This window comes from Aegilops tauschii, chromosome 2, assembly GCF_002575655.3.
Source record: "Aegilops tauschii subsp. strangulata cultivar AL8/78 chromosome 2, Aet v6.0, whole genome shotgun sequence".
Classification (NCBI taxonomy): Eukaryota; Viridiplantae; Streptophyta; class Magnoliopsida; order Poales; family Poaceae; genus Aegilops; species Aegilops tauschii.
This window is the reverse complement of record NC_053036.3, coordinates 427,332,103-427,403,264: the sequence shown is the minus strand read 5'-3', so window position 1 is coordinate 427,403,264 and position 71,162 is coordinate 427,332,103. Positions and strand designations below refer to the sequence as shown.

The 71,162-nt window shown below is 46.2% G+C and overlaps 4 protein-coding genes and 1 non-coding gene across 6 annotated transcripts; 3 read left to right on the top strand and 2 right to left on the bottom strand.

Moving 5' to 3' along the window:
- Positions 1-40,861: 40,861 nt before the first annotated feature.
- LOC109734227 (small nuclear ribonucleoprotein SmD1a) lies at positions 40,862-43,340 on the top strand. 2 transcript variants are annotated; one of them, XR_002225827.4, is made up of 5 exons: positions 40,862-41,034; positions 41,182-41,258; positions 42,698-42,889; positions 42,968-43,145; positions 43,235-43,340. XR_002225827.4 is itself a non-coding variant. In XM_020293441.4 (4 exons), the coding sequence occupies exons 1-4, from the start codon at positions 41,021-41,023 to the stop codon at positions 43,027-43,029; spliced, it is 345 nt and encodes a 114-aa protein (XP_020149030.1). In that variant the 5' UTR covers positions 40,862-41,020; the 3' UTR covers positions 43,030-43,340. The 2 variants fall into 2 exon arrangements, 1 of the variants encoding a protein (XP_020149030.1); XM_020293441.4 differs by having other exon boundaries at positions 42,968-43,340.
- A 2,468-nt stretch (positions 43,341-45,808) lies between these two features.
- Positions 45,809-48,804, bottom strand: LOC109734228 (ras-related protein Rab-2-B). The gene is made up of 6 exons (XM_020293442.4): positions 48,228-48,804; positions 47,940-48,079; positions 47,498-47,580; positions 47,192-47,396; positions 47,043-47,111; positions 45,809-46,243 (listed from the first exon to the last, which is right to left on the bottom strand). The coding sequence occupies exons 1-6, from the start codon at positions 48,271-48,273 to the stop codon at positions 46,154-46,156; spliced, it is 633 nt and encodes a 210-aa protein (XP_020149031.1). The 5' UTR covers positions 48,274-48,804; the 3' UTR covers positions 45,809-46,153.
- Positions 48,805-55,499: 6,695 nt separating this feature from the next.
- On the top strand, positions 55,500-60,237 carry LOC109734229 (ATP-dependent 6-phosphofructokinase 2). Its single transcript, XM_020293443.4, has 2 exons — positions 55,500-56,292; positions 59,150-60,237. Exons 1-2 carry the CDS (start codon positions 55,705-55,707, stop codon positions 59,969-59,971), a joined length of 1,410 nt encoding a protein of 469 aa, XP_020149032.1. The 5' UTR covers positions 55,500-55,704; the 3' UTR covers positions 59,972-60,237.
- A 565-nt stretch (positions 60,238-60,802) lies between these two features.
- Positions 60,803-60,876, top strand: TRNAI-AAU (transfer RNA isoleucine (anticodon AAU)). The gene has a single exon. It is a non-coding gene; the product is annotated as a tRNA-Ile (tRNA).
- A 1,747-nt stretch (positions 60,877-62,623) lies between these two features.
- On the bottom strand, positions 62,624-66,635 carry LOC109734230 (cytochrome P450 724B1). Its single transcript, XM_020293444.4, has 9 exons — positions 66,284-66,635; positions 65,601-65,928; positions 65,205-65,357; positions 64,805-65,041; positions 64,628-64,714; positions 64,266-64,344; positions 63,970-64,076; positions 63,373-63,497; positions 62,624-62,977 (listed from the first exon to the last, which is right to left on the bottom strand). Exons 1-9 carry the CDS (start codon positions 66,502-66,504, stop codon positions 62,878-62,880), a joined length of 1,437 nt encoding a protein of 478 aa, XP_020149033.1. The 5' UTR covers positions 66,505-66,635; the 3' UTR covers positions 62,624-62,877.
- Positions 66,636-71,162: the final 4,527 nt, after the last annotated feature.

Below are 71,162 nucleotides of genomic sequence, written 5' to 3'. Positions count from 1 at the left end.
ACATCGAATGTCTCAAATGAGAACTTATTACAATAAATATGGCTTAAGGCCATCTAATACGATAACAGCGGAAGGCTTGGAAGATAAAGTGAGTCCATCAACTCCAACGGCATAGCTGAGCTGCACGGCAACGACCTAACGAACCTTAATCCTCGTTTGAAAAGTCTGCAACATAATACGTTGCAGCCCGAAATTGGTCAGCACATGGAATATGCTGGCAATATAACACAGTAGAGCAAGAACAGAATAATGCTATCACTACATGCATATTTGGCTGGTGGAAAGCTCTATGGTTATAGTTTTGCGAAAAGCCAATTTTTCCCTACAACAAAGGAATAGATTTAACTTAACTATCATGGTAGTTGAAACATCATTGAGAAGGTTCCTCCAACTCAATCCCAATTAAAGTAATTATCAACCCAACAATATTAATTTAGAGTGTTGAGATACTTATGATAATCCAAGTACTAGATACTCAAAATGTCCATAACCAGGGACACGGCTAACCATGATTAGATTGTACACTCTGCAGAGGTTAGCGCACTTTTCCCCACAAGACTCGATCGCCTCCGTTGGATTTCTCGCACTACATGGTGTTTGAGAAACGGATGACCGAGACACAGTCTTTCAGAAACATTAACTCTAACCCCGGGTAGACAGTACCAACCTACATCCCTCTACATCTGCTAGCCTACCACTGGAAGAGGTCATGCAACTTACTCAACTATGCTAGAGCCCATAATAGCTTGTGGCTGCACACGGAAGTTTCTAGCATGAAATATCTCAGTACCCTTTGATCCTGGGTGGCGGACCTTAGGATGATCACACGGGTACTCCGGGATATCCTAGGACAACACTGGATTCTCCAGGTGCCCGACAAGCAATCCACCCAGATGTGTATTAAAGTTGCCACCTTAAGTTAAACCATTAATTAACAAGCTCACATCTGTCATGGATTCTCTCACCCAAACCACATCTACGAGCATAGCATAGCATATAAGCATTACGTAGAAGTAACTCCCAAGGGTTTTATAATAACAGGGCAATAGGTTCTACCACATCTACTACTTCCCAATACCCACATGTTAATCACTTCCTAATCATGCAATGTTTTGAGGATTGGAGCTAATGCAGAAAAACTGGGTATGAAAAGAGTATGATCAATGTGTTACTTGCCTTGCTGACGATCCGCAAAACCTAGGGACTCGTAGTAGCACGCTTTGCACTCTGGGAATTCTATCGCAAACAAACAATAGCATACATAAGCAATCTATGATGCCCCTGATTTGACCGTACACTAATCATGCACGCAAATGTGTACGATCAAGATCAGGGACTCACGGGAAGATATCACAACACAACTCTACAACATAAATAAGTCATACAAGCATCATAATACAAGCCAGGGGCCTCGAGGGCTCGAATACAATTGCTCGATCATAGACGAGTCAGCGGAAGCAACAATTTCCGAGTACAGACATAAGTTAAACTAGTTTGCCTTAAGAAGGCTAGCACAAAAGTAGCAACGATCGAAAAGGCAAGGCCTCCTGCCTGGGACCTCCTAACTACTCCTCGAAGCCGAACTCCATGTAGAATCATCCAGAGGATCTCTAGCTCCTGGACTCCAGCATCTGGTTGCGACAATCAGGTATAGAAAGGGGAAAAGAGGGAGAAAGCAACCGTGAGTACTCATCCAAAGTACTCGCAAGCAAGGAGCTACACTACATATGCATGGGTATATGTGTAAAGGGCCATATCAGTGGACTGAACTGCAGAATGCCAGAATAAGGGGGGGATAGCTAGTCCTGTCGAAGACTACGCTTCTGGCCACCTACATCTTGCAGCATGTAGAAGAGAGTAGATGGTAAGTTCACCAAGTAGCATCGCATAGCATAATCCTACTCGGCGATCCCCTCCTCGTCGCCCTGTTAGAGAGCGATCACTGGGTTGTATCTGGCACTTGGAAGGGTGTGTTTTATTAAGTATCCAGTTCTAGTTGTCATAAGGTCAAGGTACATCTCCGGGTCGTCCTTTTACCGAGGGACACGGCTATTCGAATAGATAAACTTCCCTGCAGGGGTGCACCACATAACCCAACACGCTCGATCCCATTTGGCCAGACACACTTTTCTGGGTCATGCCCGGCCTCGAAAGATCAACACATCGCAGCCCCACCTAAGCACAACAGAGAGGTCAGCACGCCGGTCTAACCCTATGCGCGCAGGGGTCTGGGCCCATCACCCTATGCACACCTGCACGTTGCGTACGCGGCCGGAAGCAGGCCTAGCCTAGTGGCGTTCCAGTCCAATCCGGCGCGTGCCACTCAGTCGCTGACGTCACGAAGGCTTCGGCTGATACCACGACGCCGGGATACCCATAACTACTCCCGCGTAGATGGTTAGTGCGTATAGACCAAATGGCCAGACTCAGATCAAATACCAAGAACTCGTTAAGCATGTTATGTATCCGCGAACGCCGACCAGGGCCAGGCCCACCTCTCTCCTAGGTGGTCTCAACCTGCCCTGTCGCTCCGCCATAAAGTAACAGTCGGGGGCCGTCAGGAACCCAGGCCCACCTCTACCGGGGTGGAGCCACCTGTCCTTTCAGCCCCCTCATCAGAATCACTTGCGGGTACTCCTCGAGCCGACCCGACTTTAGTCACCACATGTGTCATGTATATAATGTATATAGGATATACCCGTGATCACCTCCCGAAGTGATCATGGCCCAGTAGTATAGCATGGCAGACGGACAAGAGTGTAGGGCCACTGATGGGTCACTAGCATCCTATACTAAGCAGTAGGATAGCAGGTAAGGGTAACAACTGTAGCAACAATGACAGGCTATGCATTAGGATAGCATTAACGGAAAGCAGTAACATGCTACACTACTCTAATGCAAGCAGTATAGAGAAGAATAGGCGATATCTGGTGATCAAGGGGGGGCTTGCCTGGTTGCTCTGGCAAGTAGGGGTCGTCAACTCCGTAGTCGAACTGGGGTTCGCCGGTAGTCTGGGGGTCTACCGGAAAGAAATAACGGAGGGGGAACACAATAAATAACAGAGCAATCAAAGCAACACAAAGCGTAACATGACAATATGCGGTGCTAGGTGTGCCCTAACGCGGTAGTAGGTGATATCGGCAAAGGGGGGAAACATCCAGGAAAGTTTTCCCGAAGTTTGCATTTTTCGGACAGATGAAACGGAGGGGGAAAGTTGCAAGTTTGCTATGCTAGGGACGTCTGGCGGACGAACGGACTGCATATTCGGATTTGGCTCGTCGTTCTGAGCAACTTTCATGTAGAAAGTATTTTCATCTGAGCTACGGTTTAAAAGATATGATTTTCTAAAGATTTACTAATTTTTGGAATTTAATTAATCATTTAATTTAATTCGAAATTGGATTTATGATATCAGCATGATGTCATGCTGACATCAGTAGTCAACGGGGGTTGACTAAGTCAAACTGACATGTGGGTCCAATGGGACCCACCTGTCATTCTCTGTTTAGGTTAATTAGGGTTTATCTAATTAATTACTGTTTAGTTAAATTAACTAATTAATTAGATTAATTTAAACAGGATTAATTAACTTAATTAATTTAGTTAATTAATTAAATTTATTTTTATTATTTATTTATTTTATTTATTTATTTTTAATTCTTTTTTCTTTTAACGTTCTCTGGGCTGGGCGGGGCCCATGTGTCATAGGCCCTAAGGGCCATAGCGGGTTCGGGTGGGCATGGCGGGCAGCGGGGCGAAGAGGTGCCCGCACGCCCGGGCCACCAGGGGGTGCGGCGAGGCCGTAGAGGCGAGGGTGGTCGTCGGAGCATGCCCACTGTGAGCAGGCGGAGCAAGGCGGCCGCACGGGGCAGGGGCGCGGGCATCACGCCCGACATGCGTGCAGGGGCGCGGCGTCGCGCGGGAAGCAGCGAGGCGACAGAGAGCATGCAGGGGGAGGCGCGGCGGCGTGCGACTGTGGGTGTGCGCGCGCAAGCAGTGGTGCAGCCGGGCACGAGAGTGGCTGCGGAGTGCGCCCCGGGAGGGGCGTGAGCGCGAGCGGGGCGGAGCAACGGTGGTCGGGCAGCGCGTGGTGCGCGGCGAGCGCGCAGCTGGGCATGCCAGAGCGCAGCGCGAGGGGAAAAGGAGGAGAGGCCGGGGCCTCACCGCGGATCCGTAGGGCCAAGGCAGCGGGGCTCGGGGAGGAGTCGGGGATGCGGGATCCGGCAACGTTGCCGAGGTGGAGTAGCTCCGGACGGCGTCGGGCGACGAGGCGCGGCGTCGAGGTGGCTCCAGGGACGGTGAGTGGCGGGCGGTGTCGAGGGCGCCGGCGACGTCGGGGCGGCCCCCTCCTGATCCAGATCGGGATCGGGCAGAGGGGGCGAGGGAGAGGGGGGTCGGCGAGGAGGAGGTCGAGGACGGCCTGTCCGGTAGGGAGGCGGTGCCGGCGATCGGTGTCGGGGGCGCGCGACGGGCGTTGGGGCTCGGGGCGCAGCCCGATCCAGACGCGGGGGAGGGGATCGAAGGGAGTGGGGAAGTGGGGGTGAACGTGGTGTGACTGGGTTAGGGTTTCGGGGAGTGGATAAGGGGAGTGGGGGGAGTGCGCGGCAAGGTGGGCCGGCCTGGCGGCCCGGTGGGTTGCGGCCTGGTGGGCCAAAGCCCAATTGGCCGGGGGGTTTTCTTTTCATTTTTTTTGTGTTTCTTTTCTGTTTTATTTTAGTTACATTTTATTTTAGTTTTGTAAAATGCCAAATGAGCACCTAAATTAGTATTACTAATTAGTCCACTGCCACAATTAACTTGGCACCTAAATAAAATATTTTGTAATTGTTGAGTATTTAAAGTATTTAAATAATAGTTTTGCTACTGTTTTATTACCATTTGAATATTTGAACATTTTATAAAAGTGTGGTTCTCCACCATAATTACCTACGCATTATTTGGCACAACCCGGACATTTTAGTTTTAAAGTTTGAAAACTTTTGTTGTTTGCCTTTTATTCAATTTTGAATTTGAATTGGTTTTTGAACTAACGCGAGATTATCAACACTAACAGAGGTGACGTGGCATCATTAGCGTAGGTTTACCGTAGCATAATTATCCAGGCGTCACAATTCTCCTCCACTACACGAAATCTCGTCCCGAGATTTAAGAGGGAAGTAAAGGGGGAAGGTTCGGGTTACGAAATTCTAGGGAGTGTTCTTGGGCTTGGTTGTTCTTCTCGAAGAGGTTGATCCATTACATTGATGTCTTCATTCTGCTGTCTCAGGTCATCATGATAAAGTTGTCGTCCTTTCTTCGGGGACTCCATCGTACTTACGACAGAGTAAGGGGGGTATTCTGGAAGAACGGACCTCTGCAGGGTTTACTATCTGGTCAATATCATCGGGGAAGGTGGCGGAAAGTAACTCTCGAACTAAATCTTAAGAAAAGCCGAGAGGAAGTAAGAAAGTACCATGAGGAGTTTCAAACGGGTAGGCAATCGTTCGAAGCCTGAAACAAAGTGTGAAAGGGGTTCAAAGCAATCAGAATAAGTATTATGTCTGATGCCAGTATAGATCAGTAGGACGGTGGTCCGTGAATTACATACGAGGCCACGCGCGATGAATAAATTTGGGAACAGGGGGTGCACAGGAGAGTCAGGTTTCGATCCTGTGGAACTGTGGGTTATGGGCCCACCATGTGGGTTAAAAGTAGGAAGGGCGGTGACATCTTGCACGATCATGATAGCAAGGCATGTCAGAGGGTAGCCTGTCAGTTATATGTCAGCAACATCGTCGGTACCAAGGGCGAGGGACGAAGAGAACCATTTTCCTGCTCGTTGAGACGAGGCGGACCATTAGGCAAAGTTCTCGTCCATCGGTGGTTACCGTAATGTCACCAACAATAGTAACAGGGTCTTACTGACAGAGTTGTACACCGAGGTGTTTACATAAGCAGGAGAATATTACTGCCTAGATCATATAGATCACCAGAAAGGTTAAACCAAACAATGGAAAGGAAAATATGATTATCAGATTAAACAGAAGAATGGAAAGGAGAATGTGTTTAAACACATATTTCAAGGGTATATCCTTCCCAAGGACAAGCTGAGCATGATATCCATGACAGGATATAATGTAGAAAACTCTTTAGGTAGGGGAGAGAGATTTCATGACATTACCCATACAATGGTGTTTGGATAATTGAGCAGGAAACATTTAGCATTGGGCTTCAAATGTTCCTGTTGAAAATCGGAGTACCATAGACATGCTTCGAGATAGCAACAAAAGGATCCATCAGGAACAACTTATAGAATAAGTCTTACAATTTCCTCATGGAAGAATAGTTAACCTTGCTAAAAGGGAAAACTTATAACAATAGGTCCTCCCGCCAGGTGTGCTGGGTATCATCACCTTACCGGGTCATAAATAGGCCAATGTTATAACTCTTGGAAATATGTTCCAACCATCATATCTGACCGAGATTCAGATCTGATTGGTGTCAGGATAACTCAGACTCAGGATGCCTGAGAAGAAAGGTGCAACACAAATTGTCGAAACGACATCGAAGATTCTCGGGAGATGAACTATGGAAGCGAGTTCCGAACAAGGGTTCATCATTACATCAAGGAGAGGTGAGGAGGTGACTGATTGACTCAGCGACAATCCATTGAGATTTCCAAAAGATGGATTTCCACCACTATGTGAACAAGGAGATAACATTAGCTAGATCGAATGACTTAATGATGTATGCTCGAGGAAAGCATACACAGTTAAACATTGGTTGAAATGTGCACCCGAAATATGGTCTAGGTAGCACAATCAATGTTCGAATGATGATTCATTAAGCCATAGACGTAGAATGAAACTATAGACCAATAACTTCAAAGCAATAGGGTTGCTAGAAGTTTAGAATTTACACATCACGGACCATTTGTCGGTATTCCTTTTAGAAACAACACGGGGACCAAGAAAGAATGGTGATGGGGAGAAGTATCACTGTACCAAGATGTCATACGAGGTGGTGAAATTCTTACGACATTCTTGACATAAAAGATGGTAATACTCCAAGGTAGAACATATCATAAGCTAGATAGCAAGGAAATCAAGGTACAACACAAAACACGAACAAGTTTGTGTTGAATGGAAGGCAATAAAATGGTCGATGATAAAACAAATCATCGAGGGCAAGGATGGTATTTCTCATCCAGAATTCGATAGATATCTTGGAAGAGCTCAGAATGTTGATGATGTTCACGACGCATTTGTAGCGAGAATTTATGAAGAGGTAATCGATCGGCGATGACATCAAGTCAAAGGAATGATGAAGCGAAAAGTTATTGGAACCAGGGGTACGACACAAACTCGAAATCAAGCTTGCTGTTCAAGGCGAAATGATATGACGAGGAAAATCGACGTAAGCTTAGCTCATCGTCGAAAGTGGTGCTCCGGGAATAAAGACCAGGTAGCACAGTTAAAATCGTCACGATAATGACATAGCCGAGCAGGCTAGGGATGACGTGATCGAGTACGAACTCATAAACAAAGGAGATTACTAAGAGTTGTTTAATCGTGATGAGGACTCGATTCAGTTGTCGGTGTCCTTGAGGGGTTCTAACAACTCAGAACCCATTGGAAAAATTGGAATTAGTGAGAAATAATAGCTGATGAAGACTCATAAGATGCAACACAGTTCTTAGATATTCTCGAGATACCAGGGGGTAATACTCGACGACAGATCAAAGTAGAGGTTAGATTGGGTTTTGCTCTGTAGAATTCAAGTGCTTAAACTTGCACGAGAAATGGTGTTTAAAGGAGAAAGTGGTCGGAACCACGATTGCAAAAGGCCAGATCCCAGATATAAGATGAACTTATACCAAGGGAATAATTAATTTAAGAAAAGCTTTAATGATAAGATATACATCGTGTCCATGGGCATGAACGCATAGGTTCAAGGTCGACTCCCACTTCTTCAATGCATAACCTTCCATTCGCTTCTCATATTTTGATAATGACATTAGTTGTCGAAAATTTTACCTGGTGCAATACCAGATAAGTATGTCCCGCGAAATCTTTCGGGTTCACATAGATTAAGGAAGGCATAGGTTCAACCCATCGGGGCATCGTAGAAAGATATACTACAAATTTCAGGAGTAAATAACACAAGCTCAAAAGTAGAGCATGGTTGACAAAGTAGAGGATACAATTTACCAAAGGCATTATGTATCCGAGGAAAAGCTCACCAGGTTATTCAATATGAAGGACACTGTCGGATAAAATCCAACAAAGGAACCAATGGTCCACAAGGGATCTGATGTGAGCATCGGTACTCAACCAGAGGAAGAAGAATGCAAGGAGATCTGATTATAGAAACACCTGACTAACTCAAAGTTCAAATGCAAAAGAATTATGATTTCCAAATCAGGGGGTCAGAAGCAACGCTCTGATCAAGGATGGATAAGTTGAGTAGGCTTAGGGGTACAATCGATGGCAATTTGATAGGTCGAGATCCGGCTCACGTTTAAAATGACGTCTGAGCCGGAAGAATGAATTCTAGGATATGATTGAGGATTGCGAGCATTTGCAACAAATTGAATCAACGGACTCAAAATGATAATGACAAGAGATGCCAATAAGATTACGAGACTTATGGGATTAATCATAATTAAAGCAAGCAAGAAATTCCAGAGCAATAGGTTGCTGAGGATTTTCGAAAGATCGAATGGTATTTCGAAGACTTGTGAAATACACGAATCATTTGGGGATGAGCGGATACTCGATAAGTGCGAGAAATTATTCGTAGGGGTATTCAGGTGGAAAAGAACTGCAAGGCAGTGGTACAAGGGATTCTTAAAAAGCCAGAAAGCAATTCGATGTATCTGGTAATAACACGAGAAACTCAGAGTAATTGTATGAACAACAAGTGTATGTTGTTATCCATATGGATATATCGGTAGTAGGGAATTGAAAAGGCAGAGGGCACAAGGGTCTCGGGCATGATCAAAGAGTATCTTCAACATCTTCTGGTGCAGTCGGCGACCATCTGTGATAAAGGGCTCTCCGGGAGAAAGTATTTACGAGAACTTACAGTTAGTCCTTTTAGCAAAATCATTTAACCCGGATAGGAGAGAGTTCAGAGTCCCAGAGTATAGACAAGGAGTAAAAGATCCTAATACCACCCAATGGCGACGTGGGCCCGTAAGCCACACAGCCATGTTAGTAAAAGTTTAGCAATGACTAGACTCAACTTCGACCAAGGAGTTGGAAAGGGGGGATTCCTACAGGCAGTTGGCTCTGATACCAACTTGTGACGCCCCCGATTTGACCATACACTAATCATGCACGCAAATGTGTACGATCAAGATCAGGGACTCACGGGAAGATATCACAACACAACTCTACAACATAAATAAGTCATACAAGCATCATAATACAAGCCAGGGGCCTCGAGGGCTCAAATACAATTGCTCGATCATAGACGAGTCAGCGGAAGCAACAATTTCTGAGTACAGACATAAGTTAAACAAGTTTGCCTTAAGAAGGCTAGCACAAAAGTAGCAACGATCGAAAAGGCAAGGCCTCCTGCCTAGGACCTCCTAACTACTCCTCGAAGCCGAACTCCATGTAGAATCATCCAGAGGATCTCTAGCTCCTGGACTCCAGCATCTGGCTGCGACAATCAGGTATAGAAAGGGGAAAAGAGGGAGAAAGCAACCGTGAGTACTCATCCAAAGTACTCGCAAGCAAGGAGCTACACTACATATGCATGGGTATATGTGTAAAGGGCCATATCAGTGGACTGAACTACAGAATGCCAGAATAAGGGGGGATAGCTAGTCCTGTCGAAGACTACGCTTCTGGCCACCTCCATCTTGCATCATGTAGAAGAGAGTAGATGGTAAGTTCACCAAGTAGCATCGCATAGCATAATCCTACCCGGCGATCCCCTCCTCGTCGCCCTGTTAGAGAGCGATCACCGGGTTGTATCTGGCACTTGGAAGGGTGTGTTTTATTGAGTATCCAGTTCTAGTTGTCATAAGGTCAAGGTACAACTCCGGGTCGTCCTTTTACCGAGGGACACGGCTATTCGAATAGATAAACTTCCCTGCAGGGGTGCACCACATAACCCAACACGTTCGATCCCATTTGGCCGGACACACTTTTCTGGGTCATGCCCGGCCTCAGAAGATCAACACGTCGCAGCCCCACCTAAGCACAATAGAGAGGTCAGCACGCCGGTCTAACCCTATGCGCGCAGGGGTCTGGGCCCATCGCCCTATGCACACCTGCACGTTGCGTACGCGGCCGGAAGCAGACCTAGCCTAGTGGCGTTCCAGTCCAATCCGGCGCGCGCCACTCAGTCGTTGACGTCACGAAGGCTTCGGCTGATACCACGACGTCGGGATACCCATAACTACTCCTGCGTAGATGGTTAGTGCGTATAGACCAAATGGCCAGACTCAGATCAAATACCAAGAACTCGTTAAGCGTGTTATGTATCCGCGAACACTGACAAGGGCCAGGCCCACCTCTCTCCTAGGTGGTCTCAACCTGCCCTGTCGCTCCGCCATAAAGTAACAGTCGGGGGCCGTCAGGAACCCAGGCCCACCTCTACCGGGGTGGATCCACCTGTCCTTTCAGCCCCCTCATCAGAATCACTTGCGGGTACTCCTCGAGCCGACCCGACTTTAGTCACCACATGTGTCATGTATATAATGTATATAGGATATACCCGTGATCACCTCCCGAAGTGATCATGGCCCAGTAGTATAGCATGGCAGACGGACAAGAGTGTAGGGCCACTGATGGGTCACTAGCATCCTATACTAAGCAGTAGGATAGCAGGTAAGGGTAACAACTATAGCAACAATGACAGGCTATGCATCAGGATAGGATTAACGGAAAGCAGTAACATGCTACACTACTATAATGCAAGCAGTATAGAGAAGAATAGGCGATATCTGGTGATCAAGGGGGGGCTTGCCTGGTTGCTCTGGCAAGTAGGGGTCGTCAACTCCGTAGTCGAACTGGGGTTCGCCGGTAGTCTCGGGGTCTACCGGAAAGAAATAACGGAGGGGGAACACAATAAATGACAGAGCAATCGAAGCAACACAAAGCGTAACATGACAATACGCGGTGCTAGGTGTGCCCTAACGCGGTAGTAGGTGATATCGGCAAAGGGGGGAAACATCCGGGAAAGTTTTCTCGAAGTTTGCATTTTTCGGACAGATGAAACGGAGGGGGAAAGTTGCAAGTTTGCTATGCTAGGGACGTCTGGCGGACGAACGGACTGCGTATTCGGATTCGGCTCGTCGTTCTGAGCAACTTTCATGTAGAAAGTATTTTCATCTGAGCTACGGTTTAAAAGACATGATTTTCTAAAGATTTACTAATTTCTGGAATTTAATTAATCATTTAATTTAATTCAAAATTGGATTTATGACATCAGCATGATGTCATGCTAACATCAGCAGTCAACAGGGGTTGACTAAGTCAAACTAACATGTGGGTCCAATGGGACCCACCTGTCATTCTCTATTTACGTTAATTAGGGTTTATCTAATTAATTACTGTTTAGTTAAATTAACTAATTAATTAGATTAATTTAAATAGGATTAATTAACTTAATTAACTTAGTTAGTTAATCAGTTAATTAATTAATTAAATTTATTTTTATTATTTGTTTTATTTATTTATTTATTTTTAATTCTTTTTTTCTTTTAACGTTCTCTGGGCTGGGCGAGGCCCATGTGTCATAGGCCCTAAGGGCCATAGCGGGTTCGGGTGGGCGTGGCGGGCAGCGGGGCGAAGGGGTGCCCGCACGCCCGAGCCACCAGGGGGTGCGGCGAGGCCGTAGAGGCGAGGGTGGTCGTCGGAGCATGCCCACTGTGAGCAGGCGGAGCAAGGCGGCCGCACGGGGCAGGGGCGCGGGCATCACGCCCGACGTGCGTGCAGGGGCGCGGCGTCGCGCGGGAAGCAGCAAGGCGACGGAGAGCATGCAGGGGGAGGCGCGGCGGCATGCGGCTGTGGGTGTGCGCGCGCAAGCAGTGGTGCAGCCGGGCGCGAGAGGGGCTGCGGAGTGCGCCCCGGGAGGGGCGTGAGCGCGAGAGGGACGGAGCAACGATGGTCGGGCAGCGCGTGGTGTGCGGCGAGCGCGCAGCTGGGCATGCCGGAGCGCAGCGCGAGGGGAAAAGGAGGAGAGGCCGGGGCCTCACCGCGGATCCGTAGGGCCAAGGCAGCGGGGCTCAGGGTGGAGTCGGGGATGCGGGATCCGGCAACGTTGCCGAGGTGGAGTAGCTCCGGACGGCGTCGGGCGACGAGGCGCGGCGTCGAGGTGGCTCCAGGGACGGTGAGTGGCGGGCGGTGTCGAGGGCGCCGGCGACGTCGGGGCGGCCCCCTCCTGATCCAGATCGGGATCGGGCAGAGGGGGCGAGGGAGAGGGGGGTCGGCGAGGAGGAGGTCGAGGACGGCCTGTCCGGTAGGGAGGCGGCGCCGGCGATCAGTGTCGGGGGCGCGCGACGGGCGTTGGGGCTTGGGGCGCAGCCCGATCCAGACGGGGGGGAGGGGATCGAAGGGAGTGGGGAAGTGGGGGTGAACGTGGTGTGACTGGGTTAGGGTTTCGTAGAGTGGATAAGGGGAGTGGGGGAGTGCGCGGCAGGGTGGGCCGGCCTGGCGGCCCGGTGGGTTGCGGCCTGGTGGGCCAAAGCCCAATTGGCCGGGGGGTTTTCTTTTCATTTTTTGTGTGTGTTTCTTTTCTGTTTTATTTTAGTTACATTTTATTTTAGTTTTGTAAAATGCCAAATGAGCACCTAAATTAGTATTACTAATTAGTCCACTGCCACAATTAACTTGGCACCTAAATAAAATATTTTGTAATTGTTGAGTATTTAAAGTATTTAAATAATAGTTTTGCCACTGTTTTATTACCATTCTAATATTTGAACATTTTATAAAAGTGTGGTTCTCCACCATAACTACCTACGCATTATTTGGCACAACCCGAACATTTTAGTTTTAAAGTTTGAAAACTTTTGTTGTTTGCCTTTTATTCAATTTTGAATTTGAATTGGTTTTTGAACTAACGCGAGATTATCAACACTAACAGAGGTGACGTGGCATCATTAGCGTAGGTTTACTGTAGCATAATTATCCGGGCGTCACACAATCAAACAAAGATGCACGGTTAAATCTCAAATAAGAATATCTAACCAGAAAGTTCAACTTAAGAACTCCGGTTTGCAAAAAGAATCAAATCAAACGGAGCAACGAAACTCAAACTGCGAAAGAAACAAGATCCATTTACTAATCTGGACTAAAGTCAAATTTTACAGTACCAAAATCTTGTTCAAGTTGATTAAACAGAAAGAGAGTTTCGAGACGAAGATCTAGGCGCTTGAATCGCCTGATTCCGATAAACGAGCGAAAAGATAAACTGAAACGAAAATCGGATCAGAAATCGCGATCGAAGATAATCGCAAAAAACCCGAGAAAAAGAAAAACTGACGAACAGGCTAATGAACGATCGTTCGTTGTTTGTAGCTAACGGGTGAAAACCGTTTGTTAAAAGAACGTACGGACGAACGTCCGCTAAATAAACTAAACCGAGAAAACCAACGAACCGATCTAAAAAAACGAAACTAGGGTTTTATAAAAAACGACGGTTTTTACCTAAACCAAAAAAAACGAACAGCGAGATCGGATCGGATCGGCGGCGGCTCCGGCGGCTTCCGCGGCGGCACGATGAGGCGGGGGCAGCGCGGGGCGGCGGCGCGGGTGGCTCGGCGGCGTGCGGCGGCGGCGGCAGCAGCGGCGCAAGGCGGCGGGGCGGGCAACTTGCGGCGGCGGCGGCTCGGCTTGGGGCTCCAGGGGGCCCCGGGTCGGCTTTTAAAGGGGGGAAGGTGGCATGCGGGAGGGGGCGGGGAGGCGTGGCCGACTCGGCCACGGCGAGCGGCGGCGGCGGTCGCGGTCTCCGCGTGGGAGACGGCGGCGCGGGGAGGCTGGGCCAGCTGGGCCTCGGCCCAGTTCGGTCCGGCGGGCTCTTTAAAAAAAACAGATTCCATTGAAAATAAATCCTAGGAAAATAAATAAAATCTAAAAAGGCCAAAATAAATTTTCACCGTCTAAACAAAATATTTAGAACAAGATGAACATTTTCTTGGCCCTAAAATGAAATTTTGAAAACATGCAATTTTTCTAATGCGAATAATATAGCAATAAAATCTGAATAAGATTAAATATTTGATTTTAATATCTTTCCTCCAATATTTCATTTATTTTGGAGAAGTCATATTATCTCCTCTCATATATTTTAATATGAAATATTTTCGGAGGGAAAAATAATAAATCAAATAATCCTCGTTTCAATATTTGATAAAATTCAAATATGAAAAACAGTGAAATCCCCAACCTCTCCGAGGGTCCTTGAGTTGCTTAAAATTTCGAGGATAGCGAAACGAAATGCAACAAAAATATGATATGCATGAATGATCTATGTATAACATTCCAAATTGAAAATTTGGGATGTTACAGTAGTAGGGATTCCTGTGATCCCATAGGTGTCGTTTTCCACCGACAGCTTGTCACTGGCTCGGCCAGTGCTCTGACTAGCTATTTGTCTTCTCGTGCTCACGGGATGGTGGTTCATGTAAAAAATATCTTTCCTTAACTTAATAAAGACCGACTTCGGCCTTTCGAATACAAGCTAGACACCATATGGATCATGCAACCACATATGACACCGCGAAGTTAAAGCAAGCACCTGGGATGGTGGTTCATTGCGAGCGAGGTCATCAACTCCAGAGCTACGTTTACCGTCTCCATCTGCTGACATTGCACCTATTATAAGGCTGAAACGTGTCTGGCCTATCCGCATACGACGCTGGAGCGACTTCTCTCTTTTCTTTTTTGCTTCTCTCATAGCAGCAGAGTCTGAAATACCCTTGCATAAAAACACAATAGTGAGAGTATGGGTGAAGTGTGTGCAGAACTAGTGCACTGTAAAAGTAGCAGATAGCAGGTGGCTGAAAAATAAATGACAGGAGACATATGATAGCTCTACAACATTGCATGGCAAACAAAATTAGATTCTACTCCGTATGATTTTGTAATATATGAGCACAGGAAATGCAGGTACTCCTCCAGCACACCACCACATGTGGTCATATCAAGATAACAGTCGACTGAAAATAAATAGGTCAGTCGATTTTTTTTAATGAACCGTCCGATCTATAAGGAACGGGCAGATGGCCTTCGTCTACATGCCGCCAGTCACTGTTGACGATCTTTCTCGAACCGCCAGCGACCACCGGCCCAGACCCCTGCCTCCGCCGCCCCGCCCTCCCCTCGACCTCACACCACCGCCGTGCTTGGCAGCGCCCCCAGGCCATCCCTTTAATCCCGGCCGACCTCCAGATCGGGCGCCAGTAGCTCTAGGCCCCACACGCCCCTAAGATAAACACCGAGGCGCTGCTTCCCCGGCATAATAGGCGGACTAGCGCCTGTTACGCCGGGGAATGCTTACGTTAATTGGGAATCAACTGACCAGGAATTGAAATTCAGGGGGGCGACGGACCTCTAGCTAAGGTGAAATAGTATATGAGGAGAAACCTTGTGCATCGCGAGTTACTAGGAACATCTAGTATCAAGAAGAAGCGGTCAACTAGTGTCTTCTGTGGGATGAATACCGTGCAAGCAGACACATAAGATTTGCACGAATAAGGGAAGAGGAGTACCATTTTCGGTTGCCGGTGTGGTCGCCTCCACATGTCGCGCCGATCTTCTTCTTTTTGACGGGGAAACCGATGTTCTGGAGGAGGGTGCAGGCTTGGACGAACCCATGGCCAAATTGTTGACTGTGTTGCCATGGTCGTATGTCGGCAGAGGGGAAGCAGATCCGAGGTGGCGAAGGACGGCGTAGCAGGAACAACTCCGGTGTGGTGGAGGGTGGCAAAGTTGGAGCGGCAGCGGTGAGGCACAGGACGGCGTGGTTGAACTGGCTCGGGTACGGACGGCTCGGCCTCGGCTTCAACTACTAGCCGTGGAGGGCGTTGCGGTTGAGGTTGCGGTGGACGACGACGTCAGGGTATCGGCTCCGGTGTGATGGAGGAGGGCAGCGGTTGATGGGTGGAATGGGGTGGCGGACGGAGAACGCCGGGGTTTCGTGGCTGGTGGAGAGGTAGTTTTTGCACCCACGGAGTACGAATGGGTAATCGGACGGGTGGGCGGGGGGGAGGGGGAGAACCATGTTTCGGTCTGGGACGCGCTTGTTTTTGGCTTTTTTGAACAGAAGATGGGACGCGCTTGTTTGAAATTTGGGGAAAGTACAAACTTTGTCCCCCTCTTAAATTTCGGACCTACTGCGGGTCGGGGGTAGGATGGTAATCTCAGGTGTCCCAAATAGTGGGCGGGAGCGATTTCGGCCGCGCGCATGTGTGCTTAGGCGGCCATTGTGTATGAATGTTTTTCGGAGACGGTTGCGTGGCGTCTAGATGAAGCTACAAACCTACCCCGGTTCAGACCTTTGGACGTCGGGCCGGTAGGTTTCACGGGTCGGAGTTATTAGAAAAGTAATTTCCTTGTACTACCAAACATTGGTCTCACGCGGTTTCGGGCGAGTAGAGGCTCTTTTGGCGCTTCGTTCGAAATTTTGAAACACAAGCATTCACGTTTAGAGTACTCTTGAACTTTGAGGATTGACCTAAATAGACAACGTTAAATTTGACCTTGTATGTTTGAATCCTCATTAAAATATCCGCTTCTTTTTGAAATTATGACACTTGAAAATCCTATAACTACGATTATTTTGGAATGGAGGAGCTAAATTTGAATCTATTTTGTACATGACTACATATGCTATTATGTACAAAATCAGAGCAAGGATTGGTGCCCCCATAATTTAGGTAAGATTTACAAATGCCATGATATCAAATTCAAATAATTGAATGGACTTCATGTTGAAATTCGATTTTTTTAAACCACCTTAAGTTGAATTCAAATGTATGCTAGTTCATAGGTAGCTATTTATAATGTTCATTGTGTAACTTTCGTATGTATAATGTGCTTTACACACACAACATGAACTATACTCACGTTTATATTCGATTGCTAAAGCGATGCATTGTCTGGAGTTCAGAATACTAACTATGTGGATAAATTGTATCGGATAATAACATAGACATGCTCAAATTCGATAGAATCTAGATGTCTGATGGATCAATGACCATTCCTTACGCGAATTGCAAATATCATGATCCCATCCTAATATTTGGATACAATTTATATCTTTAATCAATGTGTACAGCAGTCTTGTATGTGTAGTTTCACTCTCCATCGGTGGTCTCTCACACATGCTCACACACTCTCTCCCGAGGTGTCTTTCTCGCACACATGCTCTCGATATAACCCTCCCTCCCTCTCGTAACCATTTACGACTGTTTTCACTAACCTTTATCACAAGCACTCTTCCTCTCGCAAGCATACACACGCACAATCCCCATCGACCCTTTCTATATACATAGACCTACCTACGTGTCTCCTGTACGCACATTATCTTTAGGCCTGTCTCTCACGCATTGTCTCACACCTCTCTTCCTAATCAACGAGTATGATTCTAGCAGAGCATTCTGTACGATGCCCCTTAAAGTTAGGTTGGATGAATAGTAATATCAGAGATACAGGGGTTACCTTAGTCCGAGAACCTAGGGTTACAAATCCTAGCCGGCTTTGTCAGTGGACACAGAGTCCTTCACAATTATGCTATCTTTGTCTTGTACGACAAGTCATCCATGGGTCTCCCTAAATGCGTCACGGGCCGACCAATGTGGCGCAGGATGGAACCGAACGAAGGGCCTCACCTCGACCCACCGGACCTCACGCGGTGACACACCCTCTGCCCCCACGTCTGGTTATCTTCTCACACCCACACATACCAACACAGACACCACACACACAAAAATATTCTCCTGGTGCCTCTATCCACTCCCCCCTTTCATATACACAGTCAAGGGAATCTCTCGCCGTGACGTCATATTCGTCTCTCTCTCTCTAGACCACTCTCATTTCTCGTGCTATCTCTCCCCCCCCCCCGCCGGCCCCTCTATCCATGCCTCTCTCCGATACATAATACACACACATACCTCTCTAGGCCCTGCCAAATGCATCAACTACACATTCACACATGTTATATCACGTACCCCATTGATCTAAAAAGCCCTCTCTTCACGTTTATTTCGCATACAACATTCCTTTTGAATAAAGTGTGGCCAAAAAAATATTTTAGAATTTCTACATATATACAACATTACAAAGTTATATGGAGGAGTATGAACACTCGCATTGCATGGTGCCACAATGATATTTATTCCGCACTGTGAATTTGTATATTTTTATACTATATATAAAGTTAGTCATAATAAAGAGAAACGAAGAGCATCTCTCTCTCCATCGCATACCCCCCCTCTACGCCCCTTTCACGTACGCACACAAACTATCTCCAGGTCCTCTAAAAGTAAGCCCCCAGCACATTCACGCATGTTTCATCTCTCTCTCGCGATATATACAGTGACGATCATTGTATTTGAAGCGAAAGCACGATACGTACATTGGACTTCAGAATCCACTCATTACGGTCACCATTTACGTTTTGTGGTTATTATACAGTCACGGGCTCACCGTACAACTCTGTATTTGCTCAAGACACGACTAGTTGACCAGTTAAACGCTCCACGTGGCACCTCTAGTGTTGCATCACATTATCTCACTACCATCGGGCCCACCTGTCGGCTTGTATCTACTCTACATCTACACTCTTATAAAATACTAGCAAGATGCCCATGCGTTGCACGGAACATCAAGATGCATTTGTATGAGTAGTTTATCTTGTGGGAGAAAAGGATGAACAAGGGAAGGCCTTATTTGCAAGTGTGGAGAGGGGTGTGGGTATCTTTTTGCAAAATTGCCATAGTTTCCTTCCTATCCGTCAGATATAGAACGAATGGCCTATATTGCAGGATGGCAGGCACACGATCATCACCGACTATGCTTTTTATAAGAGTAGGGATAAAATACACTCTTATAAAAAACAGAGTTGGTGATGATGGTGTGCCTGCCATCCTGCAATATAGGCCATCCGATTTATATCTGACGGATAGGAAAGAAACTATGACAATTTTGCAAAAAGGTACCCACACACCTCTCCACACTTGCAAATAAGGCCTTCCCTCGTTCATCCTTTTCTCTCACAAGATAAACTAGTCATACAAATGCATCTTGATGTTACGTGCAACGCACGAGCATCTTGCTAGTAAGAATGAAAACAAACGACAAAAAAATATTGGACGGTGGTTCGAAGTCATGACCGCGGGCACAGCAGACAAGGTGGCCTTGTATTGGTATGTTGAGCCGTCTGTTTTAACACACAGGAGCTGTTGTGGTGATTATACACACATGCACGCATGCACACGAACTGCATGCACGCAACACTCACACGAACACATGCACCCACGCATGCACGCAACACTCACACGTACACACGCAGCCACGCACGCACGCAACACTCACACGCACACACGCACGCATGCATGCACACACCAGTACACCACACGACCAACACACACTCTCTCAAGTGCTCAACCTACACGTGCATGCGAACACATCAGGCCCTGATAGACACATACACAACCAGGTGATTCCCGCGCACGGGGTGGAGTCTTGTCGCGCCTGCGTAAATTTGTGTTTATCTGACCTTTTCCCTATGCGAACGGACAGGTGGGACCCACAAGGAACGTGGTCAATTTAACTAGTCAACATGGTGCCACGCAGACTATTTGGCCGGTCAACAGAGTGCAATCCGATGCTGAACCGTGAGCAAGTGACCGTATAATCACCGCAAAACATATATAGTGACCGCAATCAGCTTATTCTGAAGTTCGGTGAATGTACTACGCTTTTCTCTCTGTAGGCCCTCCAAAACTACATCTCTACACGTTCTCGCATGTTATATCTAACAACTATGCAATACAACACTACTACTACACTCTAACACAATAAATCATATGTGTTTTTAGTTTTACTAGATATCATATTGTTACTTAATTATTCAGTTTGCATACATTAAAATTGCCTTTGAAATGTATGGCCAGTATCATATACCGCCCGGGAAAAATCCCGCCCTTTCCTGTTTAATCGGGTTTGTATCGATGGATCGTGCGAAACAGCAAAACTATAGTACTATATACAGTACAAGTGACAGTTCACTGGGCCGTCGTGTCGTGTACTCCTCCGTCGTAAGAGTGGAGCGCTCGCTTTCATAAATCTTCTAGTCCCTTTCGCCGACATGTGGGACATCAAGCTACCGGGTCCACGTGCCATACCGGAATACAGTGCAGAGCAGCCGGGGTGAAGCACCCAGTCATGGCGCCGGCGTTGTAATGAGCAATGAGGCGTCAAATCACAAAGTTGCACCTTTCCCGCAGTTAAGTTGGAGGGACGAAGTAATAATGCTAAAAAAAGAAGTTGGAGGGACGAAGCAACCATCATTTCACTCGTTGTTGAATCCGCTTCTCCCTCATCTTCTTCAAGTTAACCATGTGTTGCTTCTGTCGTTGTTCTGCCTCATGTGGGAAGCGGATCGGCTTGGTAAAGCATTGACACATGGGGCCGCATGTTAGCAAACCGCCAGGACAACGTCCTCTAAAAATAAGAAACCTCCCCCGCCATCCACGCGGCAAAATCACCTCCTTTTTACTAATCTTGATTCTATAATTTTTTAGATCAATATAATTGAGATTTGTATAGATAGCACACAGGAGCAAAACCAAGTGGTACGGTTAAGGGCATCCACAATGTGTAGCCAAATGTGAAAATAGCTTTTGGCATCGTGGGAACCATTGCGGACGGTGTTGCCAAAGCCAAAAGGATGGAACCGAAGCTCCCTGATTGATTGATTGAAGGAATAGAAAAATGCAACATCTCTCCTCTTTCTCCCGTGCTTGGACGCATGTACAGTATAGAGGACAGAGTCTACTCCCCTATCCCTTCTATCACAAATCACAAAGCAGTGAGGCGTCAAATCACAAAGCACAGATGAGGCAACCATCATTTCACTCTTCGCTGACTCCGCTTCTCCATCGTCTTCTTCGAGAAACCATCTCACCGCACTAAGCTGGACGGACGACGCTATTGTGTACGAGTAGTACTGGTACATTTACGCGTCCTTTGGTTCAACGGACTTCCTGGATGCAAATAAGGCGGTTGTCTCGGCTTGCAGGCAGCACTTGTGAATGACTTACCGTGGTCTCCCTCAATGGTGTTCTCCGTCGAACGCACTTCGCCAAACCACAACGTTCGAGATATCGTCGACGTCACCGCAATGGGGAAGGAAGTCAAATATAGTTACTACCTCCATTTTTTTGTACACAAGGCCAGTATATCAAAATTACAATTTGCAAAAGGCCACTAACACTAATCGAGGCAAAATTGATGGGGTTTGCCTCGTACTAGCAACCAAGGACATTAATATCCCCTGCATGCATGCAGAAGTGAGAAGGTTGGTTTGCATGGCGCTGCATTAATCAAGCGATGAGGAGTGAGATGGTTAGCTCTTTGGGCTTTGGAGAAAAATATGCATTAATTGACACATGAAACGAGGATTTGTATTGATTAATCCCGCGAAGGAAAACCCCGCCTTTCTTTTTTAACACTAGTACTCCTAGTACGTAGTACTACGTAGTTATCCTGTTTGGGTCTAGGCCTTGCATTGCCATACTTCGCCACACATTTTTGCCAAGCTTGCCTAAAGTTTTCAAAATGAAAAGGAGGTACACTTGCGCACGGTTGTCGCGGTCGCACCGCACCCTCACACGGTCGCTCCTGCACGCCGCGAACCCAACCAAGGGAACGCACCCTCACTGACACGTGCTGTCGCATGTGAACAAACCAAACTCAGCCATCCTACCGCTGACACATAATTTTCGTTCATAGAGTATGTTTATCCAACCGCATGTTGGGGAGTATCCGTACGGCCCGTGCGGTGATCTGTTGGGGAAGAAGAGGAGGCGAGGAAGAAGGGTTAGGAGACGTAGGATATTCATCCAACCGCCTGAAATGGTAGACTGACCCAAGTCAGGCGACTTGCATACCAATATATATTTTTACACAGCAAAAGATCCATAAAAACAACAACATAAAGCAAAACTATCACTGTTCGTGGAACAAGACGGCCTCGTCGTCTTTGGCTGCCGGCGCGAACCAGTCGTAGCTGCCGACGTGTGTCTCCGCACCGTGGTTGTCCTCGGCCTCCAGCTACTCGTTCACGCGGAGCGTGCGGGCGCTCTGCACGGACGAGAGCACCGTCCGGTTCAAGTCGAGGACGTCCGGTTCCGCCTGCAGGAGGGCCTCGATGGCAGCGGCATCCGCGCGCTCCGCGTCGAGTCGAGCCTCCGCCGCCCGGTTCAAGTCCAGGACGTCCGGTTCCGCCTGCAGGAGGGCCTTGATGAGAACGGCATCCGCGCGCTCCGCATCGAGTTGAGCCTCTGCCGCCCGGTTCAAGTCCAGGACGTCCGGTTCCGCCTGTAGGAGGGCCTCGATGGCAGCGGCATCCGCGCGCTCCGCCTCAAGTTGATCCTCCGCCGCCCGGTTCACATCCACGACATCCGGTTCCGCCTACAGGAGAGCCTCAATGGCAGCGGCATGCGCGCGCTCCGCGTCGAGTTGAGCCTCTGCCTCCCGGTCCTCCTTTAGTATCGCCAGGTTGAACCGCTGGTCTGCTTGCACCATGGGGGACTCGGACGCCGGCACGAAGTCGACGTCCATCGTCTCATACCCATCGGGGGCCTTCTGTGCCCCGCCATGAACGTTGGATCGGCTTCCTCCTCCTTGTAGCTTGGCTCCAAAGAACTCGGGGATTGGCCCGCCGCAAAGTGATCTTGGGAACGGAGGTCTCTGTCGCCGACCGCCGCCGTGATTTCTGCGCGGCGCTCCGGCGTCAGCATCTTGTAGTACGTGATCTTGCGGTGCACCATGGCTTTCTGGCGAACTAGGGGACGCTTGATGCAGGCTAGGGGATCGAAAGGTGGGGGAAGGGGCTAGAGATTAGGTGTGGTTTTAGGGTAGTGGCTGGCGAAGGTTCTGGTGTGAATAGTGGTTCCGGTGACGACCGGTCAATCGGTTTTGACTGTACATCGCTCTTTTTGCGTTCGCGTTGCAGCCCGGCACGCTGGACCCTCCACGTCGCTCACCGAATGGAACGCGCTTCGTCTTGCATTTTCGCTCGCTTGTGGGACCGCAGTTGAGAGCAAACCGACGTCCCTCCCCCTCCCCCGCCCGCGTCATTTTATGCGGAGTAAATAAAAATAGAGGGGGTATACTACAGATGAGGATCCCCTGACGTGGCCGAACCCATTGAGTAACTGACATGCAGGGCCTAGCAAGCATGGGGTCCACCAATAAGTGACCGAAAAGGAGGGTAAGGCAGGGATACGTATGTGAAAGGAGCTTCCAATGATATAATTTTCACATTATACATCTCGTGTACTATTAATCTTGTCAATAGTCAAATGCGGTTTTGAAAAACGCATTAGAGCATGGTTAATAATATAGCCAGTCGATGGCTACAAGGAACTGCCATGTCATCTATAGCCATCATCTATTATATGCACTCATACAGTAGTGTGGGCTATAAGGTTGGCTATTTCCCGCAAAAAAAATTATAAGGTTGGCTATTGTATTAGTACTTTTTTCCATCTCCTCTCCATCTCTTTCTTCATATTTATTGTACGTATTTAACTAGGAATGCATATATAGCTAGGCTCTTGCATGAGAGCTCACTCCCCTTACTTTTTCACATCTCTCTCCTCCACATAGGCCCTATATAAATGGAAGGAGGGAGTACAACTATGAGCACTGCATACTCTAGTACAGATGTTGTCAGTACTCCACTAGTACTATTGGACATGGAGCTTAAAAAAGTTACTATTGGACTGGCTATACGTGGTGAAATCCTAGTAGGAAGAGCATGCGCGAGAACAAGCACATTCACGTGGTTGAAAACAAATTGGAAACCATCTCGAGTACAAATCTAGGAGTACGTACGAATCTAACAATATTGATTGGGCGTTGTTGAACGTTGATACTTTTTTTTATCAAAGTAGAGATACTTTGACTACACATAAAACTTATATGTAAACTAGAAAGGATAGGAGGGAGTATATTGTACGTTCAAAAATGAAACGAACATTGAATACCCTTTATATATGATTTGCGGATGCTATGATCACCGGTTCAAAATTTTGAATCCGCCTTAGGTATCACACATGCCCCCACTCGTTCTCTCTCGATTTCATCTCGGGGTCCGGAGATCGATTGAAAGAGGACTAGGGTGGGTACAATATGTTCGTTTAGCTTATGAACGTACAATATACTACCTCTGATCCCCACAACCCCACCCCCCCCCCCCCCGCGGGTCATTTCTATCATAGAAACAGACCAAACCTTTATCTCCTTGCACGACACGCAGTTGATCTCTGAACATCAATCGATCTCATCAACATGTGTCGGGGCATGAACCGAATGGGATGTCAAAACTAAGACGCGAAGCGACACATAGTGGAGGCAAAGTGAAACTTTATACGAACCGTTTGTTTGTATGCATGTCGGACAAATTACAAATAAACATTGGAAATACAAGCATGGTCTAGGCCCACATGCGAATGATACTCGGCGGAATGTTCAAATGAGGCATGCGGGAGGATGGACTTGACCGGAGGGCGATGTGATCGATGGAGAAGAGGGTTGAGAGGAATGAGAAATAAGCAAACGCCACATGATTATACTTGAACGGCTCAAATAAACAATAAGTTGTCTCGCTTGGCCTACATAGTGAAAGGCCTAATGCGCAACGCGGAGCACTGACGCTCGAATATGGCCGGGAAAACAGGGAAACCGACATGTGGGGCACACCTGTCGGGACGACGTAGCGCAAACTAGTCCAATGGAGGAGCTGGCCCACGACCTCCTCGCCACCGGCAACCGTTCATGTGGGTCGTGGGGGCCAATAACGTGGCGCAGCTCCAGCACCGCCACTGGACACGGCGACCGCGGTGAGCGACACGCTCATCGTCGCTAGACACGGTCGGTTTCAGTGTGCCGAGGGTGGCGCTAGTGCTGTGGCACGACCAACAATATGTTTGGTTTGTGCCCAAGGTTGCCCCATCAAAGCATTGGGTAGCCAAAATTTTGGTTGAGGTTTTGGTTGCCCATGATTTGGCCGACATCGGCTAGAAAAATGAACTAGAGTTGGCTAGAGTTCATTGACATGCCAAAAAATGGCAACCATCCAAACAAAGACCAATCTTTGGGTCATGACCAAAAATTTGGTAAGGTGCACTTTGGCCACAATCCAAACACACCCCAACACTCGGCTCGTCGAGGATGCACGGGGCGCCGGGACGCGTCCGCGGAGTGGTGTAGCGCGGCCAACTGCATCCTCAGGACCTGAGACCATGCCGGGTCGTCTTGCTTTTTCAATGACATGCGTCGATCGCATGTGAGCAAAGGGCATCTCCAACGTTGCCACGACCACAGCTGACTACCCTGGCACACCAAAAACCCTCGTCCCTCGCGCCGTCGCGAGGTGCGTTCCCAGCCGGCGCCAGCTGCCCGCATTCATGCCGTCCGTCCGTATGCCGTCGTTAAGAGGCTCGGTGCCCGAGGAACCAACTCCGGCGACTTAATGACGCACTAGGACGCTTGGCCTCACCGGAATGCGCTACTTAAAGCGGCAACGCCCAGCTAACCTCCACACCATAGCGCATCGTCCTCCTACCTGGCACCACATCCACCATGACCGCAAGCGCGAACGCTCTGTGGAAGAGCTTGTCTTCGGGGATGAAGCTCGAGGTCGCCGCCCTCGCTCAAGTCGCCGCACAAGCGGTGGCCACGCTGGCGGCCGACGACGGGAGCACCGTCAGCCACGCGTCCTGATACGTCCATTTTGCATCATGCTTTTATATCGATATTTATTGCATTATGGGCTGTTATTACACATTATGTCACAATACTTATGCCTATTTTCTCTTATTTTACAAGGTTTACATAAGGAGGGAGAATGCCGGCAGCTAGAATCCTGGGCTGGAAAAGGAGCAAATATTAGAGACCTATTCTGCACAACTCCAAAAGTCCTGAAACTCCACGAAAGTTATTTTTGGAAATAATAAAAAATATTGAGCGGAAGAAATACGTCAGGGGAGCCTCCACCTGGCCACGAGGGTGGGGGCGCGCCCTCCCCCCTTGGGCGCGCCCCCCTGCCTCGTGGGCCCCCTGTTGGCCCTCCAGTGCCCATCTTCTGCTATATGAAGTCTTTCGTCCGAAGAAAAATCATAAGCAAGCTTTCGGGACGAGACTCCGCCGCCACGAGGCGGAACCTTGGCGGAACCAATCTAGGGCTCCGGCAGAGCTGTTCTACCGGGGACACTTCCCTTCGGGAGGGGGAAATCATCGCCATCGTCATCAACAACGCTCCTCTCATCGGGAGAGGGCAATCTCCATCAACATCTTCACCGGCACCATCTTCTCTCAAAACCCTAGTTCATCTCTTGTATCCAATTCTTGTCTCCAAGTCCGGGATTGGTACTAGTAGGTTGCTAGTAGTGTTGATTACTCCTTGTAGTTGATGCTAGTTGGTTTATTTGGTGGAAGATCATATGTTCAGATCCTATATGCATATTAATACCCCTCTGATTATGAACATGAATATGCTTTGTGAGTAGTTACGTTTGTTCCTGAGGACATGGGAGAAGTCTTGCTATTAGTAGTCATGTGAATTTGGCATTCGTTCGATATTTTGATGAGATGTATGTTGTCTAGCCTCTAGTGGTGTTATGTGAACGTCGACTACATAACACTTCACCATTATTTGGGCCTAGAGGAAGGCATTGGGAAGTAATAAGTAGATGATGGGTTGCTAGAGTGACACAAGCTTAAACCCTAGTTTATGCGTTGCTTCGTAAGGGGCTGATTTGGATCCATATGTTTCATGCTATGGTTAGGTTTACCTTAATACTTTTGTTGTAGTTGCGGATTCTTGCAATAGAGGTTAATCATAAGTGGGATGCTTGTCCAAGTAAGGACATCACCCAAGCACCGGTCCACCCACATATCAAATTATCAAAGTACCGAACGCGAATCATATGAACGTGATGAAAACTAGCTTGACGATAATTCCCATGTGTCCTCGGGAGCGCTTTTCTCTATATAAGAGTTTGTCCAGGCTTGTACTTTGCTACAAAAAGGATTGGGCCACCTTGCTGCACTTTATTTACTTTTGTTACTTGTTGCTCGTTACAAATTATCCTATCACAAAACTATCTGTTACCTATTATTTCAGTGCTTGCAGAGAATACCTTGCTGAAAACCGCTTATCATTTCCTTCTGCTCCTCGTTGGGTTCGACACTCTTACTTATCGAAAGGACTACGATAGATCCCCTATACTTGTGGGCCATCACATCCTACTTGCCGCCGTCCAACGTCCGGCACCGCTGAGGTCGGGGACTCCTCCGAGGATGAGTAGGGCATGGGAGGCGGCAGGGCATGGTGTGCCAACTGGCCGGTCCGTCTCCCGTGTTCTACTTTTCCTCGCCGGAGACCGGACCTTCACTTCACGGGTCTTGAACCCCGCCCCCGTACATGGAGATCGCAGATGGAGGACATCGGTCGCCGCCGTAGAATAGGTTTAGGGTCAGGTTTCTTTTATTTTTTCTGTCCTATAAAAGTTCAAAATGTAATGAAAATCTGTCGTGTTTGCATTAATCTCGGCCGGTGTATATGAACTTTCACAATAATATAGTATATTGTAGGAGTACTAGCAAGATGCCCGTGCGTTGCGCGAAAGATCAAGATCTTGTGGGAGAAAAGGATGAACGAGGGAAGGCCTTATGTGCAAATGCACATTCACGCATTTCACATCTTTCTACATCTACGGGAACCTACGAAAGGGTTAACGTAAATTGCCTCTCTCTCTCCTCCCCTGATTTTCATGGTGGTGGGACCCTCCCTCCCCCCAATCTACAATCAACAGCTCACACGTTTCACATTATGTTAATTACGTAACTGGGACTACGTAGGTGTAGCATTACTCGTCCTAAAAAACCCAACTAAGCCAACCTCCCAGCATATCGCGCGGGAAAAGACCCGGCCGCGCCGTTTTAGTCGGGATTACCGGATTACTAGTAGTAGTATTGATGGATCGCATGAAGCAACAGGTTTTTTTTGAGGGGGCGAAGCACCTAGTTTAAAAGGAAAAAAGGCGGTACACTCACAGCACCCCTGTCACGGTCGCATTGCACCCCACACACGTTCGGTCCTACACACGGCTCACGCAAACGAAACGCGCTTTGGCTTGCCTCTTCACTGACACGTGGGACTGCATTTGGAGAAACCGACCATGCGCCAAACTCCCCCCGCCCACCGCGCGAAAATCCTCCCCCCACCCAAAAATTCCCCCCAAATCCTAGATTCAACCGCCCTTCGGCCAACTAGCCAATAATATTCCCCAAACCCCCCTCCCCCCGTCCCCCTCCACTCCATTCGCTCCGCCAAAGCCGCCCTCCCCGCCACGCCGATACGTCGGCGCCGCGGTTCGTCGAGGGGACGCACGGTGATCCTCTCGCTCCCACAGTACGCTCTCGTAGACTGTCGTCCTCTAGCCGCGCCGCCACCGTTGGCGACGTTCTTGTGGAGGCGCACGGCGGTCAGCGCCGCCACCGCTGGCGACGTTCATGTGGAGACGCACGGCGGTCAGCTTCTCCCACGGTACGCGCATTGTAGACCGAGGCCCCGTGCATGTCGACGAACAGGAACAGATCCTACGCAAGTGTCACCCTGAAGCTTATGGAGGACACCATGCTGGAGATAGAACTGCACATAAGGTATTGCAATCCAGTTTTTATTGGCCTACTCTTTTAAAGATGTCTGTAAGTTTGTCTTGTCTTGTGATGACTGTCAAAGAATTGGTAATATTAGTAGACGTCAAGAAATGCCTATGAATTATTCACTTGTTATTGAACCATTTGATGTTTGGGGCTTTGATTATATGGGACCATTTCCTTCCTCTAATGGGTATACACATATTTTAGTTGTTGTTGATTACGTTACTAAGTGGGTAGAGGCTATTCCAACTAGTAGTGCTGATCATAACACCTCTATTAAGATGCTTAAAGAAGTTATTTTCCCGAGGTTTGGAGTCCCTAGATATTTAATGACTGATGGTGGTTCACATTTTATTCATGGTGCCTTTCGTCAAATGCTTGCTAAGTATGACGTTAATCATAGAGTTGCATCTCCATACCATCCACAATCTAGTGGTCAAGTAGAACTAAGTAATAGGGAGATTAAATTAATTTTGCAAAAGACTGTTAATAGATCTAGAAAGAATTGGTCCAAGAAACTTGATGATGCATTGTGGGCCTATAGAACTGCATATAAAAATCCTATGGGTATGTCTCCGTATAAAATGGTTTATGGAAAAGCATGTCACTTACCTCTCGAACTAGAGCATAAGGCATATTGGGCCATTAAAGAGCTCAATTATGATTTCAAAATTGCCGGTGAGAAGAGGCTATTTTACATTAGCTCGCTTGATGAGTGGAGAACCCAGGCCTATGAGAATGCCAAACTGTTTAAAGAAAAAGTTAAAAGATGGCATGACAAAAGGATACAAAAGCGTGAGTTTAATGTAGGTGACTATGTTTTGCTATACAACTCTTGTTTAAGATTTTTTGCAGGAAAACTCCTCTCTAAATGGGAAGGTCTTACGTTATCGAGGAGGTCTATCGTTCCGCTGCCATAAAAATCAACAACTTTGAAGGCACAAATCTAAAGGTGGTGAACGGTCAAAGAATCAAACATTATATCTCAGGTAATCCAATAAATGTTGAAACCAATGTTATTGAAACCGTAACCCCAGAGGAATATATAAGGGACACTTTCCAGAATGTTTCAGACTCCAAAAAGGAATAGGTATGTGGTACGGTAAGTAAAGTGACTCCAAAACAGTTCTAATGGCAATTTTTCTCCGTTTTGGAATATTTAAGAAAATAGGAAAATAAGAAGTAGTCCGAAAGGGACACGAGGCATCCACGAGGGTGGAGGGCGCGCCCTACCCCCCTGGGCGCGCCCCCTGCCTCGTGGGCACCTCGTGTGCCCTCCGGACTTCGTTTTCTTGCACGATACTTCTTTTGGTCGGTAAAAATTCATTATATAATCTCCCAAAGGTTTTGACCACAGTACCACGCAAATATCTCTTGTTTTTGTTTTGAGCTATTTTTCTGACAGATCTATATCACCATGACGTCTTCGAGCGCACCCAAGGACAAGTTTTTCGAGAAGGTCATCGACCCCTACCTCGCGGAGGTACTGCAACACCCTCAAACCATTGAGATGCATGAGGGGGTGCTGCACATACGCGATGTTGAGGGACCAAGGAGGACCGGAAGCATGGAGACAAGACTCGAAGCAATGGAGCAGCAAGTTTTCAAGTGCCAAGGGATGGTGGAATGCGGACTCGACGCCAACCACACGATGATCGCGGAGTTCACCACCACAAGCTGGATGCCAAGAACATTGGGGAGGCCATCTTCAAGCTTCACGAGAAAATCGAGCACCTCCAAGCCCAGATCTATGACCTGCAAAACCAAAACTGTGAGTATGAATATAGATTCAAGAGGATGAGTTTGGCTGCAGATTTGAGGATCCCGGAGACTCGATCATCTTTCTATGATGGTGAGCCTATGCCTTGGAAGAAGGACGACAAGCCTACATCATCAACAACTCCATCATCACCACCTCCGAGGAAGGAGAACTGAGTATTGGGTATGGGCACTCCCCTTGGCAACTGCCAAGCTTGAGGGAGGTGCCCCGGTATCGTATCACCATCACACTCTTATCTTTACCGTTTTTCTTAGTTCGATCCTTTTGTTAATATCTTGATCTAGTAGAATAAAGTTTTAGTATGATCTAGTTTTGAGTTTTGCTTTATGATCCTTCTATGTAATCGAGTCTGTGAGCTATATATAATAAAGATTAGTTTTGAGTCAAGGGCTTGATTATCTTGCTGTGATCTAGAGGGAATAAAAGAAAGAATAAAAAGAATTAAAGAGATCATATTGATCTTATGGAGAGTAATGACTTCACATATAAAAGAGTATGATGAATAAAAGTTGTTGGGAGTTGACAAACATAGTTTTGGTCATCGTTGCAATTAATAGGAAGTAATAAAGAAAGAGAGGTTTTCACATATAAATATACTATCTTGGACATCTTTTATGATTGTGAGCACTCATTAAAATATGACATGATAAAAGGTTGATGTTGGACAAGGAAGACAACGTAATGGGTTATGTTTTCTTATATCCGAAATAAAGTATATTGTCATGGATCATCCAACATGTCGAGCTTGCCTTTCCCCCTCATGCTAGCCAAATTCTTTGCACCAAGTAGAGATACTACTTGTGCTTCCGAATATCCTTAAACCCAGTTTTGCCATGAGAGTCCACCATATCTACCTATGGATTGAGTAAGATCCTTCAAGTAAGTTGTCATTGTTGCATGCAATAAAAATTGCTCTCTAAATATGTATGATCTATTAGTGTGGAGAAAATAAGCTTTATACAATCTTGTGATATGGAAGAAATAAAAGCGACAGACTGCATAATAAAGGTCCATATCACAAGTGGCAATATAAAGTGACGTTCTTTTGCATTAAGATTTCATGCATCCAACCATAAAAGCACATGACAACCTCTGCTTCCCTCTGCGAAGGGCCTATCTTTTATTTTTGTCTTATGTCTCATGCAAGAGTCGCGGTGATCTTCACCTTTCCTTTTTACATTTTATCCTTTGGCAAGCACATTGTGTTGGGAAGATCCTGATATATATATCCAATTGGATGTAAGTTATCATGAACTATTATTGTTGACATTACCCTTGAGGTAAAAGGTTGGGAGGTATAAGCCCCTATCTTTCTCTGTGTCTGATTAAAACTCCATACCCATAAGTATTGCGTGAGTGTTGGCAATTGTGAAAGACTAAATGATAGTTTAGTATGTGGACTTGCTGAAAAGCTCTTATATTGACTCTTTCCGATGTTATGATAAATTGCAATTGCTTCAATGACCGAGATCATAGTTTGTTAGTTTTCAATGAAGTGTCTGATTCATACTTGACATTGTGAATAGATTGTTACTTTAGCATAAGAAATCATATGACAATATATACATATATATATATATATGTTGCTGTTATAAGAATGATCATGATTCCCTCATGTCTGTATTTTATTTTATCGACACCTCCATCTCTAAACACGTGGACATATTTTTCGATATCGGCTTCCGCTTGAGGACAAGCGAGGTCTAAGCTTGGGGGAGTTGATACGTCCATTTTGCATCATGCTTTTATATCGATATTTATTGCATTATGGGCTGTTACTACACATTATGTCACAATACTTATGCCTTTTCTCTCTTATTTTACAAGGTTTACATGAAGAGGGAGAATGCCGGCAGCTGGAATTCTGGGTTGCATAAGGAGCAAACATTAGAGACCTATTCTGCACAGCTCCAAAAGTCCTGAAACTCCACGAAAGTCAATTTTGGAATATATAAAAAATATTGGGCGAAGAAAGCACCAGAGGGGGGCCACCCACCATCCACGAGGGTGGGGGCGCGCCCCCTGCCTCGTGGGCCCCCTGGCAGGCCTCCGGTGCCCATCTTTTGCTATATGAAGTCTTTTGCCCTGGAAAAAATCAGAAGGAAGCTTTCGGGATGAAGCGCCGCCATCTCGAGGCGGAACCTGGCGAAACCAATCTAGGGCTCCAGCGGAGCTGTTCTGCCGGGGAAACATCCCTCCGGGAGGGGGAAATCATCACCATCGATCCTCTCATCGGGAGGGGGTCAATCTCCATCAACATCTTCACCAGCACCATCTCATCTCAAACCCTAGTTCATCTCTTGTATCCAATCTTTGTCTCAAAACCTCAAATTGGTACCTGTGGGTTGCTAGTAGTGTTGATTACTCCTTGTAGTTGATGCTAGTTGGTTTATTTGGTGGAAGATCATATGTTCAGATCCTTTATGCATATTAATACCCCTCTGATTATGAACATGAATATGCTTTGTGAGTAGTTACGTTTGTTCCTGAGGACATGGGAGAAGTCTTGCTATAAGTAGTCATGTGAATTTGGTATTCGTTCGATATTTTGATGAGATGTATGTTGTATTTCCTATAGTGATGTTATGTGAACGTCGACTACATGACACTTCACCATTATTGGGGCCTAGAGGAAGGCATTGGGAAGTAATAAGTAGATGATGGGTTGCTAGAGTGACAGAAGCTTAAACCCTAGTTTATCCGTTGCTTCGTAAGGGGCTGATTTGGATCCACATGTTTCATGCTATGGTTAGGTTTACCTTAATACTTCTTTTGTAGTTGCGGATGCTTGCAAGAGGGTTTAATCATAAGTGGGATGCTTGTCCAAGGAAGGGCAGTACCCAAGCACCGGTCCACCCACATATCAAATTATCAAAGTAACGAACGCGAATCATACGAGCGTGATGAAAACTAGCTTGACGATAATTCCCATGTGTCCTGAGAGTGCTTTCCTTTATATAAGAGTTTGTCCAGGCTTGTCCTTTGCTACAAAAGGGATTGGGCCATATTGTTGCACCTTGTTTACTTTTATTACTTGTTACCCGTTACAAATTACCTTATCACAAAACTATTTGTTACCAATAATTTTAGTGCTTGCAGAGAATACCTTACTGAAAACCACTTGTCATTTCATTCTGCTCCTCGTTGGGTTCGACACTCTTACTTATAAAAAGGACTACGATAGATCCCCTATACTTGTGGGTCATCAAACGTCACGGTCCTTGGCGTCTGGCCCAGACGCCATGGGCCTGGCGTTTGGCCTCCGCAAAACTCCTTTTGCACCGACCTAAAGCCCCGTGGGCTTCACCCCTTGGCTGAACCATATCATCCTATTTATCAATCTTTACCTCCGGACCATTCCGGAGCTCCTCGTCATGTCCGTGATCTCATCCGGGACTCCAAACAACATTCGGTCACCAACATACATAACTCATATAGTACTATATCGTCAACGAACATTAAGCGTGCGGACCCTACGGGTTCGAGAACTATGTAGACATGACCGAGACATCTCTCTGGTCAATAACCAATAGCGGAACCTGGATGCCCATATTGGCTCCTACATATTCTACGAAGATCTTTACCGGTCGAACCTTATGACAACATACGTAATTCCTTTTGTCTATCGGTATGTTACTTGCCCGAGATTCGATCGTTGGTATTTTCATACCTAGTTCAATCTCGGTACCGGCAAGTCTCTTTACTCGTTCCATAATACATCATCCCGCAACTAACTCATTAGTTACTTTGCTTGCAAGGCTTCTTATGATGTGCATTACAGAGAGGGCCCAGAGATACCTCTCTGATACTCGGAGTGACAAATCCTAGTCTCGATTCACGCCAACCCAACAAGACACCTTCAGAGATACCTGTAGAGCATCTTTATAATAACCCAATTACGCTGTGACGTTTGATAGCACACAAGGCATTCCTCCGGTATCCGGGAGTTGCATGATCTCATAGTCAAAGGAATATGTATTTGACATACATGAAAGCAATAACAATATAACTGAATGATCAACATGCTAAGCTAACGGATGGGTCTTGTCCATCACATCATTCTCCTAATGATGTGATCCCGTTCATCAAATAACAACACATGTCTATGGTCAAGAAACTTAACCATCTTTGATTAACGAGCTAGTCTAGTAGAGGCTTACTAGGGACACAGTGTTTTGTCTATGTATCCACACATGTATCAAGTTTCCGGTTAATACAATTCTAGCATGAATAATAATGATTTATCATGATATAAGGAAATATAAAATAACAACTTTATTATTGCCTCTAGGGCATATTTCCTTAATCATCATCATCAACTCTAACACATTGTAGCACATGATAACAACTTCTCATCATCATCATAGTCATAACCAACACTAATAATTTTTCTTAATACCTAGGACCTACTCCTCTCTCCTAGGTAAAATACCATAAAACAGATAAACCGGTCCATCTCCATAATGGAGAATGGAGATACACCTATCTCCAACTTGTGGCTTGCGCACGTTCATGTTGTCTCCTACGAGTTGCGTGTGTGCATTCATCACTTTGCTCCATTCTTTGATATTGGAGCTTCCATCGTTTGAAGAAATCGAGTATGCAGTGCGGTAAGCCTTCAAAGGAGTTGGTCATAAGCTAACCATATGCATATCACCTTCGGTAAAGAACATGTCGGGCACAACCTCCTTCGGGAGGCTTTGTTGAAAAACATAATAGTAACATATATAGTTACCAATGTAGTTTACTGAAAAAGAATGTATGCAGTGAAGTTACCATCATTAACAAAATCTTACCAAGTTTTTGGCAATGAAGTTACATCATGCAATTTATGGACTAGTGGCATGTATCCAATAAAATTTGGGAGGATAGAGTGATTAGTTTTAAAGGACTCAATATCATCTATGAATGAGACAAGATAACCTTTCTCCTCACAATTAAGCTCGGAATCATAGCTGTAGTATGTCCTGTCTATAGCCTTCCGAGTATTTTTTTTGAAGATAAGAAATAAGCTAACAATTATAAGGTTGGTCCGGGCTGCTTCATCCAACAATACCGCCGAATCAAAATAAGTCATTGGTGGTAAGCAGTATGACTATCACCGCCCATAACTCTTTGTGTTCTACTCGTGCATATCATCTACGCATAAACCTGCCTCGGATGCCACTGTTGGTAAACGTAGCATGCAATTTCAAAAAAAATCCTACGCTCACGCAAGATCTATCTAGGAGATGCATAGCAACGAGAGTGTGTCCACGTACCCTTGTAGACCGAAAGCAGAAGCGTTTGACAACGCGGTTGATGTAGTCGAACTTCTTCTTATTCCGACCGATCAAGCACCGAACGTACGGCACCTCCGAGTTCTGCACACGTTCAGCTCGATGACATCCCTCGGACTCTTGATCCAGCAAAGTGTCGAGGGAGAGTTTCGTCAGCACGATGGCATGGTGACGGTGATGGTGAAGTGATCCGCGCAGGGCTTCGCCTAAGCACTACGAAGATATGACCGGAGGTGTAAACTGTGAGGGGGGCGCCGCACACGGCTAACAATTGTTGGTGTGTGTTCTAGGCGCCCCCTCCCCATGTATATATAGGTGGGAGGGGGAGGGGAGCTGCCTTCGGCGCCCCAAGTAGGAGGAATCCTACTTGGGGCCCTATTCCAATTCGTCCCCCCCTTCCTTTTTACCGGAAGGTGGAAAAGGGAAGAGAGGGGGGAGGAAGGAAAGGGGGGGCGAACCCCCTCCTCCTTCTCCTATTCTGCCTCCTTCCTTGGGTGGGGGGGGCACCACCCCTTGTGGGATGCTGTGCTCCCCTCCTATGGCCCATAAGGCCCATTAATCCCCCGGGGGTTCCGGTAACCCCCCGTGGTACTCCGATATGTGCCCGATACAACCCGAAACACTTCTGGTGTCCGAATATCATCGTCCTATATATGAATCTTTACCTCTCAACCATTTCGAGACTCCTCGTTATGTCCGTGATCTCATCCGGAACTCCGAACAACATTTGTTCACCAAATCACATAACTCATATAATACAAAATCATCATCGAACGTTAAGCGTGCGGACCCTACGGGTTCGAGAACTATCTAGACATGACCGAGACACCTCTCCGGTCAATAACCAACAGCAGAACCTAGATGCTCATATTGGTTCCCACACATTCTACGAAGATCTTTATCGGTCGTACCGTAATGACAACATACGTTATTCCCTTTGTCATCGGTATGTTACTTGCCCGAGATTCGATTGTCGGTATCTTCATACCTAGTTCAATCTTGTTACCGGCAAGTCTCTTTACTCGTTCCATAATACATCATCCCGCAACTAACTCATTAGTCACATCGCTTGTAAGGCTTCTTATGATGTGTATTACCGAGAGGGCCCAGAGATACATTTCCGATACTCGGAGTGACAAATCCTAATCTCGATCTATGCCAACCCAACAAACACCTTCAGAGATACCTGTAGAGCATCTTTATAATCACCCAATTACGTTGTGACGTTTGATAGCACACAAGGTATTCCTCCGGTATCCGGGAGTTGCATAATCTCATAGTCAAAGGAATATGTATATGACATGAAGAAAGCAATAGCAATAAAAGTTAACGATCATTATGCTAAGCTAACGGATGGGTCTTGTCAATCACATCATTCTCCTAATGATGTGATCCCGTTCATCAAATGACAACACATGTCTATGGTTAGGAAACTTAACCATCTTTGATTAACGAGCTAGTCTAGTAGAGGCTTACTAGGGACACGGTGTTTTGTCTATGTATCCACACATGTATCAAGTTTCTGGTTAATACAATTCTAGCCTGAATAATAAATATTTATCATGATATAAGGAAATATAAAATAACAACTTTATTATTACCTCTAGGGCATATTCCCTTCATTGTACAGCTTGACCCGAAACGCATAACCATGTTTAGTTCTTAAGTGAGTGCTCCTCGTCTCCATATTCTCAAAGTCTTTGAAACCGAGCTTCTCCAATACATATGGTCTTGCATGGGGGATGTACTAATCAAATTGAAAAAAAATCCAGAAATTACACGTTGAACAAAAGAAGAACAAGTGATGATATTAATTACGATGAAATGCTTGTCGTTGCGTACCGTACAAACATCAAAGGTCTCGTCCAGCTTCACGGTGAAAAACCTATCATTTTGCAGGTGAGGAAACCTGTCGCACAAACCCCTGTCATCGTAGCAGTAATCGCACTCCGGGATCCTATCGTCATCAGACATCTCCTGTGTTCATAATTCAAAGATTAAACTTCTGAATTTCAATATATGTACTACAAAAACTAAATTCGATCATTAATATTCATCACGGGTTGACTTTCGATCTGTCGAGTCTTCCTTGACAACTCTCATCTCACGTGGTGTATATGGTGGGCACTCTCTCTTTGATATATTTGATCGTTGGTGATGGTCGCTCCTTCCTTCGTCCCCGAGTGCATTACACCAAAATATCTAGCACACGGGGACGAAGGAGAAGCGACCCCCACGACAACAGTTGGGATTCTTCCTCTCTGACATTTGCGACCGTCGGTGATGGTAGCTACTCCTGTCATTCCAAAGTGCATTACACCAAAATGTCTAGCACCTTGGAATGAAGAAGAAGCTACCCACACGACATCAGTTGTGATTCTTCGTCCTCTCATATATGGTGGAGACTCTCCCTCACTGACTCCTCTTTGACATTTGCGACCGTCGGTGATGGTCGTTCTTCTCTTCCTCCATGTGCATTACCAAAAGGTCTATCACGAGTAAGAAGAGGAAGAACGACCCCCACGACAACAGTCGGCATTCTTCTTCATTGATATATGGTGGACACTCCCTCACTGTTTTTTGACTGTCATATATGGAGCCCCAACAGACTTAAAGTCAACCCAAAATGTTGTTTAATCCTCTTTCCGGCAAATCCAACGCGCTTGATATTTCCTATATTGTAGCACACGCCATGCCAAAATTCACAAAAAATCCGGCATGACCTTTGGTAAAAAGGACACATCGAGCGCGTGAAATTTGCCGGAATGGAAATTAATCAACACTCCGACAAAACATAGGCCACTCGGAGGTGTTCCCTGCAAACATAGGCCACTTGGGCAAGCACTAGTAGTACACAACACTACATATCACATGTCTAAATCTCCATCATATTTGAAAGACCTACATTGAAAATTTTCTATTCCATGGAAATTGTCACAGCTACTCATCTACTACTGTACTACATCTATCAAAACATCTACATCATCATCGACATGGGGATTTGGCTGGTCTCACCTCGAGGTCAGAGGGGATCGGTGACGGGGACGACGGTAGGCATGATGCAGGGCTCCTTGATTTCTGCAAAAACAAGATATAAACAAAAACATTATTATCCTCATTTTAGGACTTAGTGAACCCTATAAGCTATCAACTAAATATTCAACGCCTTGATTTTTTACCTACTGTCTACTTCTTGAACCATAGAAATTTATCATATAGCATTCCAATACATTTCTATAGATTTTTTTTACCTACTTTCTACTTCTTGAACCTAAAAATTTCTGTTACTAATTTTTTACTAAACCCTAAAAATATGCCCTAAGTTCAGAATATAACAAGTACAAGACATTTTTTTTCAAATTCTACCAACTAAGAATTTCTATTACTAAAATTTATAATCAAAAGACCTAAAATTTCCTATTCTATTCAAAACATCTAAAATAGTAAAAAAATACATTTACTCAAATGACCTAAAACGTTATTCTATTAAAAACTTAAATTCTACAATGTCTACATTCTAAAACCTACATTTAAATTACCTACATTCTACAAGAACAGAGAGAGAAGGGAGGGATGGAGGAGGGGTAGGAGGGAGGGAGGAGGGGAGGAAGGAGGGAGGAGGCGGGATAGAGGAGGGAGGTGATGGAGGAGGGATGGAGGAGTGCCAGAGCTAGGGAGAGGACAGTCGGAGGGAGGGAGGGAGACATACCGGGGGGAGGGGCGGCAGCGGGAAGGGCGGGCGCGAGGGAGGGAGGGCGCGGGCCGGGAAGGGCGGCTGGAGCAGTGCGGGGGCAGGCCGCCAACAAGGGTGGGAGAGAGAGGGTGAAGATGGAGACTGAGGAAGGGAGACTGAGAGGTCAGGCACGAAGGACGATGATAACACGGGCTTAGTAGTAGCGCGTGTTTAGGCCCGGCGCTACTGCTAAAGTCCATAGCTGTAGCGCCGTTACGGGACAGGCGCTACTGCTAAGTGGGGATGGGCACCTTGGCCTGGGCTGGCCATAACAGCAGCGCGATTCGCCAAAACGCGCTACTGCTAACCACCTACTAGTAGCACTCGAAACTAGAACACACTACTACTAATTAGCAGTAGCGCCTCTCTTTAACACGCGCTACTGATAAGACTCTGTGTATAAGGTTTTTCCCTAGTAGTGTTGGCAGTCTCCTATTGCGGAGTTCATTAAGATAAATGTTGACGCAAGTTATGTGGAGGCCATAAGTGATGTGTGTGTGGGTGTGGTGGCGAGGAACCATATTGGAGAAGTTATCATTTCGTCTTGAGATTATATTGAGGTGTGCAATAGCACGGATGAAGCTGAGCTTAGAGCGACCCTTGCGGGGATGTACATTGGTATCACTCTCCACAAGCCCATCATTTTAGAAACTGATTGTTCTTTTGTGGCTTCTTTTCTTGGAAATGATCTACTAGACAGGTCTCCTCTAGTTGATCTAAAGATAGAAGTTTTGAGTATATCCAAGATGATGAATAATTGCAAGATATCCAAGATTAACAGAAGGGCTAATAAAGTGGTGCACGAGATTGCAAAGTTTAGTTTTGATAATAGGTCCAATAGTGTGCTTTTTAATAGTGTTTCGCCCTGCGTTGTATGACTGTTTCAGATTATTAATATATGGGAGGTTTACTGATCTGGATGTAATTTTTATTTCTGGTGTTCATTGTACTGCCATGATTGAAGATGAATAGATTAGAAATTTTCCCGCAAAAAAAATATATGGGAGGTTTTTCTTTCAACAACAAAAAAAGACCTAGGCACCTTCTACACGCTTGTTTGTTTGTTGTGGAACAAAAATAGTCTTTTTTTTAGGGGCAGGGAACAAAAATAGTCGGTGGAAGCCTATTGTTTCTCAGAAGCGCAGTGGCCTCACGACTTCCACCGAGCCCAAAGACGTAAAGCCCGGCCCAAGTGAACCGACTCACCAGCAACCAGCCAGGTCAGCCTTCAAACTAGGGTTTTGCCCTCCCGCTCCGAGAAAGCAAACAGCTCGAGCTCCTCCGATTCCGCCCGCCTCCGTTCCTCCGCATCTTCCCGGCCGCCGCCAAGATGAAGCTCGTCAGGTAACGCCCCCCCCCCCCCCCCCCCCCCCTCCCCCCACTTTTCTTCCCTTCTTTCGGATTGGTTTTGTTTTGCCGTCCCTCGCTGATCTGGTTGGTGTAATCCTCCGCGAATTTGTTGCGGATTTGGGCGTTTCTGTTTGGCCGCAGGTTCTTGATGAAGCTGAACAACGAGACGGTCACCATCGAGCTCAAGAACGGCACTACCGTCCACGGCACCATCACTGGTATGCTTCGGCTTCACTCCTCCCGAGTGGGAAATCTTGAAATTTAAGGGGTTCTTTCAGCGAGTCCGTTTCTAGGATCCGTTATCTTTGTCCCCGTGCTCGGTGTTTTTGAGATCTAGTGGCATGTGTTTGCCTGATTGTGTGGCGTGGTTTTGTTAGGTTTAGAGCTCGTAGAAGTGAAACATGTCTTCTATGGGCAGTTAGTGATTTCCTTTCGTAGTTGAAGGATTAGGTAATTATTACAGTGTGGAACTGAGATGAAGATGATTAGCTCCATTAGTGTTGTGGTGCACAATTAGCGATGTTTCTTTGCAGTGGCTGTTCTGCTTGGTCAATTAGCAATTTGATTCATACGAATTGTGTGGAGTATGTTTACATTCAGCCCATCTTCTCTTATGTGCCTGGTGCTGTTCACTCCTGATGTTAAATACATGATGTATTTTGTATATTGAAATCTTCAGTCTTCTATATATTATTCCAAGGAATATAGTGATTGCATCTCCTTATGATAGTGTGGTAACGTACATTAGTTGTTGGTCAGAATGAGAATGCATTGGGACGTAGTACCTCTGTATGCCCCCTCCCAATCTTCCTTGTTGCTCCCAGATGAAGTTTTATACTATTAAACCTAGAAGAGGAACACACCGCACTTCTCCTTTGGTTTGTAGGAATTTTGTAGGAATCTCATAGGAAAGGATTTGTATAGGAAAAATTTCTTTAGAGCCCTTTGGTTCGTAGGAATAGAATCCTATTCCTATGAAGGAACTCTTCCTAGCCTCCACATTTCATAGGAAAATAAACATTAGCCTAGACTCAATGGAAAAAATCCTATGATGTGAACCAAATGGTATCTTCTTTCCTATTCCTATTCCTATTCATAGGATTTCAGATACATGCATCTCATTTCCTATGACTTCCCTATTCCTATGATTCTCCTACCCTATGAACCAAAGGGGTGGTAAGTTTGCTGAAAGGTGCAATAAACAATGTAAGAACAGTTGATGAAATTTCTTTGCAACTGGAGAACATTTGTTTTGTGTTAAGAAGGGTACCGTAGGAAATATGATTTGAAGATTGGAATGATGTTTTTCATATTTCTACAGTTGATTTGTTACTTGAGGTGTTCTGGCCTTGGGGTTTATAATCTTTGCCAAATTGCATTTTGTTGGGTAGATTCCATAAGTTTCCACTGCTTGTTAAAAGAAGAAAAATGCATCCTGGAAGATTCATATTGTGTAACTTGTTGCATGTTAGAAACTCGGTTTGCCCAGTTTTACTCTTCGGTCATGTAGAATTCGGGAAATTATTGTTTGGACCCTGTCTGGCTCTTCAGTTTTTGCAACTCCCATAACATTGCACTGCTGCAACTATTTTTGTACCAACTTATTGGGATCATGATTACTGTACCGCAGATCCTCTAACTGATGCATATTTTGTAGGTGTTGACATAAGCATGAATACTCATCTGAAGACCGTAAAGCTCACAATGAAAGGGAAGAATCCTGTAACCCTTGATCACATCAGCGTGAGAGGAAACAACATTCGGTACTACATCCTCCCTGATAGCTTAAACCTGGAAACGTTGCTGGTTGAGGATACCCCCAGGGTCAAGTCTAAGAAGCCAACTACAGGTACGCAGTTTTACCACAGCTGTTCTAAGGTCAGTTTCCACAAGAACTGTAAACTGATCAGCCTACCTTTTGTTTCAGGGAAGCCTATGGGTCGGGGTCGTGGACGCGGCCGTGGGCGTGGTCGCGGCCGGGGGCGCTGAGCTTTATTGTTCCCTGCTTTGGAAGCTCGTGCAGTGCAAGTCCCTACAGCGTAACCTGCTTCCTCTGCGAGCTATGTCGAAGATTGTTTCTGTTCTGTTAGAAGATGTCAATCTAAGTACGTGTTGATGCGGAATCATCTCGCCTGTTTGACCTATGTTCTTATATATTGTTCGTAATGCATTTTCTCGGGAATTTCACTTGCAGGCCTCCAGACTTTTGAAATGCTAAGTGGCATCCTGTGCCGTTACTTGTTACCCTGGAATTCTTGCCCTTGTGCTTTTGCGTAGCAGTAAGTTGTGTTTGAGTAGAAGCTGACCCTTTTTCTTCTGTGGCAATGCTTGAGATTAAACTGGGCTGGGGGCACTGGCATTTCAGATTACGCATTGATATATTCATCTGAATCATGCACCTGTCCACAATTCTCGCATGTATGCTGCGATGTTAGGCTTGATCACTTTCTGTGATTTGATTTTCTGCCCGGTGTGGTTTAGTTTCCTATAAGTTTGGAACAAATTGAATCATCATTTTTACTTGCAATGTCTACACAAAATCCAGTTAGATGATGGGTGATGTTGGTTCCACTTCTCTCTTTCATCATAACGTTTGATGCTGTGGTGGCCTTTTTTTTTTAGAACATTTATATATCCTGGAATCTCTCCATCTTGTTTGTTGAGACAATGTTTTACTGGAATTTAACTCCAAAGGCTTACTATAGTCAGTAAAAGTTTCTGGAATATGTTTGCAAAAAAATAAAAATAGTTGGTAATAGTTTCTGTAACCGGCCACAACCCACAGCGTAATCAGACATAGCCATGCCACAACCTCTTGGCCGTGATGTATCCATCGTTCACGCAGTGCCGTGCCGAATCATGCAACGAGCGTTGTGGGTGATGCGTTTGAAGCGACAGGTTTGGCCGGCCGGCCTATGGTGGTGTCATGTTTGGGACAAGTGTTGGCCGGAGCATTTGCCTCTGTCTCTTCACCGTCTTACGTTTCAGGATCGGGACGAATTAAAACCTCGACGGCGATCAATTTCTTATAAGCTTTATCAAAGTGTTAGAACAAAATTTTGATAATAACCCCTCACATAAATGCGCATCCCAGTCGAATTGATTCCATCCTGTCAACCCCGTTGTCCATCCATCCATGCCCTCCCAGTCCTAACACTTTGTCAATGGAGGACACCCCCAATCAGCCAAGCCGCATGCATTATCCTCTTCCATCTTCTATCTTCTAAAAGCCAAAAGACAAATATTCCGCAGCAAAAGATGGACGAAAAGCAGAAGCGAACCGCCTGTTGCTCTCTGCAAATTGATTCCCCCCACATGCCCCTCGATGCCAAGATGACACATCACGGCATCAATAATCCCGTCTTGTTAGACATGTGTCTTGGGCTAGGCCACACCACACAGGATCGAGATTCCGTGCATGGCGGAAAGGCAACCCGGAGAGAGATTTCCTATCACCCGACCGTTCCACACAGTCTAGCTTCCCTGGCAAGCGATGCCCTACACACCACCGTTGAAGCCAGAAAGAAGGGCGCTCGTTGGAGTGGTTACATAGTTGTCCAGCTCCACCTCCAGCAGTTTTGCTCTCTCTCTCTTGGAGCAAACTGTAACCATTTTCTCTGATAAAAGGGCGTGCCCGCGCTGCTCCAGCCTGCCTGCACGTTCCAAAACCCTCACGCTACAGCACCGTCGCTCGCCTATAGAGAGAGAGAGAGAGAGAGAGAGAGAGAGAGAGAGAGATCAAGGTTTATATAGAGGAAGAAAAGAGAGGAGGAGGAGGGGGGCAGGCACAGGCAGGCGGGAAGGATGTGCTTCAGGCTCAACAGTAAGGAGAGGGTGGGGTGCTGCCTGCTGGTGCTGCTGTGCATCGCGCTCCTCGTCGGCGTCCTCTTCGGGATGGGCGTCTTCCGCCACGGCTACGACAAGTTCACCGAACTCGGCCGCAACCACACCTGCTACGACTGCCACACCAACTAGCCACACCCTCGCCGGCTCACGCGCCGTCGGCTTGCTGCCCTACTCATGTGCATGTATGTATGTATAGCAAACCGTGCAGAATTTTGTTGCTCTGGTACGCAGCCGAGGGTACGGACTGTTGTTGTGTTGCTGCTGCTGTGGCCGTCTCCTACTCCTTCCGGTCCATGCTAATTGCCGCTCAAATTGAAGTATCTAGAACTGAAATACGTCTAGATACATTTATTTCAGCAACCAACAACTAATATGGATACAGGGCTCTCGGTTTCTTGTGTTGCATCAATCATTTTGTAGGAACGAGCTGGAATGGTTTGGCCTATTTCCAAACCTTATAAACCTGAAGAGGAGAAATATATATAATAAAAACTACTCCCGTTGTTTTAAAACGTAAGACCTATGGTTGTAACTCAACACGAACTGCGGTCGACAAACAAGCAAAGTTAGGGTCGAAGGAACTTAGAAATGCTTTGGAAACTTTTTGCTTATGATCTCTAAGAAAAAAAATAGACGAACATTATTAAGGGAAAAGAGGAAAACAAGTCAATTACAAGAGAACCAAAAAAAAACTATTTATTTTACAACAACTACCTCAAACTCTCCACAAGATATATTCAGATTTAGACATAAGAAAAACAAATTAACACATATCCTTCAGCCAAATAGCAACAAGCTTCATCCGATTAAACTTAACTGAGTACTTTGGATGGTTCATGTTCAGTGAGTGAAAGCTCAAATTTCACAAGCTCAAGTGTCCTTATAGAATCACGGGTTACCTAGTCAGGCACACATCTGCAACTACTCATGAAAAAACAGTGTTCAATAACTTTAAAGTCTGTGGACCCAAAGGTTTTGAGCTGATTTAAACATACACATTGAATCATACATACTTATTTAATCACAGATGCAAATGGATATAATTCGTGAATCCTAAATGACACGGCTGGAAGCATCTGATGGATTACAGTGATTGTATACAGTATAAGGAAATGAACTGAACCTATTTTGACTGGCTCACTGGAACATAATCCATAGGCGCGTGAAATAACAAAGCACCCTGGAGTTACAATCACTCGCAACTCGAAATAATGTAACAGGTATTGTAACACATGCCATGCGATTTTGTACACCATGGATCGTTCCATTAGCCGCAGCAGCTGCCACCTTGGGAAGACGAAGCACCAGCACCTCCAGCTTGGCCAGGAACTGCATAGCCAACTTTGATTCCATACGACTGCAAAAATTAAGAGGAGAAATCAGTACATGCTCAGGGCCAGGAACAAAGTACCGCAGGGAAAGCAGCAATGTAACCTTTTTTGTCAGTTCAACAGGCAAAATTTTAAAAGTGTTCTTGGCAGGAAAATGGCATTTGCTGCAATAGCAACACTGCTGCCCTACCGCTTATTAACTTCTTCTGCCAACAATGGAGGGCAACGGATCTCTCTTTTTCAGCACGAAGAAAAGAATCTCCTTACTCCATTAAACTACTACAGCGAAATTTATGTAACACCGTCATCATCTTTTAGTAATCTTATTAGGGTCCATATAAAGGCTCTCAGTAAAGTGGTGGGGTTTCTGTACGATGGGAATGAAGCAAGGCATTTACACGGGTTGTATCTTGTGCTTTCGCAATAAAAATATTGTAACTTGTAAGGCAGGCATTCATGCGTTGTAAAGTGGAGTAGAATATACATCAGAAACCTGAGCCTGAAATCACCTAATAATATTAAATGATGCAACTTAAGGATCACACAGCACTTAAAAGGCATCTCTAGTTCTCTACATACCAGGGAAATTTTGTGGCACAACATGTTTGTTAATAATGTAATTAAGTTGCATAAATGATTGCTAATATACAATCTCACTTTTCACTAAGCAGACAAAAGAAATGATATGATATTTGAAACTGAATCTCATTTAGGTACATCAGACAAATTTTGTGGTGCATAAGTAATAATAAAGATAACATTATACATTCTCACTTTTCACTAAGCATAATAACAAAGAAAATGATTTGATATTTGAAAATTTACCTCATTAGATACATCAAAGACACCATCCTGAATTTTCTTGTATATTGCTCCAGCAGTCTTGACAAAGCCCTGTATTTCAAATCGAATGAGACAATGGTCCATGGAGAAGGCCTTAATTGCACAGAGATGCATCAAGAATCAATCATCACCTCCTCGACATTTTGTGCAGTTTTTGCAGATGCCTCCATAAAGATGAGACCATTCTCCTTGGCAAACTGCTCGCCTTCCTCGAAGCTCACGGCACGCCTATGGGATAGGTCACATTTGTTTCCAACTAGCATTATTGTCATGTTGGCATTTGCATGTTGCCTTGCATCTTCCAGCCAGCTTGCAAGATGATTAAAGGTTTCCCTCCTAAATTCGGTATGACATGGATATTAACACCATGGTTAGCTAGTTTCAGATAACTATGCACTTAATCTAACCAGGCAGCTTTCACTATATTGGGCAAGTACCTGGTGATGTCATAAACCAAAAGAGCACCAGCAGCTCCCCTGTAGTATGATCTAGTTATCGATCTGAATGACTCCTGGCCTGCCTGTAATGTTAACGCGGCCACATAAGATTTTTTTTTAATTTACCTTGACAAACTAAATATGACACCAAGGTTTATGGCACGACAATGAGAAGGAAGCTAAACTACACATTTGTGCATCTCATGACAGCTAATTCATACAGAAACTCGATGAAGTCGCAATTATGAATGGTGAAACCAGAATCACACTACAAACAGCAGTTTTAACTCTACGATTATCCTAGTGAGGCACAGTAATTCCTAGCGCCACCTCTTTCCATCTGCGCTTGGCACTAACTGCCACGGTAAGAAGACAAATCGATCTAGGCGCGTGTCAGCTAGGAAAGGCAAAGAGAAATGAGGAATTGGTCGCGGAGAGGTACCGTGTCCCAAATCTGGAGCTTGATGGGCTTGTTGTCGATGGTGATCATCCGGGCGCCGAACTCGACGCCGATGGTGAGGTCGTGGACGGGCTGGAAGCGCTTGTCGGTGAACTGCAGCAGCAGGCACGACTTGCCGACACCTGCACGACCACCCGACCGTCAGCGCGAGCCAGATTCAGCAGAGGCGGACACAGATCTCCCCGACGACGGGAGCAGCAAAGTGCCGCACGGATCCGCCCAATCTCCCCGGAACGAGGAGGGGTCGGCGGAGGGGGAGGGGGAGCGCACCTGTGTCGCCGATGATGATGTACTTGAAGAGGTAGGCGTACGACATCTCTCCTCCGCCGCGGCCGCAGCAGCTACTCCGGGGAGAGGCGGGGTTCAGGGGATTTGGAGGGGAGCAGCGACGAGGGAGAGAGGGGGGATTTCCTCCTCTGTTTACTTCGGAAGGAAGGAGACGTGGCTACGTGGTCGAACTGATCTGGGGGCGGTTCGCTTCGGCGATTTAGCCAGGCAGCGGTCGCCTGCGGGTTATTGATTTCGAAATCGGTATGTCGCTGTCCCTCGGCCGACCAGGACCGGTGGGAGCAAGCGAACCCCAAGCCCAAAGATGGAGCGCACGGGTGCCGACTTGCCGTGGATGGAGAACGAACTGGAACTGTAGGATGGGCGAGTTTGGTTAGGGGTCGGCACGTCGGGCCGGGTTCAGGATTGTCATCATGAAGCTAGTCGGCTTGTAGACCCGCCGAGGACGGGCAAGTTTTGGATCGGGATTAGTTGAAATCTCCACGCCACCGTTTTCCTTCCTTGTATACACGAGAAGCAAAGAAGCCGGCGTGCCAGTAGTGCCAATGCCAAATGCCACTCGAACTCGTGCTCTCCAACATAGGGCGAACTTGAATTGGATAAATTATTTGGTTGGCTACAAGCTACAGGTGTGCCTTCTCACGCTGGATACGGAGGAGTCACCAGGCCAGTCGGCCACCTGAGGATAGGGAAATGTTGTGTTGGGTTGCCCCATTTTAGAGGGTACCATTATTGACCATCAACCATGTCAATACGGAAGAACTGCTACATCTCTTCCTAAATTAAACCACTGAAACGTCTTATATTTAGAAACAGAGGATGAATAAAATTATTTTGACATCCCTTTTATGCAGTTGAAAGCCTCGGCTATTTAATTCTTTTGTTATCTTTGACATTCCACTTTCAGGAAATATAGCTGCTTTTGGCAGTGTCCACTCTTTTTTCTTCCGTGCCGCAACCAACTTCCACCGTCTATAGTGTCATCGATGATTATGCACCATGTATTTTTGTGACTCAACTACCTTGGACGTAGGGCGAACATCAAATCAGTCGGCTTCAGGGTAGGCTTCTCGGGCTGGGTACAGAAGGGTCCCAGGCCACCTGAGGATAGGAAAATGTTAGGGTAGCCGGTTTATACACCCACCTGCGGATGGAGAAATGGCAGGCATGTCGGCTTGTATACCCACCTGAGATAGAGAAACATTGGGCTATTCCACTCAAAGGTAGTATTGACTACCGACCATCCACCATGTCAATTAAACAAGTATTAATAAATTTTGTTAACCGTTCAAAGCCTTCCTTGTAGTTTTAAATTCTCTCTGAATCTTTTGTCATCTTTGGCATTTTGGGATGAAATGTTTTTTTTTCACAAAACACAGCAAACCTTCACTAGTGACCACCTTTTTCTGTCAAAAGGGAGCAATGAGTTGTGACTCCCTTGAACATAGGGAAAACATGAATTAGATGAACGAACTGTTTGGCTTTAACATTGGATTCTCACGCTGGATACGAAAGGATCACGAGGCTGGTCGGCTTATAGACCCAACTAAGGATAAGGATTTTGATACGTCCATTTTGCATCATGCTTTTATATCGATATTTATCGCATTATGGGCTGCTATTACACGTTATGTCACAATACTTATGCCTATTCTCTCTTATTTTACAAGGTTTACAGAAGGAGGGAGAATGCCGGCAGCTGGAATTCTGGGCTGGAAAAGGAGCAAATATTAGAGACCTATTCTGCACAACTCCAAAAGTCCTGAAACTCCACGAAAGTCATTTTTGGAAATAATAAAAAATACCGAGCGGAAGAAATACGTCAGGGGGGGCACCACCTGTCCACGAGGGTGGGGGCGCCCTACCCCCCAGGGCGCACCCCCTGCCTCGTGGGCCCTCTGTTGGCTCTCCGGTGGCCATCTTCTGCTATATGAAGTCTTTCGTCGAGGAAAAAATCATAAGCAACCTTTCGGGACGAGACTCCGCCGCCACGAGGCGGAACCTTGGCGGAACCAATCTAGGGCTCCGGCAGAGCTGTTCTGCCGGGGACACTTCCCTTCGGGAGGGAGAAATCATAGCCATCGTCATCAACAACGCTCCTCTCATCGGGAGAGGGCAATCTCCATCAACATCTTCACCAGCACCATCTCCTCTCAAAACCCTAGTTCATCTCTTGTATCCAATTCTTGTCTCCAAGTCCGGGATTGGTACTAGTAGGTTGCTAGTAGTGTTGATTACTCCTTGTAGTTGATGCTAGTTGGTTTATTTGGTGGAAGATCATATGTTCAGATCCTATATGCATATTAATACCCCTCTGATTATGAACATGAATATGCTTTGTGAGTAGTTACGTTTGTTCCTGAGGACATGGGAGAAGTCTTGCTATTAGTAGTCATGTGAATTTGGCATTCGTTCGATATTTTGATGAGATGTATGTTGTCTAGCCTCTAGTGGTGTTATGTGAACGTCGACTACATAACACTTCACCATTATTTGGGCCTAGAGGAAGGCATTGGGAAGTAATAAGTAGATGATGGGTTGCTAGAGTGACAGAAGCTTAAACCCTAGTTTATGCGTTGCCTCGTAAGGGGCTGATTTGGATCCATATGTTTCATGCTATGGTTAGGTTTACCTTAATACTTTTGTTGTAGTTGCGGATGCTTGCAATAGAGGTTAATCATAAGTGGGATGCTTGTTCAAGTAAGAACAGCACCCAAGCACCGGTCCACCCACATATCAAATTATCAAAGTACCGAACGCGAATCATATGAACATGATGAAAACTAGCTTGACGATAATTCCCATGTGTCCTCGGGAGCGTTTTTCTCTATATAAGAGTTTGTCCAGGCTTGTACTTTGCTACAAAAAGGATTGGGCCACCTTGCTGCACTTTATTTACTTTTGTTACTTGTTGCTCGTTACAAATTATCCTATCACAAAACTATCTGTTACCACTTATTTCAGTACTTGCAGAGAATACCTTGCTGAAAACCGCATATCATTTTCTTCTGCTCCTCGTTGGGTTCGGCACTCTTACTTATCGAAAGGACTACGATAGATCCCCTATACTTGTGGGTCATCAGATTTGTTGGATTGTCCCACCCAGAAGTAGTTCAAGCTATTGACCAGACACCATGCCAATTGAACAAAAGTATCAATTAGTTTCATTGTTGCTTTTTATGCCACTGAAAGTTTTCTCTGTTGGTTGTTTAATACCCAGAAGTAGTTCTCTCTTTGGTTGTTTGACACATGCCAGATACAGAAGAGTCACGAGGCTAGTTGGCCACCTAAGGTCAGGGAAGTCATGGGTTTGGTTGCCCCATTTTAAAGCGTATCGTTATTTCCCAGTAACCATGTCAATTCAAAAGAAGTATTATCCCCGCTCCTAAATTGAACCACTGAAACATCTTATATGTAGGAAGAGAGAGTGTAAAAGTTAATTTCATCGTCCTTTTTATGCAACTGAAAGCCTTTTCTGTTCGGATGTTTGTCTCCTCACATGGTACAATCTTTTGTTATCTTTGACATTCCAACATGAAATGTTTCTTTTAGGAAATATGTAGCTACTTTTGGTAGTGTCCACTCTTTTTTCTGTGCCGGTAAGCAACCAACTTCCACTTTTTATAGCGTCATCGATGATTATGCACCGTGTACTTTTGTGACAACTCCCTTGGACGTAGGGTGAACATCAAATCAGTCGACTTCAGGGTTGGCTTCTCACGCTGGATACAAAAGGGTCACAGACCACCTGAGGATAGAAAATTTTTAGGCTAGTCGGCTTATACACCCACCCGACATAGAGAAATGATAGGTTAGTCGGCTTGTAAACCCACCAGAGGATGGAGATAGAGAAACGTTGGGCTATTCTCGACTACCAATCATCCACCATGTCAATTAAACAAGTATTAATTAAAAAAAATTGCCGTTGAAAGCCTTCCCTGTAGTTTTTAAGTCTTTCTGAATCTTTTGTCATCTTTGGCATTTTGGGATGAAATATCTTTTTCACGAAATACAACCAACCCTCACTACTGACCACCTTTCTCTGCAATGAGTTGTGACTCCCTTGAACATAGGGCAAACGTGAATTAAATGAATGAACTGTTTGGCTTCAACGTTTGGTTCCCATGCTGGATATGAAAGGTTGGATTGTCCCACCCATACGTGGTTTGAACTATTGACGAGCCATGCCAATTTAGCAAAAGTATCAAATTAGTTTCGTTGTCGCTTTTTATGTCGTTGGAAGGTTTGCCAGTTTGGTCGTTTAATACCTACTAGAAGTAGTTCTCTCTTTGGTTGTTTGACATTAGAGTAAGCTAGACTCGCTATAAGCGGGACGTAGTAGCGCCCGCCAGTGCTAGTTTCCTCTTAATAGACTTCTGCTAAAGCATTGCTGGACCTGGCCCATGCGAGAGCGCGCTATAGGTGATGCTAGCTTTTGTCTCGCAGTAAGCGAGACCTAGCAACACTCGGCCCGTTGGGTGTTCACGAACAAAAACAAGTCTCAGCACAACTTTTTGTACTTTTTGGTGAAGAGCCCACTTGGTGGTGGGGAAAATTATACGAACCAGGAAATCGTTGTTCCTGTAAGCGCTCAAATCTGCAATGCGCTGGAATCTCCTAATCTTCGTTGATTGCGAAGAATAGTGAGCATTTGGTATTTAATGCACATCCTTATGTGTACCAGGCCGGCCCAGGTAGGAGGCTCACAACCATTTTTTTTTTCTGTTTTCTGTACCTACTTTCTGATTTTCTTTCGGTTCACATTTTCCACAGTTTTTTCTTTCATTTTCTGCATCCTTTTCATGGTTTTTAGTGGTCATGTCCATTTTTTCTGCAGTTCCCTATTTTCTTTCACCTCCTTTTGTCTATTTAAATTTATGAATATTGTTTAACGTCCATGAAATTTTTAGATTTTTGAATATTTCCAATTGAAGAATCTTTTAAATGTCGTCAATTAAAAATGTTGAACATTTTTTCATTATTGTTAATCTTCTGAAATCTGTGAATGCTTTTTAGTTTGAGAATATACGTAATCTTCAACACTTTTTTAAAAATTAGTGAACATTTTTTGAATCTAGGATGGATTCAATTAATATAATGATTTTTATTCCATAATATTTAAAATATTAGGAATAGTACTTATATTAAATATAATACTTTCATGAAAACAAACTTAGCTGAAAACCATAAGGGGTTTTCTAAGGATGCATGGTACCGACCCTTTTTTTCTTGCACTTACACTTACGCACGTAGCCCAATGATTTTTTTTACTGGTTTGCCGGAGAACGTACATCACCAACCCTCCCCCTCTTATGCACAAGGGAGCGCTATTAAGCGTGACCCATGCCTGTGATATAATAATTATTCATCGCTTAAAGCAACAAATAGGAGCTCCATGTACACATAGTTTTTGCAAATTTGTTTGCGGTTTTCCAGGTCTTGCTTTCCTGGCTACATCACTGCATTGCCGGCTTGTCGCTTCTCGATACTCGTTACCCCCTTCGCCATGGTGGCACGGGCTATGGGATACTCCATTCCTGCGAGTGACAGATGCTTCACCGTGACACCGACACTATACATCAATTTCAAGATACTCATACCGATATATTACTAAAAACAACCATTACATTTTCCCAGTCATGCATTATACTACCTCCCCAAAATAATTGAAGTTATGGGTTTGTTTCTAGACATACTTGTTTAAGTTTGACCAAATTTATAGAAAAATATATCTGACATCTAGAACATCAAACTAGGTAGTGAAATTCTTTATGAAGTATATTTTTGTATTGTGTGTATTTATTGTTGTGGGTCTTAGCACATATATTATATAGTTGGTCAAACTTAACCAAGTTTGACTTAAGATAAACCTAGAATTTCAATTTTTTTAAACATAGGGAGTAGATTATAGTACTGGGTGAATTAGTACAATTTTATTATATAGTACAATTTTGTTTTAATACAATTGTTTAATTTAATAATTAGATGCGGTAGGATTACAATTTAAAAATTTATTTTACTCTACGTTTATGGCTTTTTAAAGATGATAGGGCAAAAGTCACATCTAATGAAATTATTGAAACGTTCAACTATATTACTTATAGAGTTAAATGTAAGCTAACACAATTTTTATTATTATCAAACATATGTTGTCATACATATTAATTATATTGACTATGTTCTTGTGTTCGAACGGTTATTACTTTCTCACCTCTCTTATGTCCAAATCCTGTCTTCATCTGTGCATCTCCTTCCTTTGATCATATAAAAGGAAATGATGGGGGTGGTTGAGGCTCAAATCAAATGCACCTAAAGAACATATGCACCTGATATGCCCGGTCACTAGCTACATGTAAAAATGTGACCATCCACGTTGCTAAAACATATAACTATCAGGAAATTGAAAGAGGCATACATGTAAATTCGCAAAAATCTTAACGTCTGAACGAACAAGGATGTTGTGCTCTGCTCTGACTAAATCTCCTCAAATTATACACTTCATTGGATTGGCTAGGTTAAGTGGACAAATAATTTGGGTCAGTCGATTTGTTTCCAACCGTCTGATGCAAAACAGACGATCATATGGCTTTCTTCAACCTCGTGTTCATCTTCTTCCCCAACCACCCTATGGACCAATGGCCGAACAGTCAACCACTGCCGTCCACGGCCGACAGCGCTCCCATGCCAGCCTGGCCGCCCTGCCCTTCCCTCACCGCCATCCACCGCCGTGTTGGCGCCGCCACCTGACCCACCCAATCATCCCTCTAAACTGGCGAGCCCTCCACTCCATCCAAATCGTCAAATTTCTTACTTGCCTACGTTGCCGCTGTGGCTCGTTCTTGGCCGTCGACGGCGGCCTTGATGCTGCACGTCGTCGCCTACTTCCTTCTCCACCGAATCAACTAAAAAATTGAAAATTCAGGCGAGTGACGTCTAACTAAACCGACGCCTAATACTCGACGCGAAGTATGTGCTCTCGAGGTCAAATGCTCTATGATGAACAATAAACTAAAAAATTATGTTTTTCTATTGTCAAACTTTGACAAATACTTTGTGTTCTTGCAAAAATTATCATGAAATAACATTCATGAAAGTCGTAAAAATATTGATGCTCCCAAAAGATTCAACTTTTTTTTTTTGAATTTAAGCTGTTCATCCCAAGCTCATTTGAGCCGAGGAGCAGAAGATGACTTTCGCCTAATACTCTCCTACTCCTATAATACTGTTTACGTGGCCATTTGTTAGTCTTCTCTTGACTGCCATTTGGCCATTTGCTAGTCACTACCGATGAGGTGCCCCTTGACACGGCGCCGCTGTCAACTTCGAGAAGCTCTAAGCAGGACCGCCACGCGTCGCTCAGACCCCTCCCTTTCAGCTTTCATCTGCTTCGAACCACTCCGCCACTACGCAGTTCGCAGTTCCACTTTCCCACCGCCCTGACCGACAGCAGCAAGTGCAGATGGATCCCACCGTCCCCAACCCCGGCGACCACGCCGCCTCCACCCCCACCAACACCACCGTGACCCTCCCGCCGCTCACCCTCCGCGACGCGCCGCGGCTCCCCGCCTCGCCCTCCGGCGCCACCGCGGTCCCCAACCCGATCTCCAGCCACCCCTACTTCCACCCGCCCCCCACCTTCTACATCTCCCCGGGGGACGTCTCCCTCCGCCACGCCTTCTTCGACCTCTCCTCCGGGAGCCCGAACCCGCTGGTCGCGTACCGCCGCGCGGGCCCGCGCGAGAGCCTCGCCGTCAACCCGGCCCGCGCCCGCGCCGCCCTCGTCACCTGCGGGGGGCTCTGCCCGGGCCTCAACACCGTGCTGAGGGAGCTCGTCGTGGGGCTCCATGAGCTCTACGGCGTCCTCGACGTCTTCGGCGTCGCCGCGGGGTACCGCGGGTTCTACGGCGCTGACGACGACCACGTGCGGCTGGACCCGGCCTCCGTGGACGACTGGCACAAGAAGGGCGGCACCGCGCTCAAGACGACACGTGGTGGCTTTGATCTTAACAAGATCGTCGATGGCATCGTCGCGCGCGGGTATACGCAGGTAAAAGCAACTCTGACGCAGCTTTCAGATTTTCACTAGAGACAGTGATTACTCCCTCCTTCCATCTATATAGGGCCTAATGCGTTTTTGGAGGCTAACTTTGACCAAATATTAGAGTAATAATATATGACATGCAACTTACACAAAGCACACCGTTAAATTCGTGTGTGAAAGGAGCTTTCAATGATATAATTTTTCACATTGTGCATGTCATGTACTATTAATCTTGTCAATAGTCAAAGGCGGTCTTAAAAAACGCATTAGGCCCTATATAGATGGAAGGAGGGAGTACTTGCAAAACCATGAGGTGATGTACAGAATGCGTAAGCACTTAAGATTGGGATCAGCTTGGCCTTACTCTAATACACTAAAATTGTTCAAAGTTGCGATTTAAAGGATCATGGTGTATTACAGAAAAGTCTGAAAAATACTCGTGATTGTTCGTGTTAGGGCATTTCTAACCGATCCCCTAAAAATAAAGGAGGATCCAGCGGAGTAAACCTTTAGTGGAGTTTTGGCCGGACCTAGCCTCCCCTATATATAACAGAGTAAACTTACATTTGGCTCATACATTTCGTCGAACACTTGCTATGCGACCATGGTGACCACGCTGGCAACGCTGGAGAGCACACCAAACACGCCGGACGTCGCACCTCTGCTTGCATTGATCGAGGCTTACGCTGACAGCGGCGAGCAGCAGCAGCAGCATCATGCAGCGGGGAGGAGCAGCGGCGTGCAGCACGAACCAGCGGCGGCGAGCAGCAACAGCAGAAGCACACAGCGTGGAGGAGTAGCGGGCAGCAGCAGAAGCACGCAGCGGGGAGGAGCAGCAGCACGCACTGGCGGCGGCCAGCAGCAGCACTCACCGGTGGCGGCGAGCAGCAGCAACAGCAGCACGCAGCGGGGAGGAGCAGCGGCGAGCAGCAGCAGCAGCATGCACCGGCGGCGGCGAGCAGCAGCAGCAACACGCAGCAGCGGCGGGCAGCAGCAGCAGCACACAGTGGCCGTACCCGTAGTAGTACGGGCAGGGGTCACCGGCGAGGCCGGAGGTCGCCACCGTCGACAAGGGAGCTTTACGTGAGTCGCCGGCCAGCCACAAGGATGCCTTTGCGTGAAGAAAATTTATCCTCGGCCACCTCCAGACGGAGTATATTTAGGGCTTGGATAGGCGGCGGAGGATAAATTATCCTCCTCTATTCGGTTTTGGGGATCGGCTAGGTGTGGCTGCGGCATAGAGGAGGAAAACCGATTGTCCTATCTTATAGCCGGATAGAGGATCGGTTAGAGTTGGCCTTAGTTAGGATCAAGATTTTGGTGTAGTTACTAGTTAGGATCGACGAGGCGGAAGACCCAGCCGCCGCCCCCGCGTTGCCCGCATCTGGCGACTCGGGGGAAAACACCGGTCGCCTCCCCCCGTCCCCGCCACGTTGCCGCCGGAGAGCCGGCCAGCGAAGCCGCGCCGCGCTCCAGGATGGTGGCGGCTGGGCTGTTTTTTCCCCTCACACCGTCATACCTTCGTCCTGAGAGACGCCGGCGGCGGCTGCTCGAGCGCTTCAGTTTGGTGGCCAGTCTCGCACGGGTGCTCTCGTGGACGCGATGGGCACAGGCGGCTCTCCACCACGGGGGATCTGGCCGGCGTGCTTTGATCCGTGCGCAGGCATCGCGTTGTGATGATGCGGCGGCCGGGCTCGGCTCCGGCGTATCGCGCGGGCATCCGGCGTGCTCGCTGCTCTCTGCCAGATGCGGGCAAAGGTGGTGGCCGTGGGTCTCGGTTATCGTCCAGATCTGACATCGGCTACGGTGGCGCGGTTGGGGGCCTGACGGCGCCGGGTAGGCACCGTGGTGGTGCCGATGGTGGCCGGCCAGGCAGCGGCAGACTGGTTCGGGGCGGCGTGGGGGCCTGCTGCCGTGAATAAAGGTGGCGGTCCTTGTGCTCTGCTCGCATCACGGCAACATTCAGCATGATCGGCCCTCCTTGATCTGGTCATCGACGGGTTCCGGAACTGCTAACAGCGATCTTGCCTAGGAGATCTGGATCGGACAGTATCCGGTCGTGCGCGTCCAGATCAGCCTACGAGGTTCTGAGGGCGCAGGGCGAAGCTCTGGAGTTTGTTGATACCATGGACATGTCGGCCTCTCGATTTCCATGGAATAGACGGCGAGGGAGAAGGTCATGGTGACTGAGATCGGAGGATCAGTTAGTCGGACGGGGCCTTGGTGGCGATGGAGTCAGCCAGGTGTTTGATAACTCTCAGAAGCAGCACTGATAAGTGGGGGCGGCAGCATTGCAGGATTTCATTTTTGGTGGTGCTCTTTGGGTGCCGAGTCGTGACTTTAAGGGTGAAAGCCTAAGGTCTGACCTTCATTGGTTGTGCCTGGCAATTGTCTCGCTGAAGGAATTGTTTTGAGAGCTCGGACTTCCTTCAGGTTGAAAACCTAAGATCTTGGATCGGGCAACGACGGTGTTTGTGCACTGTTTCCTCCTTGAAGGCGTTGCTTTTGAAGACCTCTTATGTTTTCTGGGTGTTGTATTTGGTGTGGTACTGACGAGAGGAGTTGATCGCTATGACGGGACCTTTGTTTTTCCTTTCTTTTTTTGTTTTTCTTCTTTGGCTGTGTGCATCCTGTATGTCTTGTGACATCTTGTAGGTGCAGAGGCTGGGTGTAATTGGTATCTTCGCGATATTAATATATTCCCCTTTTCAAAAAAAGTTACTAGTATGTTACTACCTATTTTTGTTGTCAAAAAATATAAGTATACAATGTTAAATGTGCTGCTTCACATGTCAATTGTTCCTGTTCTTCAGGCCTTGATCTTACTATCCTACCTGAATATCCCTTTTATGACAATTCACAGGTCTATGCGATTGGCGGGGATGGAACCATGAGAGGAGCAGTGGCGATATTCGAAGAGTTTAAACGGCGTGGTTTGAGGATCTCCATTACAGGGATCCCCAAAACCGTGGACAACGACATCGGTATCATAGACAGGTCGTTTGGGTTTCAAACTGCAGTGGAGATTGCTCAGCAGGCGATCGACGCGGCACATGTGGAGGCTGTGAGCGCTGTGAATGGCATCGGTCTTGTCAAACTCATGGGCAGGAGTACGGGTCACATTGCTCTTCATGCCACCCTGAGCAGCCGAGATGTTGACTGCTGTTTGATTCCTGAGATTGATTTCCACGTTGAAGGGAAGGGAGGCCTGTTTGAGTTCCTGTATGAAAGGATAAAGAAGAAGGGACATGCTGTCGTCGTCGTTGCTGAAGGCGCTGGTCAGGAGGTGATTCCCCGGACTGATGACCAGAAGCGCGAGCAGGATGAGTCTGGCAACATGCTGTTCCTTGATGTTGGCCCCTGGCTGAAATCTGAGCTGGGTAGATGGTGGAAGAGAGAACACCCCACTGAGTTGTTCACTGTGAAGTATATCGATCCTACCTACATGATTCGAGCAGTCCCAGCAAATGCTACTGATAATCTATATTGTACCCTGTTGGCGCATTCAGCCATCCATGGGATCATGGCTGGGTTCACTGGCTTCGTACCTGGCCCGATAAATGGGAATTACAGCTACATACCACTGGAAGATATTGCCGTGGCCAAGAACCCAGTGGATGTGAATGATCACAAATGGGCATGGGTTAGATCAGTCACAGACCAGCCTGATTTCCTAAAGCCCTAAGATTAAGGCCCAAGTTCTGCGGTGCCAGGAAGTAGTAAGTTGATCTACCCCTCTCTGGATGACAGTCAAAATTATTTTCTTTTAATCTAGGTTTCCGTTCTTCAATAAAGCATCAGTGAGCGTGTTCTCTGGTTTGTGTGTTTGTGTGTATGTCTGCAAAGTTGTTGTAATTCTGTTGTAAGTATGAATTCTCCTGAATATTTTTAGTGGGCATGAAATGGTGTTTAGAGGCCCGAGGGCAAATGGCGATCTTGCTTCTGACCAAATCTTGTTTTCAAATATCAACTAGCAACTTAGTACTTTCGCTGACGGACATGGAGTTTCTTAGCCTGAGCTCATATGAGCTCAGTGAACAGTAAAATCAGAAAAAAAAGTGAAAAGAAGTTTAAAAAATTCTGAAATTTTTAGTGACAAACATTGACAAAAGTCTTCACTACTTGTGAAATTTCATGATGAAATGACATTTTTAGAAGCCGTGGCTAAAAAAATAAAATCGATGTTCCAAAAATGTCATTTTCAAAAGCATTTTGGAGTGATAATTTTGCCGTTATTTCTCATGGCTTCTACAAATGTCGTTTCACGATAATTTTGCAAGCGTCGAAAACTTTTGTCACTAAAAAGATTCAGAATTTTTCATTTTCTTAATATGTTTTTGATTTTACTGTTAATCCAAGCTCAGGACCAGAAGTCTAGAAGTGTACTTTCGCTAACTTCATGTCACTAAAGCATTGTCTATCTTTGATAGTAAGACACTTTGCGTTGCAAGTCATTAGAGACGAGCGTATTGTCGTAACTCTACATATTACGTTTACGCTATCAAACGTTACACAAGGCCTATTAGCTCAGCTGGTTAGAGCGTCGTGCTAATAACGCGAAGGTCACAGGTTCGAGACCTGTATGGGCCACATTTTTTTTTGCATATCATTCTCATTCTCCATTCCATTTTAGCATGGGAATTTTCAAGTTTTCAACTGAATCATGAAGGACTTATTTTTATTCGTTCTGTCCAAAAGTCCCTCATAGAATCTCCCCATACTGAATTTACATGAATTCTGAAGGATTCATGTTTGTATCACCGAAGGTTAATGCCAGTTTAAACAATAACTTCACTCTCTATTCACTGGCGTGCTTATGTCAATGTTCCCTTATACATGACCCCCAAACTTGAAGAAGAAAATCAGGTAGGCAGCACACATGATGACTCTCATGCAGCATCTGCATCTTGAGAGCCGCCCCTCCTCCTCACCCCCCCTCTTCCCTTCCTCGCCGCCGCTTGAGGCAGCCGCCGGGCAAGCCCGGGGCGCCAAGGATGGCGGCGGCGGGGCCTCGGTTGCCCTGCCTTTGCGTGGGGAACCCTGGATCTGGAGCGGCGGCTCCATTGGCAAGGCACGGCCGGCGGGCGGTGGATCTGGCGTCCCGGCCGCGCGGGCGGCGGGATCCGGTGGTCGTTGGCTGCCGGCGGCGGCTTCTGCGGCGGTCGGTGCGCGCGATCTGGCGCCTCCCCTCCTCCCCTGTTCGGCGTGTGGGCCAGCCTGGTCGGGCCGCGCTTCCTCTTGATCGCCGGTTCTGTACAGGAGGCGCTGCTAGTGGTGGAGATCTAGTTCGGGCGAATGGCCGGCCATGACCGGCCGCGCCGACGGCGACGCCTGAGGGCGCCGTTCCCCTCCTTGGAGGCGTCGGTATGGACTGATCTCCTCACTTCCCCTTCCCCTAGGTCTCCCGGGCGAAAGCCCTAACTTTGTTGGGCAGTGGCGGCGCTCAGGGCGCCGTTCCCTTCTTGAAGGCGCCGCTTTGGGAACCTTGGGGTTGGGTGGCGCTTGTGGGTGGTGGGCGACGGCGGTGGTGCGGCCCTATCCTAGAGGTGGAGGGCGTCGTGGTGGCGTCAACGGCGGAGGACCTGCCAAGGCTCGCATAGGTGGAGGTCGTCGTTTGGCGTCGTGGTGACGTCGATGGCGGAGGACCTGCCAAGATTGTCACCTCAATCTGCTCTGAAGATGGACCAGTGGAAGATGACGGCAACGACACATGTGAGTGCGTCGGACCGGTTTGAGCCCCGGACCCGGCAGATGGCTCGGTCCGGGCCTCCGGCTTTAGATGTTAGGCTTAGGTGAGAGGTCTGGGTATGTGGCCTAACTTGCACCCCTTCATCATTTGTATAGGAGTAGCGGCAGATGTTGCCAAGATGGCGGATTCAGGCATATTGTTGTTCTACTTTGTAAGGTCCTTGAGAATAATCAATAAAATGGCCGCATGCATCTCCCAGATGCAGAGGCCGGGGGTCATCCTCCTTTCTAAAAAAAAAACATGGTCTATTTTTCTGCATATCATTCTCTGATCATTGATCTCCTCTCATTCTCCATTTGAGCATGGGAATTTCAACTGAATTCTGAAGGACTTATTCGTTCTCTCCAAAAGTCCAAACGTCCCTCTGAATCTCCCCATACTTAGTTTACATGAATTCTAAAGGATTCATGTTTGTATCACTGAAGGTTAATGCCAGTTTTAGACAGTAACTTCACTCTCTGTTCACTGGCGTGCTTATGTCAATGTTCCCTTATACATGGTCTATCTATTTGGTAAGAATAGGAACGTTGTTTCGAAGTTTCAGTGAGGTCCGGTTCATACATATCTCCCCATACTGAATTTCAGAAGTAAATGTAAACACCAGGAGCCCATTTTTTTCTATAGGATAATAGTCCAGACAGTGGAGGATGTAACAGGGTGACCCAACCACCTCGAGTAATCACAATGGACAAAATATATGTACACCATGTACAGAGGAGATCACAACCTCCTCAGCTACCCCATTCCAGCAACTAGCTAAGCTAAGCTAGTCATCGGTGCTTCTTCATTGCTTGCAATCTCTTTTTTCACTCACCACCATGTCTGCAGCTGCAAGAACCCAGTCAAGATTCAGAGCAAATCGGCTCGATTTCGATCGGCAGGCCTCTCGGGAACTCCACGTACGGGTATGCCATTGGAATGTCATCGCCATCGATTTTCCATCTGCAGGCACCAAATTATACTATGATCAGTAACTATAGAGATTCAGTAAGCACTTATCTCCTTACTCTGAAAAAAAGTAGAGGGAGATGCATTTTCTTCTGTCACAATCTGATAACTGCAGATATCTATGGACCAGATTTAGTACCACTCAACTTGCATGCCATACTTATTGGATACTCCATGCTGCCATGTTTGCACAGCATCTTAATTAGTAGTATGAGACTGATAACTGCATCAGCCTGTGGTCATGCTATTCATATTTCCTCTGGTTAGTTTCATTCTTAAGTTGATTTATCCTTGCAAAATATTTAGGTTCTTCGTTTCTCTGATTTGTGGCTCTTGCTGCGTCAGTAGTTACCTGTGTATCTCTTAATAGGCTAGGACAAATCTTTTACCTGAAATTGAGCACAAGGTGATGGAGGAAGAAAGCAGCCTCTACTTTGGCAAGCTCTGATCCAGGGCAGAGCCTGGTGCCACCGCCGAACGGCGTAAACTTCTTGCTTGTACCTTGGCTTGGGCCCTGTTGCATCAATCAATTGTACAAGTCATGCATATGAGCTAGCTTCATCAAGGGAGTTAATAAAATGAAGAAGCAAAGCCAAGGATGCTGGCTTTGAGGGAGGAATCATGGTTAGGACCATGTACAGAAGGCACTAGGCCCTCAGCCAAAGCCTGCTTGGCATCTGAAGATACCAGGATAGTTGCAAGTAATTATTATGGCATGGGTTAGTTGGACGCTCACTAATTAAAGGCATCAATTAGTTAACAGAGCAACCTTAAAGAAGATTCTCTCAAAGCTACAGATAAGCTCTTCTGATTTGTTCTCACCTTTTCATTGTATAAAATAGTTTAACAAAAAAGCATATTATGTCAAAGTTAGGCTTCCCTAAACAAGCATATTATGTTAAAGCTAATCTGCATAAACTAAGTTGTATTCATTACTTGACTACAAATATAGATGCCCGTGCACATGGTATGGAAATCAGACATACCTCCCATCTGCAAGGCTGAAACTGTTGGGCATTTCCATGAAGCGAGGGGTTCAAATGAACAGCACTGAAAACAGGTAGGACCTTCCAGCCAGATGGAATCAGATACTCTGCAACAGAGCAAAAGAAGAGGTCCACTTGCTTTTGAGCATCTTCTATCAAAAGCTAGGTGTTTAGGAATAACAATGCTCACAAATCAGCAATAAAGGCCCAACCGCCCCCTTTGCCTGATCCATTATCATGTGATGAGCACAATGGGATCTGCTAGGAAAGCCTCAAATACTAGCAGGGTTAATTACCTTTGTATCTGACATCTTTGAGGGCCTTCCTGTGGACAAACTTGACAATGTTTCCACATCTCAGCGCCTCATTGATAACCTGAAAGGACATCCACGCATGTATGTATGTATCATTGAACCATTCCAATTATTACAGAACATATTAAGAGACCCTTCCCCATCTGCACTGTTCTTGCAAAGTGTTGTTTGCTCTAGTCAAAATTCCAGATATAGGCAGGCATATGGACAGAAAAAAAACTCCCATCAGTTTTGGAGGGTCACATATTTGTGCGAATGGCTGATAATAGAAAGAAAAAGGATCCCTGCTTACCAACCGGCTACATGTCCTAAAGCGTGTACTGAATGATCATCATCTTACTTACATGTTGGGTATATTCCATCTTCTTGTAGTCCTCGGAGCTCAAGCACTCCTCCTTTGCTTTGGTAGATCTTATGCCTTGATGCTCCCTCTGCATGCACAGCATGTTCATATATAATAAGTGACATGCACACAACCACCAATCACCTGTGGCTTAAGCTTGATCAGGTATGGTATGTACCTTCACCAGGTCCAGATCTTGAGCTGACTGCCCAAGGAAGTAGACGACCATGGAGATCATGAGTGAGGTGGTCTCATATCCTCCTAGCAGGGAGTCCAGCACAAAACTAACTTTCTCCTCGTCAGAGAGTTCATCGGTTGACAGGAGCACGTTGAGGAAATCATCCCTCTTGCAGCAGTCAGCCTTCCTCCTCTCCTCGATAATGCCCTTCACAGTGCTTGATATCCTCTCTCTGGCCTGAGAGGAGTGATCAACATACCCAAGAACCTCACTGTTAGAACAATCTATATACACATACGTATCTTCAATGTAAGCTTGGTACAAATGGGTATACCAGAGTTTCATGAGCTTGATGCATGGTGAAGTACATAAAAAATACCAGAGTTGTTTACTGAATTACCTGGACAGCTTTGGCGTATGGGGTCCCTGGGATGCGGAGAGGGAAAGAGATGAGGCCCTTCATGAAGGTGAGGAAGTCCTCCAGTATCATGGCAGTGACAGGCTCCTCCGGTGACAGCCCCAGCACCTGCTTCACTATCACACTGAATGCAAACTGTGCCAAAGGAAAAAAAAAGAGTCAGAAAAAGAGAGTCAAAATACGGAGAAGAATGACCCTGGTAAGTCAAAGCCAGCGTTTGAAAAAAAATCTGATGATGCATCAGCAAGTAACAGCATGATGATGTAGCCATAGGCAACATGTGCAGAGTTTTTCCTCCAAGTTTCACGGGATCATGTCCCCACTGATGCATGTCTAGCTAGCTTTGGTTGTAGTTAGTGCATGCACGGGGCGACCAACCTTTCTTGCCTCCTCGCAGAAGGTGATGTTGCCGCCCTTGCCATGCCATGATCCGACTATGTGCAGCGCAATCCTCTCAATGTCGCCAAGGTAGCTTGGCTTGAGCTTCGTGGAGGTGACCAGGGCCAGAGCAAGGTTCCTGAGCCGCTTGTGGTCCTCCCCCAGGACCACCAGCATGGAGGACTTGCCCAGTATGCCATGAATTGGCCTGGGGTAGCTGCACTGGAACAGCCTCTCCTCATTCTGCAGGATGAAGTGGTTCAGCTCCTGGTCACAGGACACTACGGTGGGGGTGCAGAACAGATGGGACTTGAACACCCTCCCGTACCTGCATCATCACATCAACAACAATGTTAATCTTTTCATATGTTGTTAAGTTGCCATCATTTGCTAGAGGGCCTTATGAGATCTTTCCATCTTTTCTCCCCCACGAAACAACAGGTTAAACTTTTCAGAAATAGGTTCTGTGAACAAAACCTGTAGAAATTCAAATATATCACAGCCTCGGAGCCAAGACACAAAGATAAAGGTGCTGAGTCAGGACAACATGCACGACATGCATCATCTTTTGCTGCCACATGAGTAAATGATAAACAATACTACGTGCTTGATTGCATCGTTGAGAAATCTTGAGGTGTGGCTGTGGTGAATGATAGCAAAAAAGATGAAGAAAAGAAAAATACCTGGAGCAGTGATCCTCCAGGAAGCTACCCAGCGTGTTGGAGGCGTGAGGGGTGAGGAACCTGAGGGTCTCGCCAACAAGGGGCCATCCAAAGCTGCCCCTCGGAGCCTTGGGGTTGAGGAGCAAAGGCAGGAAGTGGCTCAGCACCAGAGTCAGGAGCAAGGCGAGCAGGATCGCCGGAGCAGCCAGCACAAGATCGCCCACCCCCACCATCATGCTCATACTAGCACACACCACCACCACCGCCCCACCCTAGAAGTTACATCTCACAAGCTGCATGGAGCCTGCCATGCCTTGCCTCTCTGTCTCTCTGTCTAGCTATCATTCACTTGCTCGCCCTCTGCTTCTCTCTCTCTGGAATGGAAGGTGAGGGGGAGGCTATATAGTAGTGGGAGCAAGGGCAGGAAGGATCTCTGCAAAGCGGGAGGGAAAGGAAAAATAAGGTTGCCTTTTGTTTTCTTGCTTTGGCCTTTTTTTAATTAGTACTCAAAAAACACCACCGGTATATATTTTACTACTTGCTTGATCTCTGTTTTTACTGCAGACCCGGCTGCATGTACTTATATGTATACTCATGCTATTTGAACTGTATGAATAACTTTTATCAGCAAGGGGCTGGGTCTAGCTAGGAGTATGGTCCCTTTGCAGTACTGCTAGCATCTAGGCTGCTGCTGCTGCTCAAGGTGCAGTCAAACACGCAGGTAGAGAGAGAAATTGTATCGGGTTACATGCACGCATAGGACTTTGGTGCGGAGCTGTGAAGGTCTGCACCTTGTGTTTGTGCTAATCTGAAAACTAAATCGAGTGCCAGTTTTGGTCACAACAGGTCGTATAGTACTTTGCTTGATTAGTTTGATTGTGTGAAATTCTATCTTTCTGGCGATGGTAACTCGTTTTAGCAGTGTTCTTATTATCATGTCCTTGCCCTGTTTTCCCACGCAGAACAGCCTTCAATAAGCATGTACCTCTTCTTTCTCGGTCACACTCCGCTTGGAGCTACAGTAAGTTATGCTCCATCTTTCGATTGACTATCGTTGACTATACATATCTGCTATCAATAGGCTTGTCAACAGGCTCATCCCAAAAACACCAAGAATAATTGAAGTGGCAACCGCCCAGCTTGAGGCCCAGTTCTTTTGATGGCTTCTTCCGTAAACCGCCCCCGCCTCCTTTTTATAGCTTCTCTCATAGTAGCACTAGTCTGTTGACATCAGATTTTGGCACGGCATAAAAAGAAAATGAGATGGGCTCGAGTGAAAGGGTTTTCAGCATGAAAAGTTTCACGTTGCCGAGTGGAACAACTTTGATGTTTAGGTTATCATCGTCCGACCCCACATCTTAGGGGCCGAAACTGCACTCCGAGTGGCAGAATTTAGTGTTTCGAGTGCTTTTCGGCCGGTTACGCCTTTAAGACGACCTCGGATGAAGGAGCACTCTACATGTATTGTCTTCGTCTCGTCAAGGCGATCGATTTTCATATATAAATCATCTTAATCCGAGTTCGTATGCAAAAGTTAGAGGCAATAAACTGCAGACTGACCCTGAGCGGAAAAATGGCTCACAAAAAAGTTTCGTCTCGTCGAGCCGATCGATTTTCATATATAAATCGTCTCAATCCGAGATCATATGCGACCTAGAGAGGCTAATCAAGATCTGGCTGTGTTTTCAGTCGGGAAACCCGAGTGAAAAACTTACCATCCGAGTGAAAATCTTATTATCAGAATGAAAGCTTGCCAATCGAGTAAGAGATTGCCATCCGAGTGAAAATATAGTCATCCGTGTGAAAATGTGGCCATCCAAGTGAAAAGATTGCCGTCCGAATGAAAATTTAGTCATCTAAGTGAAAGATTGTCTTCCAAGTGAAAATATTGCCATCCGAGTGAAAGTTGCCGTCCGAGTGAAGAAGTCTAGTCGGGCGATCCAAGTGAAATACTCTAACCTCTGAGTGAAGAGATTCAGATCTGAGTGCTCCGACCAAAAGCTGAAGATGTGCCCGAAAGGTTATCTAGATGACCTCGGATGGAAAAGTGTTCAACACGGAAGTTGTGCGTATCGTCAAAACGGTAAACTTTGGTTTTGGAGTCGTCATCATCTGAGATATTATACGGCCTGCAAATTCACTACGAGACTCGGACAGTACAGTCAGCTGCAAGACCGAGTCCGACTGGAAGGTAAAGATGACCTCGTAAAGTGTTCAACATGGCCTTGTTTGGAGAAGTGATCAACACGAGAGTTGATCGTGTCATCGAGGCACACAAATTTGATATTTGGTCCATCTTGATCGGAGTTCATATGCAAATTCGACGGCACGCGCAAGAAGGAAGACAGAGTTTGGGCCAGATTCAGACTGAATCCAAGTTGGAATAGAACTAGGACTCTAGGATGTGAATTGATGTAATTTTTCATGTAAAGAAAGCCTAGATGAATCCTTTACTTGTATGGGAAGTCCAGCCGCCTCTTATATATGTTGGAGGCGACGGCCGATTGAACAACACACAATCGAACAAATCAATATACTACTTTTTCATCTACGTTTTATCTCTCCATCGTTCTTCTCTCTCGTTCTTCGCTATTCCTCAAGTTTGAGAGCTGCGATTCCCGAGGCTCTAGGGGCGAGCGAATCGACCTAGGGCATCCCATAGCCGCCGCGCTCCCTCACGGGGTCCCTCCCGGGTGTGTGGGGTTTTGGGTCTTCAAAAGTGCCCGCCGACTGTCCTGCGTATCGCGCTGTCGACCGGGTCTCCTTCGACGTGAGCTGCGATGCATCAACCACGACGTCGAGGGTACACGTGACGTGTTCGTGTGTCAGCATAGTCATCGCAAGATAAACATTCCATATCACAAATAATTTCGTTCTGTTGAGCTTGATGATGTGTTGTCTTTGTTGCAGGATTTTGTCTACAACGACGACGATGAAGCTCGGTTTCTCATCCACGGCTTGCCATTCTCCTCCAAGAATGCCTACTCTCTACTCTCTTCTCTCAGACGATGAGCAGGTTGACCCCAACTACCATCTCATTTGGTCCTCCAGGTTCCAATCAAGCTTTTAAGTGCCCTCTTAGTGGTTTTGGAGTATTGAAGACAAATAGGTTGAGGGACTAATGTGTTTATGAGTATACACATGAGTTATACTCCCTGAAGATTTTGGTTTAACCGACTAAAGATGACCCCTAAAAATGTATTTCTTCAAGTGAAGAAATTGGTACGGCCTTTGAAGAAATTGATGCAAAGACTTTTGTTTTTGTAGTTTCTTTCTTCTTATTTGAGTCATAGGAAAAACCGTATTGTTAAAGGGGGTCTAGTGAAACATATTTCGTATTTTCAATGTGATGCTCAAACCTATACACATTCTTACCTCTTCGAGTAAAGCCTTTGGAAACCTCCAGAACAACTGACGAATTTGCTAACGACAGTAACGCAGTTCATTTGGTCGTTGACAAATTTGGTCAGCCTGAGGAGTTAGGATTTCGCCAGTGCGATCTGCCTATCGTGAGGAAATTGAGTGCCCCGATGAAATTGAGAGTTCAATTTTCCGACCGTTGTTACGCCGCGTGCCAGTTGTCGAGTGGATTCTTACCATGACAATGGTCATATCCGAAGGGGCATTTATTGCATTTCATATCGGGTTGCCCCTGACTATAAATAGCCACCCCCTACAACCACTTGTTGGTTGACTGCTCTAGAGAGAACTTGACACTTGTCATTTCAGAGCACCCTTCCTCTAACGACTTTGAGAGAAAGCCAAGTGAGGAAAAACCCAACCAGTGCCGAAGTGATTGAGCATCATTGAAAAGATTGATCTGTGTGATCCGACGCCTATCACCTTTGAAGACTGTCATTCTTCCAAACGGTTAGGCGTCATGTTCTAGAGTAATTGTGGCGTGCCGGTGAACAAGTCCATGAAGGTTTTGGAAGTCTACCTTGAAGACGTAGCACAAGTTATTGGGCGATGTATGTTGTGACCTTAGCTCAAGAGGAATACGGTGAAGTCTAAGTGTCTTCAGAGTTCAACTAAGCCGCCTCAACCAGACGTACAGTTGATAGAACAACTGGAACTGGTCTACCAAATTATTGTGCCTTAACCCAGCCTACCTAGTTTCAAATTCCTCACCCTTTACCTTTAAGTTATTCCACTGCTGAAGAATCTGTGATCTACCTTCTGAAGAATTTGAAATGAAGACTTTCATCATGCTGTTTTTCATTTCTTCAATTCATCTTCCTCATGCTTGAATGCTTCTATGATTACATGTTCTTCACTAGTATGTATCCCGTATGCATGCTCACTGATTTTGCGATGACTTAGTTTTGCCTGCGTTTCTATTTCTTCACTCCAATCTTCGTCAAATTCATCAGAGTTTGACAAATTTCTAAAAATATCCCATTCACCCCCTCTGGGAGTAAACCTGCGCTTTCAAAGCTACATATATTTGGATGGCTACTCTTCAAAAATCATCTAAACTCAAAGGCCAACCTATTCCACAAGTCCATCTCCATTGACAGTCACTGCCCAAAACGAGATGACGCTCATATTTAGAATGCTCTTCACATCTTCTTAAAACACCTATAGTCGGGAGCCTCAAACTCCCCTCAAACACCCGGGCGAACGGCATGGTCCGGATAAAAAAAGAAACCCAGCCAGACGCTTCAAACCGGCCTCAAACGACCAGGATGACCGACACCTCACATATTTAGCCTAAATTTATGGCGGATATGGGGCGGCCCGGGCGTGTTCGTCACGCCGGATCTGGCCCACACTGGCCCACCCCGATCCCACATATATTCGTCTCCATCCGCTCCCCAGACCAAACCCTAGACACTCCACTCCACTCCACTCCCCTTCCCTCCACCCCAAGTTCACTTCCAGCAAACTCCAACCTTCT

What these genes read in the sequence shown, in the direction of transcription:
- LOC109734227 (XM_020293441.4), top strand. An exon ending in CGTCCACGGCACCATCACTG is followed by an intron (nt 41,259 to 42,697) that starts GTATGCTTCGGC and finishes CATATTTTGTAG; the next exon opens with GTGTTGACATAAGCATGAAT. An exon ending in GTCTAAGAAGCCAACTACAG is followed by an intron (nt 42,890 to 42,967) that starts GTACGCAGTTTT and finishes CTTTTGTTTCAG; the next exon opens with GGAAGCCTATGGGTCGGGGT.
- LOC109734228 (XM_020293442.4), bottom strand. Translation starts at nt 48,273, where the DNA reads ATGTCGTACGCCTACCTCTTCAAGTACATCATCATCGGCGACACAG. An exon ending in CATCATCATCGGCGACACAG is followed by an intron (nt 48,080 to 48,227) that starts GTGCGCTCCCCC and finishes GTGGTCGTGCAG; the next exon opens with GTGTCGGCAAGTCGTGCCTG. An exon ending in CTGCACAAAATGTCGAGGAG is followed by an intron (nt 47,112 to 47,191) that starts GTGATGATTGAT and finishes TTTGAAATACAG; the next exon opens with GGCTTTGTCAAGACTGCTGG.
- LOC109734229 (XM_020293443.4), top strand. Translation starts at nt 55,705, where the DNA reads ATGGATCCCACCGTCCCCAACCCCGGCGACCACGCCGCCTCCACCCCC. An exon ending in TCGCGCGCGGGTATACGCAG is followed by an intron (nt 56,293 to 59,149) that starts GTAAAAGCAACT and finishes GACAATTCACAG; the next exon opens with GTCTATGCGATTGGCGGGGA.
- LOC109734230 (XM_020293444.4), bottom strand. Translation starts at nt 66,504, where the DNA reads ATGAGCATGATGGTGGGGGTGGGCGATCTTGTGCTGGCTGCTCCGGCG. An exon ending in AAGATCTGGACCTGGTGAAG is followed by an intron (nt 64,715 to 64,804) that starts GTACATACCATA and finishes CTGTGCATGCAG; the next exon opens with AGGGAGCATCAAGGCATAAG. An exon ending in CACCTTGTGCTCAATTTCAG is followed by an intron (nt 62,978 to 63,372) that starts GTAAAAGATTTG and finishes TGGTGCCTGCAG; the next exon opens with ATGGAAAATCGATGGCGATG.